The sequence below is a fragment of the Pleurodeles waltl genome, chromosome 7 (genome assembly GCF_031143425.1).
Source record: "Pleurodeles waltl isolate 20211129_DDA chromosome 7, aPleWal1.hap1.20221129, whole genome shotgun sequence".
NCBI classification, from domain to species: Eukaryota; Metazoa; Chordata; class Amphibia; order Caudata; family Salamandridae; genus Pleurodeles; species Pleurodeles waltl.
Genome location: NC_090446.1, coordinates 1,469,328,903 through 1,469,400,750, shown reverse-complemented (window position 1 = coordinate 1,469,400,750; position 71,848 = coordinate 1,469,328,903). Strand labels below are relative to the sequence as shown.

General features: G+C 47.9%; 1 protein-coding gene across 1 annotated transcript; it reads right to left on the bottom strand.

Moving 5' to 3' along the window:
- Positions 1-41,822: 41,822 nt before the first annotated feature.
- Positions 41,823-62,782, bottom strand: LOC138246519 (interferon-induced transmembrane protein 2-like). Its single transcript, XM_069201171.1, has 2 exons — positions 62,315-62,782; positions 41,823-44,897 (listed from the first exon to the last, which is right to left on the bottom strand). Exons 1-2 carry the CDS (start codon positions 62,687-62,689, stop codon positions 44,727-44,729), a joined length of 546 nt encoding a protein of 181 aa, XP_069057272.1. The 5' UTR covers positions 62,690-62,782; the 3' UTR covers positions 41,823-44,726.
- Between the last annotated feature and the right edge of the window lie 9,066 nt (positions 62,783-71,848).

Genomic DNA, 71,848 nt, shown 5'->3' with positions numbered 1-71,848 from the left:
CAGGTCTTGGTCCCTTGGTGTGGCTCATGGAGCTGCATTCAATCTTTTAAGCTCTTTCCGACACTATTGGGCCCATTTGCACCGAGACCTTGCCGCATGCACTGCTCCAGCAGACACCTTTTTGCACTACAGCATTGACAGCGACTGGGGGATCGCCAATGCGAAGCTCCAGCAATGCCCACCTAGCCTGCTCTTCAGGTTATTGTGGCAAAATCCCACAACACTGTACCTGTTCCTCGTGGCCCCCTCCTTTATGAAGAGGACTCTTGGCACAGATTTGAGGAGGTAAACTTCAGCCTAACCTGGTGACTATAGTCGACCTGCGCTCCATTGCTGTCGAACTGAAAGTGTGACTCTGATGGGGTCTAGGGCGACCAGATAGCTGAGGTTGAAGCCTTGTGTCTTTTAGCGCTATTTAACACTTAAATCTTTAAAAATTCATAACTCTGGTTCTACTGATTGGATTTTTTTCACTTTGGTCTTGTATTATTTATTACATTTTGCCATATTTTTCTAAACTGTTGTGGATCCTTTTAGTGGTAGGGTTTTCACTGGGTTACTATTTGAAGTGTTGCACAAATACTTTACGCATTGCCTCTTAGCTACCCAAGGGTTGAGCACAGGTTAATTTAGGGTTTGCTTGTGACATCACCTTGAAGAGAACTGTGATGGCTGCTTGAGATGGGTTTCACCCCCTCAACCAGTAACCCAATTTCTTACACTACTGAACACTCTGGTTTTCCAACTGGCCACCTTTCAGCCACCTATTAGGAATGTTAATCCAATCACTATTTGGTCATTGTTTAAATTGCCTATCTGATGGAAACATAAGACATATTATGCAAGATTAAATCACATTCTCTGGATGATTGAAGCACAGTCTTCAGAGGTCTGTAGTGAAAGTAGGGTGAAAGAAGGGAATAGTAAGGGCCCACGCTTAAGAAAAATGTCTTGGACAGTTGTAATTTTGGCTAATGCACCCAATTACACTCCTGTCCCTTTAGGTAAAATAACAAAGCGTGTACTGGTGGAGAAACTTGGAGTAATTGGAACAGAACAGCTTGCTTTCACAATAGCAACCGGGCTTCAGAGCAGGCAGAGAAAAACAAGCAGTTGCACTAACTGCTAAAAATATATATGCTATTATGGATCACGGAGACTTGGCAGCCCTCCTTTTACTTGATTTATCTGCAGTCTTTGATATGCTGGATAAGGCATCTTGCTATCCTGCTTAGAGGGCACCAGAATTGAGAAGCAGGTGCTGAGCTGGTTCACGCCCTTTCTCAAAGATCACACACAGTTTGCTTACCTCTTTTTCAATCAAAAGCCCATCCGATCTTATATGGGGTTCCTCAGGGCTCCTCATTGTCTCCAATATTATTTAGCATCATTGTGCAAATTCTTTCTTCTCTTGTTAGATCTTGTTAGATCTTATGGCTCCTCTGCCATTACCTACTCCAGTGATACTATTTTTTTTCTTTACTAACTGATATTTGCCCCGTGTCTTTTACCAGTAGAAAACTGCATGTCCTATAGTTTTCTCCACATCAACACCAAGAAACAGTACAAAATAGTGATAGATATTCCTATGAGTGTTGCCTTCACAGCTGGGTTATCCTTCGTCCCCAGCTGAGGCCATCAAATTGCTTTGTGTTACCGTAGACTCTTGGATGTCCATGGCAATCCACATAAGAGGTTGGAGGTTATTGGTTCTTTCAATTGGTAAAACTTGGAAATTCCTACCTGACAATGTCTTCGGACAAGTGTTTGCCTCTTATGTGCTAGCTCAAAAGAAATGATCATGGACCACACACAGTTCCATGCTTCTGATGAGTCAGCCTGCCACGGGTCAAGAAAACTGTTTGCTACAAAAGTTTGTAGTTGATAAAATTCTAATATTTCCTACATCCGTTATGGACATAATTAGTAGAGGTTTATGACATTTAAGAATGCATATTGCCCAACATGGAGGTCAGTTGAGTAAAGCTGCAGCTACACATGATGGCAATAAGGTTGGGCAACAAATTGTGTTATAAATGTTGAAGCTGGTGCTTGCACATAGATGAAGAGAAGATCAAGATACTTATATGGTGACCATCTCTGCTTCAACATCAACTACTCCATTACAGACAGAACTCAATATGAATTTGAGATCATTATCAGTGAAGATGATTTTACAATGAGGAAAGTACCCAAGAGAATAATGGATGGGTGGCTGGCTGACCCACCGAAGCGGAATGGCATGCAAACAAGAGAGATCAGAAGGAAAGAATTACACATTACATCTACTCGGGTTTTTAAGAGTACTGTAGTTATGGCAGGAAATACCAGGTGGTAAATAAGAATGCAGACAGGGGTTTAAAGAAAGACGCTATAAAATATAAACTGTATTCATTTTACCCAAATTAGCTATTTGTTCACTGTGGGCTGGTGTACTCTGTGCTACTTGATATCATGTAGCTGTATCAACCTACTCAGTTCCAGAGGGAGGTGAAAACTTCCCAGGGTAAAATTGTGAAGAGTCTTCTTTGGTTTGTTCAAAGGACAACTGACTGTACAGGGACACAAAGGCAAGCGGTTTGTTTATCCTCAGAAATAGCTATTGAAGAATTTGGAGTAAGGCTGTAAAAGCATGATCCTCCTAGTTTGTCTCAACAGACAGAAAAAGATCAGTGAAAGAAGGAGGCCACTCATTGAAGGCAGAGATAAGGAGGGGAACAAGAGAAACAAGAAAGCCAGAGAGGAAGATATGAAAAAATTCATAGAGATACATAGAAGAACTGTCTTTCCGACCAGTGGCATTATACGTTATCCCTACCTTTCCAACGGGGTAAAAGGCACAAACTAAGCATTTCTTATAAACTAATCTACTGTTCGGTCTAGTCTAACAACATTGGGTCATAGGATATCTCCCACGGTTGTGCCATATCTATGGCAGAGTAACCCCTCTGCCATACTCTAAATCAGGCCCTTAGTCTGCCTTCAACAAGGAAGGAGCACCTTAATCTTAATAGAAATGATGCTTGCCCAGTAGAATGAACAGGGCCTAGGAAGGGTAAAGTAGTGAGTATTCCGAACCCACAGTCAAAGCAGGGCAACATGAAGATCTCAATCCTGCAGGTCTACCAGCTTGCTGGAGACAAATGTAGCAGAGAATGGTACCCAGGGTCACACAATTGAGTACTACTTTTCAGCAAGGAGATGACCAAAAAGATGAAACATGGGAGGCAGCAAGAACAGAGGTGAAACAAGAGGCAGAAGATCTTTGTTTGCCAAAATATTTGGGGAAGTCCCACTGAACATCTCAAAGAACTATCCTGTAATAAAGTACTGCAGGAAAAGGGTTTATTTCCATATGGTCACCAAGAGTTTACCCACATCATCATGTAAACCAGTGGGACTTCCAGGGGATTACAGTAGTACATTCCACATTTTTGCACTGGTATAATTAATGTTAACTTTATGCACTTATCATCGTGAAAAGTGTGCCTGGGCAGAGGATTTTTTACAAGTGTAGAGGAAAGTTATCAAGTGGAAAACAGGTCTAACAGGAGGTAATGTGAAACTGATATGGGCACATATAAACTCATATGTTGGTATTTTGTTTTTAGTTTAATTAAGAAAACGTAAGGCTACTCCTGTGAAAGGTAGACATAACTCATTTCCCCAGTCTTTCAAGGGAAAGGTACCATTCGTACGTTTAATGATGAGACCTTTTTAATTGTAAAGAAAACCAAAAGCATAATTTTGCATTACATACCTCACTTGGATTTTTCACATATAGGAAAACTTGCATTAGAAGATGTTGCCCAAACAGAAAAGTCCTGCAAATCTATTGTAGATTTTCAGAATTACGCCTTCTATCCCCATAGATTTAGAAATTCACTCCAAACTAAGCATACAGCCCTGGGCAATCAGTAAAGTAGAGGGAGTAGCTTTATTTTTAGAAGAAAATAAAACACAGTAAGATATTATTGTTTATCACATTACACAAGAGAGGTCCAAAGTCTGACTCTGCAAGACTTTGCAAGATACCAAGGGGCATAGTAGGTTTAAGTAGTTGACCTTCACGCTTCATAATGTGGCAGCCCTGATAGTATTGGTCTAGCCCAGGCTCAAGGACACAAGACACAACCACTATATTGTGCAATTATAGATATCTCCGCGGATATGGCACTGGGTGAACTGGGCTTGTTTGTGGCACAAACACAATGGGTGGTGCATTGTCTGACGTTTGCTCTGATTACCAAATATAAAATTCAAGGTACCCAGGGTACCTGTTTGATACTGTGTTGGTATTCTCAAATTGAAAGTACTGCACCCCTACTGAAGATGTTTAAATAATTGTCCTTTCAAATTAAAGAAATGCAGGTACCCAGTGCCTGAGTGAACCTGCCCTTTCAAAACAAGTCTGTACTTGAAATGTAGGCTTGGCGTTCTAACTGTTCTAGTCTTCACTAAAATGGCACATAAGCATGGAATGCATGAGGTTTTGCAAATTTGAACTTGGCGGAATAGAAAGACAGTCATTTTATGCTTCTTTGTACAAAAACCTGAAGTTTGAGCACCTGCCATGCTCATTGTTTTGGAAGCACAACATAGAGCACTATGATGAAGCAATCACCAAATGCTGCCGGTCTGACTTAAATAGCATTTTTTTCTTTCAGTGGTCTCCTTCACTCTCCTTGATTGGCAACTCACAAGACATGGCTAACAAAATTTTATATTGTACTTGGTAGTCATTTTCATTAACAAAGCTTATTTTCATTGTGAAAAATTGGAATATTAACTGGAGTAGGTGACTATCCATTTCAAGAAATAATCACAATGCTAGTCAGGGTGAACTGTTAAAATCACTAAACTAATCTGAGCTCAAACCCTGGTAGCTATGGTACATATCTGACAGGCTTAACTTAGGGCAATGTGTAAAGTATTTATGCAGCTCTACAATAGTAATAAAGTTCAAATGCAAAACAATAAAAATCCTAAACTGAATTAGAAAAATATTGTAAAATTTGACACCAACATTAAAACCATCTAATAGGGGGAACTGGAGATATAACGTATCAAAGTTTTAAAAAGCAATAGCATCAACAAGCATAAAGTGTCAATGATATTAAATGGTTGCAGTAGGCCAATAACTAGGTTCAGTTTGATGCTCACCATAATGGAGCACGGCACAGATACACCAACCATGTTCGTCCTGGTCAAAGGTTTTAAACTTTGACTTTAGTCCTTTCAGTCCCAATCCACCTTGAGAATACACATCTACAACACCACTGGACCTCAGGGGAGCCATATAGAGACTCACAGAGTACCAGGTAGATTCCAACAGCACTGCCCCTATCAGGTCCATTTGCCAATGGTCAGCTGGGCAATTGCAGGAAATACCTCTTGAAGGTTGTAGTATCTCTGTAGCTTCAACAGGACGTCAGCCAACTTACTCTTGGAGTCCACCTCTTTGTTCTGGGTACAAGAGAAAGGAGGTCACATCCTTTGGGCTAAGACAGCAGGACCAGTCCTCTTCTGCTCTTCCTCAGGCCGAGGAGTGTTTTGAAGTGGGTGCATAGAGATGCCACATTTATGCCTGGCATGAGCTGGTGGGTGGGAATGACTCCTGGACATACCCTAGTAAATGTTCCAACGGCCAACCTAACCCCCTTCGGACACTGTCAAGATGGTGATGGTCACCAGCCACACTAAACTTGGGCTCTGAGGGCTTTGAGGATTATGGGGGGTGGGTATTATGGTAATCCTTGTGTCATCCTACATCTAACACTAAAATCTAGTTTGGGACGGCCACTGTTCCCGCAATAAACCCAAAGGCAGACATCTTGTAGATCACAAGTAGGGTTTCCAGTAACATACACAAGAATTGTTTGGAATCCTTATTATCTTCCTTTCAAATGTTCCCCCACATGTGTGTTACATATAAAACCCAGAGACAGAAGTCTGATGTGACAAAGCAGGCCCTTCAGCAACCAGGCCTTGGATACACAATAATTATCTTGGCATCAAGTGTTTTGTTTTTCAAGTGCACACTAAAGTGTTATATGTAAACAGAGCATACCTGTCAAATATGCTTTGATACTCAAGCATGATTTGACACTGTAATGTCAAAAAGGATGTACAGAGCCCCACCCGGCATATGAGGTTCAGAGGAGTCATCTCTGCCCATTCAGATCAGCCTATTATTTGCTCCAAGGAAGCATTTTTTGCCTTTTCAAATGCTAGTTGCTGGCTAGCAGAAATAGGACAGCAAATGCAAATATAGCCTCCAATAACGTCAGGCAGGAAACATAGTATCTTTCAAAATATTTCTTTCCTTAATGCTTATTAAAATTTAAATCCACCATTGAGTCAGATTTGTAATACTTATAAAAAATAGTTGTTTAGTTATTTTTCTAGCTAGTACCATTCCCAAGATACATTATTAGGATTTTTAATCTATACTCTGGGTTTCTACATATTACATTTCTACATGTACTACTTGTAAATTACATGCACCTTACCTTATGGGCAAAATGGCCTACATAGGGGTGACATATTAATATTTAAAAATGAGCTTCTGACCTGCCAAAGAGATGTATTTAGACAGGCTGAATTGCAGTGTTTATACAGCTATGGCTATGCTACAAAGGGAGGCCTTGTCACTGTAATGGACGAAACAATAGGTGATGCAGTGCACTGGTAAAATTTACCTTACAGGTCATGGGTACATTTTGTGACATAAACTAGGGACTTATATGTAAGTTAAATATACCAATAAAGAGTATTCCAAGTTCACCACTTTGAAAGGAGGAGCACTGGCACTTTACCACTGGTCAGCAGGGTTAACATGCACAGAGTTCTAATTTCAGGGTCCAGCAAAAGGCAAAAATATGGGGTAACCCTACAGAAAAAGGGTACTTCCTTCAAACATTTTTAATTTGTACATATTTTAGCTGAATTATTTAACACATTTTAAACAATTTTATGGATATTTAGCTGATCTAGCCATGTGTTTCTAATTCAACCTCTATAGCAACTTTTCTCTCTGCTACAGAACAAACTGCTTTAATCACAATAGGGTATTGTCATTTTGCTTAAATGTGTACAGTCATTTTTGACATAGCTCTGTTACATAAATTGTCAAGCGGTCTTTAAAAGTTAATCAATTTTATATCTTGAGTCTTGTAGTGTCCAGGAACCCCACGATCTGATTGCCTTGCAGCAACTGAAACTTTTTCTGTGTATCAGCCAATACAGGATTCCAGACTACGGAGTCTGTATCCTGGAAAGGTTGTCATTGGGAGGCAGAGGAAATGTAGCCAGGAAAGATGTAGATGTGGAGGGCTCAAATGGGTGAATTTGCCTCGCCCCAAATCAAATTGATGCAGTATTCGAGGACTCTATCAGAGCTTCCTTCCTTCTAAAGAAGACTCCTGTGGTATATTGTTCTCTCCCGACAGTTCCCAAATGGTCCAGTGCTGTCTACTCCCACCTAGGCAGCTATTTCTCTATAATGCAAATTTAGCTGTGAGTAAATCTACAAGTATATGTGCAAATTTACACTTGAAGATTTACTCACATGTAAATTTACCCTAAACTGTTATAGCTACTGTGTAGTTCATCTTGTTTGCTGGAAAGATTGTTGAGTTTAATTTTCTTTCTTATACTTAAGTAGATCATAGCAAAATTGTCTACAATCCACAGGAACTGCAAGTTTTTTTTTTTTTTTTTTTCTTAATGGCAGGAGAGAACTTCAAAGCATCCAAGTAGTGAACAGAACCACCTCGAAAACAATTGACGTTTTTAGATGGACTGAAGATTTGAAACTGTCTTTCTTATTATTGTTGGATCTGGGATTAAATTTGACTGCACAGCAGCAACAGTGTTGGTTTTGTAAACCATCTTTGTTTCTTCTTTTGAATACTCAGTAATGTTGGGGTCCTCAATTGCTTTTGCTAAAGTTAATTTATTGAGGGGAAGTATTTTTTCTTGAACATATTTACTGTGGCAACATTAAGCTGATCCATGAAATGTTTGAACTCACACAACAGTGCTAATATTCACAAAGCTGTTACATATCACTCTACAGTGTCATTTGACCACTGTCCTGTGGCAACAAATGTACGCCTTCTGAAAATTATGCTCTTCTGTGAACTGATAGAGATCACATTTTACTAATACTTTAGTGGCATAGAGGTTAGCATATGGTGAATTACAGACCTTCATTTAAAAGTCTAACAAGAAACAGTAATATAAATGTATGTTTAGAATTGTGTCCTAATATGTCGTAAGTAATCTTTGCAGTAAAATCATTTATTTGCATATATGATTTAAATTGTAAGGTGCACAATTCGATTTATGACTATTCATTGTATTAATGTGCATTTAGACTTTATTTGCTTGACTAGGCCTGAAGATTTATTCTTGCGACGGTAGAGGAAAATTACTTGTTTATTCTGTTCCCTCTGACCTGAATTTTTCAGTAGGTTGCTGACATGATGTTTAATGTTCTATTGTATTGAAGATGAAGAACATGTTTCAGTGTTAATTATGTAACAATATTTGTCCTAGCTGTCAAACAAGACAGGAAACGTTTATAAGCTGCATGTGAGGATTGCTTTGTTAATTTTGTGTGCCATGAGAAAGAATTGTGAAGTAACAAACAACTAGAAAATGCAATATTTTGGTGGAACTGTATGAAATCATTGAAATGACTACATGCTTTCTCTGAGAAAGTCCGCAAGAGTTGCAAACCTGATGGTGTCACCGGTTAATATTGGATGCTGAATCTTGTGCATAAGATGAGCCCACCTGAGGGACCAATCAGAAGGACATGGATATTTCTAATTAGTGAGACACTTTGAAACTATGAGTTAGTCCGTTGAGTTAGTTTGCCGGAGTTAGTCCGCTTTGAACTCTTCCAGAGTCAGTCTAATCATGCCTTGAGTCTGCTGAGGTCACCTCCTGCCTTTTAAGTCTTCTAATGAGTTTCCTCTTAGTCTTAATTGCACCATTTGCTTATGCTGTTCAGTGCAAATATGCCCAAAAATTCTGAACTGCTGACCTGTCCTATGTGCAGTGCTTGTTCTGCACTGTCCTGATGCTACTGTAAACTGACGTTGAAAGAATGATATACGCTCTTCTGATGAAAACTTATCTATCTGCTGTCCCATGAGAAGAGGTATAACTAAATGTGATATCTTGTTTCCTTTTCAGTTTAGATAATTCCACAATCATATTTGTATAGAGTTGCCCTAGTTAGATGATTTTTCCAATTTATTTTTGTCTTTCCCTTTTTGTTTTGCACACGTGTCAGCCCGTTCCCACACATGCAAGTCCAAATTTGTGTTAGAGATAAGTATAGCCCTGCCCTGAAATTGATTGTTAAAAATTGGATTTTGATGATCTACTGATAACACCATCATCTGCTTCGAAATCTGAAGTTAATGTGCATTTTGTAGTTTTGCTGATCTATGTCATTCTTTCGGAGTGTTTAACAGTATTGATGTTTAGTAGACTAAGGGGGTCATTCCAACCCTGGCGGTCGGTGTTAAAGCGGCGGCCAACCCGCCAACAGGCAGGCGTTTAAAAAAATGGAATTCTGACCCTGGCGGGAACCGCCAACACAGACCGCCACTTTAACACTCCGACCGCCACGGCGGGACAAACAAACAGCACCGCGGTCACCGCCAACAGACCGGCGGCAGACAATGTACCGCCCACCCTATCACAACTCACCAATCCGCCACCTTTTCCGGGGCGGGAGCCCCGCCGATAAAAACACGGCGGAAACAGACTACGAACGGGAAAACGCCCACCTCCACTCACTCCACGAGGAATCTGGACAGCATGGAACCAGAACTACACATCCTACCAGCTATTGTCTACCTGCTCCTCTACCAGGAGCACGAACGCCGGCGCAGAAGACAATGGTGAGTACTGCACCTACGACACAGGGGAGGGGGGAGGAGAAAAGATTACGGGCACACACATACGCAACACCCTCCCCCCCCCCAACTACCTACACAACAATGCAGAGCAACAACTCAGAGTGACACCCCCCAAACCCCCCGGAAGAATGCAAAGACAAAAAAAATGATATCGAACTCCAAATATATTGTAAGGCTAATTAAATAAGTAATTCAAACATCCTATAACTATATACACATATGTAAATTGTCCCGTTAAAATTGTCTTACAGTCATCGTACGTGGGCCAATGGTCCTCAACACATGGGCAAAGCCCACACAGGAGACCCGATTCCATTGGAGAGAACACTGCAGGGGCACCAGATAAGAAAACTACAGGCACCTCAGGGGGGAGGGAAGGGGGGCACCTCAGCCAGATGAGTCCACGACGCCAGATCCACGAGGGGCCTCCATGGCCACTGTTCAATCCTGGGGACTGCAAAGCCACAGTCTCACAAGTCACTACAGTGGGTGGCCTGCCCACTGTGCCATCCTGGGGAGTGCAAAGCCACAGTCTCACAAGTCTTTACAGTGGGTGGGTTGCCCACTGTTCAATCCTGGGGAGTGCAAAGCCACAGTCTCACAAGTCACTACAGTGGGTGGCCTGCCCACTGTGCCATCCTGGGGAGTGCAAAGCCACAGTCTCACAAGTCTTTACAGTGGGTGGCCTGCCCACTGTGCCATTCTGGGGAGTGCAAAGCCACAGTCTCTCAAGTGGATGACAGACTCCACTGGTACTGGAGGAGTTTTGGTGCCCAGAGTGTATCGTGCAGCCCTGCCCGACACTGATCCGGGCCTGCCCCTTCTGCCAATGGGCCAGCGGTGCTTGAGATGAAGGGCCCAGCGGAGCGGTGCTTGAGATGAAGGGCCCAGCGGAGCGGTGCTTGAGATGAAGGGCCCAGCGGAGCGGTGCTTGAGAGGAGGGGCCCAGCGGAGCGATGCTTGAAAGGAAGGGCCCAGCGGAGCGGTGCTTGAGAGGAAGGGCCCAGCGGAGCGGTGCTTGAGAGGAGGGGCCCAGCGGAGCGGTGCTTGAGAGGAAGGGCCCAGCGGAGCGGTGCTTGAGAGGAAGGGCCCAGCGGAGCGGTGCTTGAGAGGAAGGGCCCAGCGGAGCGGTGCTTGAGAGGAAGGACCCAGCGGAGCGGTGCTTGAGAGGAAGGGCCCAGCGGAGCGGTGCTTGAGAGGAAGGGCCCAGCGGAACGGTGCTTGGGAGGAAGGGCCCAGCGGAGCGGTGCTTGGGAGGAAGGGCCCAGCGGAGCGGTGCTTGAGAGGAAGGGCCCAGCGGAGCGGTGCTTGGGAGGAAGGGCCCAGCGGAGCGGTGCTTGAGAGGAAAGGCCCAGCGGAGCGGTGCTTGAGAGGAAGGGCCCAGCGGAGCGGTGCTTGAGAGGAAGGGCCCAGCGGAGCGGTCCTTGAGAGGAAGGGCCCAGCGGAGCGGTGCTTGAGATGAAGGGCCCAGCGGAGCGGTGCTTGAGAGGAAGGGCCCAGCGGAGCGGTGCTTGAGAGGAAGGGCCCAGCGGAGCGGTGCTTGAGATGAAGGGCCCAGCGGAGCGGTGCTTGAGAGGAAGGGCCCAGCGGAGCAGTGCTTGAGAGGAAGGGCCCAACGGAGCGGTGCTTGAGAGGAAGGGCCCAGCGGAGCGGTTCTTGAGACGGCGGTGCCCTGTTCAGCGGTGCTGGTCTTGATGGGCCCTGTTCAGCGGTTCTTGAGACGGCAGTGTCCTGTTCAGCAGTGCTGGTCTTGATGGGCCCTGTTCAGCGGTTCTTGAGACGGCGGTGCCCTGTTCAGCGGTGCTGGTCTTGATGGGCCCTGTTCAGCGGTGCTGGTCTTGATGGGCCCTGTTCAGCGGTGCTGGTCTTGATGGGCCCTGTTCAGCGGTTCTTGAGACGGCGGTGCCCTGTTCAGCGGTGCTGGTCTTGATGGGCCCTGTTCAGCGGTGCTGGTCTTGATGGGCCCTGTTCAGCGGTGCTTGAGAGGAAGGACCCAGCGGAGCGGTGCTTGAGAGGAAGGGCCCAGCGGAGCGGTGCTTGAGAGGAAGGGCCCAGCGGAACGGTGCTTGGGAGGAAGGGCCCAGCGGAGCGGTGCTTGGGAGGAAGGGCCCAGCGGAGCGGTGCTTGAGAGGAAGGGCCCAGCGGAGCGGTGCTTGGGAGGAAGGGCCCAGCGGAGCGGTGCTTGAGAGGAAAGGCCCAGCGGAGCGGTGCTTGAGAGGAAGGGCCCAGCGGAGCGGTGCTTGAAAGGAAGGGCCCAGCGGAGCGGTCCTTGAGAGGAAGGGCCCAGCGGAGCGGTGCTTGAGATGAAGGGCCCAGCGGAGCGGTGCTTGAGAGGAAGGGCCCAGCGGAGCGGTGCTTGAGAGGAAGGGCCCAGCGGAGCGGTGCTTGAGAGGAAGGGCCCAGCGGAGCGGTGCTTGAGAGGAAGGGCCCAGCGGAGCGGTGCTTGAGATGAAGGGCCCAGCGGAGCGGTGCTTGAGAGGAAGGGCCCAGCGGAGCAGTGCTTGAGAGGAAGGGCCCAACGGAGCGGTGCTTGAGAGGAAGGGCCCAGCGGAGCGGTTCTTGAGACGGCGGTGCCCTGTTCAGCGGTGCTGGTCTTGATGGGCCCTGTTCAGCGGTTCTTGAGACGGCAGTGTCCTGTTCAGCAGTGCTGGTCTTGATGGGCCCTGTTCAGCGGTTCTTGAGACGGCGGTGCCCTGTTCAGCGGTGCTGGTCTTGATGGGCCCTGTTCAGCGGTGCTGGTCTTGATGGGCCCTGTTCAGCGGTGCTGGTCTTGATGGGCCCTGTTCAGCGGTTCTTGAGACGGCGGTGCCCTGTTCAGCGGTGCTGGTCTTGATGGGCCCTGTTCAGCGGTGCTGGTCTTGATGGGCCCTGTTCAGCGGTGCTGGTCTTGATGGGCCCTGTTCAGCGGTTCTTGAGACGGCGGTGCCCTGTTCAGCGGTGCTGGTCTTGATGGGCCCTGTTCAGCGGTTCTTGAGACGGCGGTGCCCTGTTCAGCGGTGCTGGTCTTGATGGGCCCTGTTCAGCGGTGCTGGTCTTGATGGGCCCTGTTCAGCGGTGCTGGTCACATGTGTCTCCAGGGCACCAGATCCGGACAATAGATGGTGTTCACTCGCCATCCGACTTTTCGCTTGCGGGGCCCTCCTGTGCTGGTGTTCCGTGCCCGTGGGTGTCCTCCTTCACCCCAGGAATGGGGCTGGTTGGGCCCTCCTGGGCTGCTCGCCTGCTGCCGGACTTGTCGGCCGTGCTGCCCTTGCCATCCTTCCGTGAGTCTCTGTGGCCCTTGCCTCCCTTTGTAGATGTGCCAGGTGGCACCCCACTTCCTGACGGTGCCAGGGAAGTGGCTGTGGAGGCTGCCGTCTCTGTCCTCTCGCGCCGGGCCTTCCCTTTTTTAGATTTTTTCCCAGGGGGTGGGCTGGCTGTCCCTTTGCTGCTGGCCGATGTGGCTGCCCTCAAAGGTGGTGGACTACAATATCCCTGGACTATGGTCCTTGTAGGTCCAGGGGTTGTGGTGGCTGAGGTGCTGATTGGACTTTTACGAGATGGAGAGGGTGGGTCAGGTGATGGAAAGAGGTGAATTTTTGAGAGGAATTTTTTTTTCGGAGCAATGGGAAGGGTAGGTGGAGTGGGTATGGAAGTGGAGGAAGAGGATGTGGTGTAGGAGAGACAAGTCTGGTGTCTTTGGGTGCAGGTGCTTGTGACGGAGGCTGACGTGAGGTGGATGGCTGTTGGGTGGGTGGCTGGCTGACTGCGTTTGTGTGGTTTGGATGAGGGGGTGACAGGCACTGTGGGAGAGGACACAGGGGACGTGTAAATGGCAGTTGGGGTGGTGACTGCACGTGTGCGGAGTGTTCTGGTGGGTGTGCTGGTGATGGACGTAGTGGATGATGATGTTGTGCATGCAAGTGTGAGTGGAGACGTCACAGGGAGGGAGGAGGGAGACGAGGAGGAGGGGGACACAGAGGAGGCAGTGGCTGTTGGCATGTCTGCATGTGGATGTTGCTTGTGTGAATGCTTGTGGGATGTGTGGTGCTTATGTTTGGATGAGCTGCCCTTGGGTGTTGAGGTGTGTGCAGGCTGGTCTGTAGGTGTGTCTGGGATAGGCAGAGGAACAGGGGAGTGGGACTGGGTGGAGGGAGTTGGAGGAGGGAGGCTGGAGACAGGGACAATGGCTGCCGTCAGTGCAGAGGCCAGAGCGTTGAACGATCGCTGATGGGCAGCCTGACCCGAATGAATGCCCTCCAGGTATGCATTGCTCCGATGCACCTCCCTTTCTACCCCCTGGATGGCATTCAAAAGGGTAGACTCCCCAACAATGAGCGTTCGGAGGAGGTCAATGACCTCCTCACTGAGGGCAGCAGGGGTAACTGGGGCAGGGCCTGAGGTGCCTGGGGCGAAGGAGATGCCCGCCTTGGTGTGCGAGCAGGCATGGGGCGAACGCTGAGGGGCTGCTTGGAGGGCGGAGCTGGTGCGCTGGGTGGCGGCTGTACCTGTTGTTGCGGTGGGCACAGATGTTGCCGCCACCACAAGGGAGCTCCCTTCCGAGGACGTGTCGGTGTCGCTGATGTCTCCACGTGTCCCCGTTGTGGAGCCCCCCTCGCCCTCCGTCTCACTGGTGAATTCAGAGTCCGTTGCATGGCCCTCCGGGGCCATGTGAGATGCAGCTCCCTCGTGCTCCAATGCCACTTCTCCTCCGCCAGATGATGCTAATGCATACATGAACAGGAAGAGCAGACAAAAAAAGGGGGGGGGGACATAAAGACATGTTGAGTGCATGCATTGGCAGCACAGTTGGCGGAGAGGACAGACACAGAAGCCCTCTGCACTACGCCGCGCACTTGGGGTACACTACTCAATCAGTGAGACCTGGCCTACAAGCCAAAGGACGACAACTGCACACATAGGTGACACAGAGCCATGGATAGCTGTACTTGGCACCCTACAGAGGTGGGGGGCGGGGGCACAGGGCCATACGGAGGGGACTAGCCTACAGAAATAGCCCTGGCCTAGGGATACCCACATCCCTCCTCCCCCACCCAGACACCTCCACTGCACGCTAAGATAGCAGAATGTGCTTGTGCTCACCCCCTTGTGTCTGCTGTGATGTCCTCACACGCCCATCCAAATCTGGGTAGGCCACCGCCAGGATCCGGGACATCAGGGGGGTCAATTGACGACTGGCACCCCTCCTACGTTGGGAGGCCATCCCCAGCAGAGCCTCCGCGGTCTTTCTGCTCCCGCAGCGGATGTCCTCCCACCTCTTGCGGCAGTGGGTGCCCCATCTGTTGTGGACCCCTAGGGCCCAGACGTCCTTGGCGATGGCACGCCAAATGTCTATTTTCTGATGGGTGCTGACCTATGTGACACGTACAGGGAGAGAAAAAAAAATATCAACATTTTCTGCATGCTCGATGTGAGTGGCCCCCCCTCCCCACCCTTGCCATGTGGCACATGCTCTCATCTGTTGTTTGATGCATGCCTCATACGCTCCCCTCCGCACCATCGTTCATTCACCCCACTCAACCCAGGCATTGGCCACAAAGCATGGTCCCAGTGTACTAACCTGTTGGTCTGGAGGACCGTAGAGTAGAGCATACTGGGGGATGACCCCATCCACGAGTTTCTCTAATTCTTCTGAAGTGAAGGCAGGGGCCCTTTCCCCAGTCGCAGCAGCCATTGTCTCTTCCAGACCGAGGTCACAGCAGCACTTGCAGTATAGGTCCTCTCCTGTGGATGATCAGGTCTCAAGTGATTAAGCAGATAGAAAATGGCGGTCACGCCCGTGGCGGTGCGTACCGCGGCGGTGTGTACCGCAACCGCCGGCGCACTTCGTCATTGGCTCCTGAAACCCATAGGGTTCAATGTTAACCAATGCAGCTTTGCACCGCGGTCTTCGACCGCCTACCACCACGGTGTGCCACGCCAGCGCATTGACCTCACATCCCATTGTCACACTTCATAGGTCAGGCAGCCGCCATTTCAAGGGCCCTCATGGTATAATTTCTACTGCATCACACAGGCCTAGGCCTTGCATTGCCACTCATACAAGCCATTCACTGCATAGAGAATCGTGTACTGTGCAAGCTGTGGGAACGTACCTGGGGGTTGATTGACTCTGTGCTCCATGTTGTCCTTCCTAGGCACCGTCCGCTGGGACTTGCGAGGAGATGGAGGAATCTTCCCGTGTACAGACCGCTGGTGGACCTGTCGACAATGGAAGAAAGACATGTCATACTAACATACAGGCTTGACAGAGCCAATATACAGGAACTGTGTGCCCAGCTGGAGCCGGACCTGATGTCACCCATCCGCCAACCCACAGGGATCCCCCCTCTAGTGCAGGTTCTGTCAGTACTCCATTTTTTGGCAAGTGGGTCATTTCAATCAACAGTGGCCATTTCATCAGGGATGTCTCAGCCTATGTTTTCAAAGGTGTTGTCCAGAGTGTTGTCTGCCCTGATGAAATACATGCGGAGCTACATTGTTTTACAGAGGTGGGCGATTTGGCTACAGTGAAGGGTGATTTCTATGCCCTTGGACATATTCCCAACATCATTGGTGCCATTGATGGGACACATGTGTCTTTGGTTCCCCCCAGAGAAAGTGAACAGGTGTACAGGAACAGAAAAAGTTATCATTCGATGAATGTCCAGGTGGTCTGTTTGGCTGACCAGTACATCTCCCATGTAAATGCCAAGTTCCCTGGGTCAGTGCATGACGCCTACATCATGCGTAATAGCAGCATCCCTTATGTGATGGAACAGCTACAGAGACACCGTGTGTGGCTAATTGGTGACTCTGGTTACCCCAACCTGTCCTGGCTACTGACCCCAGTGAGGAATCCCCGGACCAGGGCAGAGGAACGGTACAATGAGGCCCATGGGCGGACTAGGAGGGTGATCGAGCGGACCTTCGGCCTCCTGAAGGCCAGGTTTAGGTGCCTGCATATGACAGGTGGATCCCTAATGTACTCACCGAAGAAGGTGTGTCATATCATCGTGGCCTGCTGTATGCTTCACAACCTGGCTTTGCGACGCCAGGTGCCTTTCCTGCAGGAGGATGGTCCAGATGGTGGTGTTGTAGCAGCGGTGGAACCTGTGGAGAGTGAAGAGGAGGAAGACGACGGGGACGACACAGACAACAGGGACAGAGTGATACTACAGTATTTTCAATAAAACACAGGTAAGAATCAACACCGGCGTTTTACAATTACTTACAGTCGCCTGCCTCTCTACTGTCTGGCCTATTCCCCCAGTGTATGTTAACTGAGTTGTGACTTTCCCTTCCAATTTCAGAGATGTGGGCCCCACTGCGTGACCTCTGCTTTGTTTCCCCATGGACTACAGCTGTGTGACAGTGGTATGTTATCATCACAATGTAACTGGACATTTTGGCACCGTTATGTCTAATACATTTGTTCCAAATACAGGCAGACTCCTGATTATTTTTGTGCAATAAGTGATTTTATTAAAGTGCTCAATTTAGGGACATGGTTGAAAATCGGTGATGGGTGATGGTGGAGGAATGTCCATGGCAGAGTCCAGCTTTTCAGTCTCACAGGTGCATTGTCCATATGCCTGTGGAAGGATGGAGCAGGGGCAGTTTAAGGTTGGACAGGGTGACAATGTGGGACAGTGGGATGACATCATGGGGTATCCTTTGCTGACGGGTGTCTCGGCATCCTACTCTGTCTTCTTTCGAGATCTCAGGCCCCGCTTGCGGGGTGGTTCTTCTTCTGCAGGGGGTGGGGTTCTGGTGGCCTGTTGTTGTGTGGGGGCCTCCTGTCCACTAGCGCCGGCTGAGGTGGTAGCCTGTTCTTGGTCCATGCTAGTGACAGGGGCCCTTTGTGGTGCCACATGGTCCCGCAATGTGGTGACAATCTGGTTGAGTGCCCCGACGATGGTGCCCATTGCGGAACTGATGCTTCGGAGTTCTTCCCTGAACCCCATGTACTGTTGCTCCTGCATGACCTGGATCTCCTTGAACCTGGCCAGTACCGTCGCCATCGTCCCCTGGGAGTGGTGGTATGCTCCCATGATGGAGGTGAGAGCCTCGTGGAGAGTGGGTTCCCTGGGCCTGTTTCCCCCCTGTCGCACAGCAGCCCTCTCAGTTCCCCTGTTTCCCTGGGCCTCTGTCCCCTAGACCGTGTGCCCACTTCCATTGCCCCCAGGTCCCTGTTGTTGTTGGAGTGGTGGGGTAGCCTGGGTGCCCTGTAGTGGTGGACAAATCAAATCAAATCAAATCATTAGCATTTATAAAGCGCGCTACTCACCCGTGCGGGTCTCAAGGCGCTAGGGACAAAGGGGGTGGTTATCGCTGCTCGAACAGCCAGGTCTTTAGGAGTCTCCGGAAAGCGGAGTGGTCCTGGGTGGTCCTGAGGCTGGTGGGGAGGGAGTTCCAGGTCTTGGCCGCCAGGAAGGAGAAAGATCTCCCACCCGCCGTGGAGCGTCGGATGCGAGGGACGGCGGCGAGTGCGAGGCCAGAGGAGCGGTGGGGGCGGGTGGGGACGTAGAAGTTGAGGCGTCTGTTGAGGTATTCCGGTCCCTTGTCGTGGAGGGCTTTGTGTGCGTGGGTGAGAAGTCGGAAGGTGATCCTTTTGCTGACTGGGAGCCAATGCAGGTGTCTCAGGTGTGCGGAGATGTGGCTGCTGCGGGGTACGTCGAGGATGAGGCGGGCCGAGGCGTTTTGAATGCGTTGTAGGTGATTTTGGAGTTTGGCTGTGGTCCCGGCGTAGAGGGTGTTGCCGTAGTCCAGGCGGCTCGTGACGAGGGCGTGGGTCACGGTTTTTCTGGTGTCGGCGGGGATCCAGCGGAAGATCTTGCGGAGCATGCGGAGGGTGAGGAAGCAGGCGGAGGACACGGCGTTGACTTGCTTGGTCATGGTGAGAAGAGGGTCCAAGATGAAGCCGAGGTTGCGGGCGTGGTCTGCGGGGGTCGGTGCGGTGCCGAGGGCCGTGGGCCACCAGGAGTCGTCCCAGGCGGACGGGGTGTTGCCGAGGATGAGGACTTCAGTTTTTTCAGAGTTCAGCTTTAGGCGGCTGAGCCTCATCCAATCTGCGACGTCCTTCATACCCTCTTGTAGGTTGGTCTTGGCGCTGGCGGGGTCCTTGGTGAGGGAGAGTATAAGTTGGGTGTCGTCGGCGTAGGAGGTGATGATGATGTCGTGCTTGCGTACGATGTTGGCGATGGGGCTCATGTAGACATTGAAGAGTGTCGGGCTGAGTGATGAGCCTTGAGGTACGCCGCAGATGATCTCAGTGGGTTCTGAGCGAAACGGAGGGAGGTAGACTCTTTGGGAGCGGTTTGCGAGGAAGGAGGCGATCCAGTCCAGGGCCTGGTCTTGGATCCCGGTGGAGCAGAGGCGGGTGATTAGGGTGCGGTGACAGACGGTGTCAAAGGCAGCCGAGAGGTCGAGAAGAATGAGGGCGACTGTTTCACCGTTGTCCATCAGGGTTCTGATGTCGTCTGTGACTGAGATGAGGGCGGTTTCAGTGCTGTGGTTGGTTCGGAATCCGGTCTGTGAGGGGTCGAGCAGGTTGTTGTCTTCCAGGAAGGTGGTCAGCTGTTTGTTGACGGTCTTCTCTATTACTTTGGCTGGGAAAGGCAGAAGGGAGATGGGGCGGAAGTTTTTCAGGTCGCTCGGGTCAGCCGTAGGTTTCTTTAGTAGGGCGTTGACTTCGGCGTGTTTCCAGCATTCGGGGAAGGTAGCAGAAGAAAAAGAAGAGTTGATGATGGTCTGGAGGTGCGGGGCGATGATGTCGTCGGCTTTGTTAAAGATGAAGTGCGGGCAGGGGTCCGAAGGGGCGCCGGAGTGGATAGAGTTCATGATGGATTTGGTTTCTTCCGTGCTGATGTGGGTCCAGTTGTTGAGGGTGATGGTCGGGGATGTGGGTTCTGTGGTGTTTGGTTGGGTCTGGTGTCCGAAGCTGTCGTGGAGGTCGCTGATCTTGCGATGGAAGAAAGTGGCGAGGGATTCGCATAGATCCTGTGAGAGCGTGACGGCGTTGGCGTTGGCGCTGGGATTGGAGAACTCCTTGATGATGCTGAAGAGTTCTCTGCTGTTGTGGCTGTTTTTGTCCAGTCTGTCGGTGAAAAAATTCCTTTTGGCAGCGCGGATCAGGTGGTGGTGTTCGCGGGTAGCGTTCTTGAGGGCGGTCATGTGGTCAGCGGTGCGGTCCTTGCGCCAGGCTTTCTCAAGTGCGCGACAAGTTTTCTTTGATTCTTTGAGGGTGTCAGAGAACCAGAGGGGTTTCTTGGTGTTGTTCTGTCGCTGCGAGCGTTTGAGGGGAGCAAGGTTGTCTGCGCAGTTGGAGATCCAGTTTGTGAGGTTGAGGGCTGCGTCGTTGGGGTCGGTAGTGAGGGTGGGTTGGTTGGCGGCGAGTGCGGAGAAGAGTTGCTCTTCAGGGATCTTGTTCCACTGTCGGCGAGGGATGGGTTGAGTGCGGAGGTGGCGGGTCTCGCATCGGAATGTGAAGTGGACGCAGCTGTGGTTGGTCCAATGTAGGGCGGAGGCGTGGCTGAAGAAGACGTGTTTGCTGGCGGAGAAGATAGGGTTGAGTGTGTGTCCGGCGATTAGGGTGGCAGTGTTCACCAGTTGTTTGAGGCCGAGGTTGGCGAGGTTGTCGAGCAGGATGGTGGTGTTGGGGTCGTTGTTTTGTTCCAGATGGAAGTTGAGGTCGCCTAGGAGGATGTAGTCCGGTGAGGCGAGGGCGTGCGGGGAGATGAAGTCGGCGATGGCGTCGCTGAAAGGGGCGCGAGGTCCGGGAGGACGGTAGACGAGGGATCCTCTGAGGGTGGTCCTCGGGTCGGTGCGAATCTGAAAATGCAGGTGTTCAGCGGCGAGAGGGGAGTCTTCAGTGGAGGTGGTGACGCTGATGGAGTCTTTGAAGACGATGGCGATACCTCCTCCTACTTGGTTGGTGCGGTCTTTCCTGGAGATCTTGTAGCCTTCGGGGATGGCGGTGGCGATGTCTGGAGCAGAGGAGGCGTTCATCCAGGTCTCCGTGATGAAGGCGACGTCCGGTGCTGTGGAGTCTAGGAGGTCCCAGAGTTCAACGGCGTGTTTGTGAACGGAGCGAGCGTTGACTAGGATGCACTTGAGGTGGTTGATGGCGCGTGGGCTTGTGGTCGTAGTTGTTGCGTGGTGGAATATGCGTTTGCAGGAGTTGCAGGCGAAGGGTCCATGGGTGCGTTTGGGGTGAGCTTGGAAGCAGGTGTTGGAGCGTCCTGGGTTGAGGGCATGGAGGGTGGTGGGGTTGTAGCGGATCAGCGGGGCTTGGGAGAGCTGGGGACCAGGGGTCGTGGCGCTGGGCGCAGGCGCGGACGGGCGCCATATGAAGTAGGAGGGGGGGGAGGGGTCAGCTGGGGGCGAATGGGAGCTGGGGGGCGGGGGCGTGCAGGAGGTCGCGGCGGGAAAGCGCGAGGGAGGGGGGGGACAGGTAGAGTGAGAAGAGCTAGGGGAGGGGGGTTTAAGGGTGGAGGGGGGAGAGTGTTAGGAGGTTTAGGAGATTAGGGAGAAAGATAGGTGTAGGGTTGTGAAGATAGGGGAGGGGGGGTTGTAGAGGTGGGTGAGGGTGAGAGGTAGAGTGAGGGGATAGGAAGATAGGTAATAGAGGGGGTGGCGGGAGGGGGGGAGAGATAGAGAAATAGGTAGAGAGAAAAGGTAGATAGAGAAATCGATAGATAGGGAAAAAGATAGAGAGATAGGAAGATAGGAGGAGGTGGAGAGTGAGGGAGTTGGATAGTGGGATAGAGAGATGGAGAGATAGGTAGATAGGAGGAGTGAGGGAGGTAGAAAGTGAATGGGTTAGATAGGGGAGATAGATGGGGGATGCGAGTGGGGGAGGGGGATGAGGCAGGAGCAGGAGGGCAGGCGCGGGGAGAAGAGGACGGAGGAGGCAGAAGAGCCGAAGGCAGAAGACAAGAAGACAAGAAGAACAGAAGAACAGAAGAACAGAAGAAAAGAAGAACAGAAGACCGGAAGGACTGAAGACCGGAAGAGCAGAAGACCGGAAGAACAGAAGAAACACAGAAGAACACAGAAGAACAGAGAGGAATACAGAAGAACACCGAGGAAGACAGAAGAACAGAGAAGAATACAGAAGAACACAGAGGAAGACAGAAGAACACAGAGGAAGAAAGGAGAACACCGAGGAAGACAGAAGAACACAGAGGAAGACAGAAGAAGACAGAGGAACACAGAAGAAGACAGAGGAACACAGAAGAACACAGAAGAACACGGAGGAAGATACAAAAAACGAAGAGACAGAGTGCAGAAGACCACAGCAGAAGATGAGGAAGAAGAGAAGAGGAGAGAAGACGGGGAGAAGAGAAGTACAGAAGAAGAATACAGACGAGGAGAGAGGAGGAAGAACAGAGAAGAAGAAAAGAGGAAAAGAAGCAGGAGCAGGAGAGAGGGTGAGTAGCGCGGGCAGAACGAGGGGCTGGGAGGTGGGGGGTACTTACTGTGAGGTGGGTCTCAGGAACTCAGGAACCTGGAGGAGCTGCAGAGGCTGGGGGAGCGACCTACCCTTGGTTCAAGGGTCGCTACCACTGTCGCGCAGCGGCCGCCATATGAGGTAGGAGGGGGGGGGGGGAGGGGTCAGCTGGGGGCGAATGGGAGCTGGGGGGCGGGGGCGGGGGCGTGCAGGAGGTCACGGCGGGAAAGCGCGAGGGAGGGGGGGGACAGGTAGAGTGAGAAGAGCTGGGGGAGGGGGGTTTAAGGGTGGAGGGGGGAGAGTGTTAGGAGGTTTAGGAGATTAGGGAGAAAGATAGGTGTAGGGTTGTGAAGATAGGGGAGGGGGGGTTGTAGAGGTGGGTGAGGGTGAGAGGTAGAGTGAGGGGATAGGAAGATAGGTAATAGAGGGGGTGGCGGGAGGGGGGGAGAGATAGAGAAATAGGTAGAGAGAAAAGGTAGATAGAGAAATCGATAGATAGGGAAAAAGATAGAGAGATAGGAAGATAGGAGGAGGTGGAGAGTGAGGGAGTTGGATAGTGGGATAGAGAGATGGAGAGATAGGTAGATAGGAGGAGTGAGGGAGGTAGAAAGTGAACGGGTTAGATAGGGGAGATAGATGGGGGATGCGAGTGGGGGAGGGGGATGAGGCAGGAGCAGGAGGGCAGGCGCGGGGAGAAGAGGACGGAGGAGGCAGAAGAGCCGAAGGCAGAAGACAAGAAGACAAGAAGAACAGAAGAACAGAAGAACAGAAGAAAAGAAGAACAGAAGACCGGAAGGACTGAAGACCGGAAGAGCAGAAGACCGGAAGAACAGAAGAAACACAGAAGAACACAGAAGAACAGAGAGGAATACAGAAGAACACCGAGGAATACAGAAGAACACAGAGGAAGACAGAAGAACACAGAGGAAGAAAGGAGAACACCGAGGAAGACAGAAGAACACAGAGGAAGACAGAAGAACACAGAGGAAGACAGAAGAAGACAGAGGAATACAGAAGAAGACAGAGGAACACAGAAGAAGACAGAGGAACACAGAGGAAGATACAAAAAACGAAGAGACAGAGTGCAGAAGACCACAGCAGAAGATGAGGAAGAAGAGAAGAGGAGAGAAGACGGGGAGAAGAGAAGTACAGAAGAAGAATACAGACGAGGAGAGAGGAGGAAGAACAGAGAAGAAGAAAAGAGGAAAAGAAGCAGGAGAGAGGGTGAGTAGCGCGGGGCAGAACGAGGGGCTGGGAGGTGGGGGGTACTTACTGTGAGGTGGGTCTCAGGAACTCAGGAACCTGGAGGAGCTGCAGCGGCAGGGGGAGCGACCTACCCTTGGGTCGCTACCACTGTCGCGCAGCGGCCGCCATATGAGGTAGGAGGGGGGAGGGGTCAGCTGGGGGCGAATGGGAGCTGGGGGCGTGCAGGAGGTCGCGGCGGGAAAGCGCGAGGGAGGGGGTTGACAGGTAGAGTGAGAAGAGCTGGGGGAGGGGTGTTTAAGGATGGAGGGGGGAGAGTGTTAGGAGGTTTAGGAGATTAGGGAGAAAGATAGGTGTAGGGTTGTGAATCACACCGCTGATTGACGTGTCCTGGAGACAGAGGCATGGGCCCGCTGTGTGGGAGCTGTGCTGGTGTTCCCAGAGGGGGTTAGGTCTGCTGTGGCCTGTAGCTGTGTGAGGGGAACCGACTGTCCCGAGGTCCCCGAAGGGCCGGGCTGGTCATCAGGGTCCAGGGAGACAGAGCTTCTGTCATCACTGGTGGCCTCTTCTGGGGGTGGGATGGACATTTCTGGACTCTCCTGGGCGGTGTGGTGGCGTTCGGGTCCTGCAGGGGTATATAAGTATGGGTATTGCTTCAGTGTGTGCCATATCGTACAATGGGTGGGTGCCCGTGTACCCCAGGGCTGGCATTCCTCTGTGGGGGCTTTTGTGGGGGTGGTTTGTGGAGAGATGTGTATGTGCAGTGGGCATGCTTTGGTGATGGGTGTCCATTCTTGGTGGACGCATGCAGGGCTAGGTGTTGGGATGGGTGGGTTGCGATGGTGAGCCATTTGCAAGGATTTGGGGTGATGGGGGTGGGGGTATGATTTGGGATGCAGGTGGGGTGGGGGGGATGAAGTAGTGAAGATTTCACTTACCAGAGTCCATTCCTCCAGCTACTCCTGCAAGGCCTTCAGGATGCAGGATGTTCAAGACTTGCTCCTCCCATGCTGTAAATTCTGGGGGAGTAGGTGGGGGTCCGCCGCCAGTCTTCTGCACCGCGATGTTGTGCCTTGATACCATGGAACGCACCTTCCCCCGTAGGTCGTTCCAGCGCTTCCTGATGTCGTCCCGATTTCGTGGATGCTGTCCCACAGCGTTGACCCTGTCCACTATTCTTTGCCATAGCTCCATCTTCCTGGCAATGGTGGTGTGCTGCACCTGTGTCCCGAAGAGCTGGGGCTCAACCCGAACTATTTCCTCCATCATGACCCGGAGTTCAGCGTCTGAAAACCGGGGATGTCTTTGGGGTGCCATGGGGTGGTGTGGATGAGGTGTGGGGTGGTGTATGTGTTGTAGAGTGTGGTGAGTGTGGTGATGTGTGTTGTTTTGTGCGTGGATATTGTGTGGGTGATGGTGTGGTTTGCCTCTGTGTGAGGGTGTTCTCTATTCTGTGCTGTCTCTCTCTGGCTTTCTGTCGGTTTTTTTGGTCGTAAGGGTTTGTGGGTGATGTGGGTGTGTGTTTTATATTGTATTGGGTGTGTGGGAGTGTTGTGTGTATGTGTATCAGGTGTGTGTATTTTAAATTGTCCAATGTGGCTGTGTTTTGAATATGTGTGTGTATTTTGAGCGCAGCGGTGTGTACCACCAATGGATTACCGCGGTTGAAAGACCGCCGCGTGGATTCGTGGGTCGGAATGGAATGGGCGTATTTCTGTTGGCGTGACAGTGGAGGTTTGGTCATAGCCAGTTTTACGCTGGCCTTTGGTGTGGCGGACTTTTGTGGATGTCGGGTTTTTGGCGGTTTGCCAGTTGCGGGTCAGAATGACCGTGGCGGTTTACCGCGACCGCGGCGGTGTTATGGCGGTCTTCTGACCGGCGGTAAGCGCCTTTTACCACCGAGGTCAGAATGACCCCCTAAATAATTTTTTTACGTTTTGGTCAACTTATGGTTTTCATTTTTGTTTATAACTAAGTTTTGTGCACCATATGTGTTACATTGATTTTGAGATTGTAATAAAGCTTTGAAACTTTGAGCCATATTTACAAGAAAGTGGAGCATCACTAGTGATGTGCCACTTTTCTTGCAGCCCCCTTGTGTCCCCTAACGCCACCATGGTAGCAATGTATTTACAATAGGGCGCACCATGGTGCATGTCAGGGGCAATAGCATAATTTTTTTACGCCACTGTAATGCTATACTGAATTAAAGTTTAAAAAAATGACGATAGTCCAGTATAGTGTTAAGAGGCACATTGAAATCAATGGGAGCCTCATTTTAATCCCTGCTTTAAGCAGGCGTTAAAAAGTTCTATAGAAATGGCGCAATGGAATCTTGTAGATTCCATTGCACCATTTTTAGCGACCCTCTAACGAGAGAACGCCCCCTTTGCATGATGTGGCGCAAAGGGTTTACAAGGTGGCGCAAATCTAGTTTGCTCCACCTTGTAAATATGCCACTATGGTAGTGGCCCATTTGCGTCACATTTGCAGCAAAAACATTGCCGCAAATGTGGCGCTAAGGGGCGTGAGGGCCTTGTAAATCTGGCCCTTTATTTGGCTTGGAGTTTGATTTAAAGTTTAAAATAATTTATGGTGTCTAGAATTGTTAATGGTTTTCCTGTTGTTGATTTGTGTCAAATTAATCTGACTACTACACTCCTCACTGGGTCCAAAGATACAGTTGACTTCTAGTGGTGGGATATGGTATGGGGTCTTACCAAAGCGCTTGTGGTTTCTGAACCTGAAGTGGGAAGAAGACGTCCAAGAGCACGCCAACAGGTTTTGGTATCAGAGTTATGGTTTTGCCTTATGAGGAGGAAAGTCAGAATTTGCCCAAATAGTGAGTTGTTCTTGGTGAAGTGTAGGGGTTGATGAAATTCCTGCATTGTGTAACAAATGTACTCAATGTGTTTTGTGTAGGGTTTGCGCTTGCAATGCTTTTGGCTAAACTGCAGTGATGTGTAGTGTAAGATGTGAGTAGGGAGTTGGTGTACTCCAACTGAATGTGGTGTTTTGTGCTAAAAAATTGCTCAAATGGTTGTTGTTGATGGGTCCAGCGAGAACTAAGACTCCAGAGTATCGTACGAGTGCATGTAGTGTTAGTTAATTTATTGTCTGCAGTGAGGTGTTGGTCGATTGAGCGCTGCTGACAATACCAGTAGATTTCCCTGAGTTTCTGTGAGTTGTTGGTTGGTATTAGGTGAATCCTGAGTGCCCAGGGAGAATCTGTATCAATCAGAGTGAGATTTGCAGGTCAAATCTTACTTGCTCATGTGAGAAAGCCATAGTTGGAAGAGTAGCTATTTGTGTGAAAGGGCGCAGTCAAAAGTTCTGTAGAGCTTTCAAAGTTTTGAGTCCTACCGATAGTGAGTAGACAGGTTTGGTTTTTGTGCTCCCAATGTTTGCATTTATGTGTTTTACATGAGAGATGTATGAGACGGCACAAAGGTGAGTTCAGCCGCTGAGTGAAGTGAGTGTGATGTCACTTGCTCAGTGCTGGGATAGTTTGATTGGTGAGAATAGCCATGCACGGATTCGTGGACAAGACTGCGCTGCTACAGGTTGAGAACAGCTCATGAAAAGGATTGTGGGATTGAAAATATATTTCCTGGTTTTGTAGAATTTGTGTTTGTGAATTAATTCTATGTAAAAATGAAGATTTTCAAAGCTTTAATAAGCGTGTTGAGAGGAGATGTTTTATTCCAGTTAGAGAGGGTGAGCCTACTCCACCTGAGGGTACACCAGCATTTAAAGTAATGGAGGAAAGATGGTAAATCGACGTTGCAAATTAACTGAGAAGGAAGGTACCTTAGCTTTTCCCTGTAACTTTTAATTTAGGAGTATTAGAGAATCTGAGGAGGGTGTTGTATGAATCAAAACCACATCCAAGACCTGCATAATATGAAGCACTTGCCATCTGGAAATTAGTTGTGCGGCAGAAAGAGGCTCATAAATTCGAAAGGACAATGAGGAAAGCAGAAAAGACGTTGGCAGAAGCTAGATGGGATGAGGAGAAGAGAATGTGGAGAGTAGATAGATTACATGCAGTGAAGTTATTCCCTGCGATTTCACAGAAAGGTGAAAAGAAATCTGAAGAAGATCCAGAACAAAAGTAAGGGGAAAATAAAAAGGTAGCAGACACCGAAAGTGATTCAGAGGATGAATTTGTAATTCAGTTGTTTCATAATCGTCCCCTGCTGTTGCACGAAGCCAGGTTCAGATGACTCCAAACATACCGTACAGTAGTAACTGGTCAAGGCAAAGGATTAACGTCCCGCCAAGTGAAATGAATTTGTCAACACCAGATGATTTGACAGTTCCTTTAGCAATATATCCGGTTGTCCCATTGTATGCCCAGGGTAATAATGAATGGTCCCCAGATTCCAAATCATTTTGGAACTAATGCAGAAATAGAACGACCATACACTATGATGCCAGCCATGACCCCTATGAATTATTTTAGTCTAAACCAGATGTGATAGAGTATGTCCACTGATTGATGTGACATGTCCCCCATGATCTACAAGCTCACCTGTATTAGCTCAGGAGCAGGCAATGAGAACATCCTGTAATTACTTACAGTCCAAATTTTGAGGAAATAACAATCGTTTACAAGGGTTATCAGCACAACAATTGACAGAAAGGTTAGACAGTTTAAATGAAGGATCAGGTTTGGAAAAAACACCCCCGAAGGAGAAAAGACATGGAACTTGGCTAGACTAAAATTGGAATTAAATTAAATGAGTAAGAGAACACTTGAATTAAACTGATTGGATTCTTACAATGAAAATGAGTTGATCTTTATGTGCAAGGATGTTACTCTTCAAGCAGGACAGATTTATGAGAAATTATCTGATTTAGCCAAAAAATATGAAATTGAGATGGATGAATCCAAACAGTAAAAGAAAAGTTACAAATTAGAATTAATTCAAGAGACACTGCATACGTGAGATCACCTGGAATGAAAATTCAGAAAGAATTGATTCAGAGCATTCAAACATGCGGTGCATTAGATAAATGGGAAGGCAGATGGGCAAAGAAAAGAGAACAAAAGAAAAAGCCAACTACATCTTCAAATGATGTACAACAGGCTGAGGGAGCTGTAAGTAAAAATTATGCAAATGAGAGATTCCAGGAGGGAATTCCATCCATGTTCCAGAGAGCAAAAGTGACATACTGTCATTTACAAATGATTACCCAGAGTTTAGGGAGAAGCCAGTGGAGTGGTACCAGCAAACAGAGAGGTTTGTCATGCTTGCAAAGTGCCTGGGGGAAGATTTGAATACTTTATTTGAGATTGTGGGTCCTGCAGATTTGTCGGTTGAGTGTAAGCGGCAGGGCCTGCTTTGGCGCTGGTGGCACCCTGTGCAACATACTTTTCTGGTGCCTCCCCACCCCCATAACCACCTCCTCAGATTCTCTCACTACCACCCGGCAAATGTTCCTTTCATCTCTCCATAGTCCCCTTTCACATGCATTCATTTGTTTTAAATCACTTGTAAAGGCTGGCTTGTCTAATCCACTCAGCTAACCAGATAAAATATAGTTCTGTTTTTTGCAGCAGGCATATTAACTCTCTACGCTACTTTATGGAGAGTCAAAGCTGCTGTTAGACAAAACTCCCATCTCTCTCCCTAGCAGGAACATTAATCTCAAGAGGTATCTTGACATTTAAATTGCTTCTTGTAGGCTGGAAGCACAAGGAACTTTTCAGCAGGTGCTTTTAAATCGCAAGTTTCTAAGTTGTTGCAAAACACAGCGCCCCCCTGATGTCAGCGCCCCCTAATTCAGGTCAGTACCCTGTGAGGCTGCACCACTTGCAGCGCCCTAAAGCCAGCCCTGGTAAGCGGACTATTGATTGGATATTGCATTAACCGCCAAGAGATGCAGTGACAGGTGCGCCGTCTAAAGAGGTGATGAAAAGCTATTACAAGGTGCGCGGGACAAGGTCAGACATTGGAAATGGCACACAATAGCAATGTATATAATTTGGTACAAGTTGGTGGTGTTGTGCAGATGGCTGACAACAGTCAATTTAAAAATCAAAGAGTTCAAAGGCCCCAAAATCAAAACATGAATGTTCCTTTTCGTGCAGTCCAATTGCAAGATCCCCAGCAAAAAGTTCAATTTCCCAACAGCAAATTCAGGCACCACAGCAAATGTAGATTCCAGGCAATGGACCAAAAGTTTATATTTGTGATGTGCACCTATGTCAATAAAAGTGGTAATTTTCACACAAATTCGGTGCCAGTGGCTTGTGCTGCTCCCCAGAATCCCAAATGGGCCTGATATGACGATGTCTCAATCGGCCTTGTATCAGGAGAGCTGAAGCATCTTGTGTTAACTGAATACCCTGAAGACCTCTAGCTGGTGGTGCTCGGTAGACAGTATAAATGTTTCAACTGGATTAAGGCTTTGATCATAGGTAAATGAAGGAGAGACTCCAAAAAAGGTGTTTTCCAAAATCTTCAGGTGGAAGAAGTATCTGTCAGGAGTTTTTGTGTGCTAGTAATCAAGGGTGAGACAGTTATCTTAAAGACCCAATTACAGCATGAAAAAGTGCGGGCAAGACCTCGTAGCAGAGGTCCAGCAGATGTTGTTCAGGTTTATGTTTGAGGGAGAAGAAGTGAAACTTTCATTTTTACAGATTCGCATTGAAAAGTAATTTTAAGAAAAGTAAGCTTCTTGACAGTTTGTCTGCTTCTATTTCTTGAGAAGAGTGGAGCAATGGTGAAAAATAGGTCACTGAAAACTTGTTTTGAATCCATCTGCATACGCAAAATAAATAACAAATGTTATTCAACATCCTAGGAATAAAACACCTGTGCTTTTTGAGGATGCACACAAATCTCTGTATGTGATACATGAACCCGATGAGCTATCTTACCAGGAATCTTGAGGCTTCATTCCCATCATACACTGCTTATGGTGTACATTTCCACCATTCAGCTACCACAATCACAGAAAGAAAAGATACTGGAGAGGTCATACTAGCGGAAGCAAAGAAAGTGCAATGATAATGCTGTATAGGGATCTTTTCATTACACATTGTCCTGTGTGGGTCTGACTTCAAGGATCTTAACTGTCAGTGCCAGCATGATCACCTTATGAGGGTAAGAAGTGATGCAGCGAAACCTTGGTAACACCGAACCACATCACATCAAATGTTTAGACCTCCCAAAAATGGTGGAAAACAAACACTAATAAAGGTCCAAAACCAGACGTTCAAAATATTACCAGACTCAGCAGTTGCTTGTACTTAACATCGCTTCACATCATTATACAAATTGCAGACTTTTGAGTAGGCCATATGACCGTGGTGAACCCGAATAGGGCCCCGTGAATAGCTGGACGCAGTCCAGTCTTTTCACGGGAGCTCTCGGGCCGGAAGCAGACTACCTTAGGTTGGATAGGCTGGCAAGTTAGGCAGGGGAGGGTGCTTGAGAGAGTACAAAGGGGGGTGGGGTTGGGAGGATCGGCCTCTTTGGCGCCAGCAAATCACGCTGCGCAGTGGTTGGCCAATCCAGGGAATTTTAGTGTAGGTTATATTTCTTGTGGTATACTTATAGGTACTCCGCTCGGTGCTTGTGCGGCAGGAGGTGGACAGCATTACAGGGAGGAGCAGGCAAGCAAGTGCCTTTTCAAGGTAACTGCTGTTGAAGGCTTTATCGCTTCGGCAAATGGAAGCGATTTTTATCTGCAGCGTCGGACGGGTGCGCGTTGGCTATAACGCACGCGACACCCGCAAATACACAGACGGCCATCATGGCCGCAGTGCTGGGTGAGGCGGGCCGCGGTGACCTCCTCAGGCCTGGGGTACTTGATCAGGCCTGGGTGGGGATGTCCAGCGCGGCGGCTCAGTGTGTGGCAGAGGCGACCACCGCTTGCCGCACTCCTGCAAAGGGCATTAAGAAAAAGCCCGAAAGAGGGCAGGGGTGCGGTGTGTCCACCCCTCTCCTATTGGTATGGAGGTAGGGCCTCAAGGGGGGAGCCACAAGAGGCAGGACAAAGGGGGGAGGACCTGGCAGGGGAGGGGCCAGCAGGCCCATTGGGGTTGGTGGAGATTGGGCTGGGGCCTGATCAGCAGGCAGTGCAGCCATTGGTGATGCTACCTGGGGCATAGCAGCCATTGGATCTGACTGGTTGGCAGTGGATATAGAGGCAAGAATTCAGGAGCAAAGCAAACTGGTGGCAGAGGTTCAAGGTAAAGGAGACTGGTGGGCGCCATGGGAGGTTAAGAAGGGAGAAGGGGGCACGGCTCAATACAAATCTGTGGGGATGGGTGAGGATTCAATACACTTTCAGCCTGAGGCAGGTGATGTAATTGCAGGCAGGACAGATGAAAGAGGAGATAAGGAGCCGCCGGCAAAGAGCGGAAATGAAGATACGGGGGTAGATGGAGAAAAAGTGGATGAGGATAAAGGGGTGGCAGGACACAGGAAGAGACTCCCTTACATGGGTCTTGCGATGCCTTTAGGGTCACACGTAGCAGATAAGACAAAGGCGACGATATGGAGGCATGAATATGTGGACGTTTTCAAACTATTACACAGGGATATTCAGGCTAAAGAAGGTTCTAAGGAAGTGGGAGTTGGCGCGGAGGCCCCGGGTTCCAATAACTATGGACAACTGGACCGCTGCCTTCTTGATTTATGCCATTATATACTATGAGAAATACCTCAACAGGGCCATTGCCATGCTCAAGTACATGGAAATAATTCAGAAAGCCCAACTGCACTTCGGCACTTCGAGGGTTTAGCATGGCTGAATTATGATGAGGAGTTTCAGGCCAGAGTTAGCATTAATCCGGAGAAGCCGTGGGGGGATGTGGATTCTAGATTCTGGATGCAGTGGATGACATCTTCGCATTCTGCTGCATCAACTCACACAGCTAGTGGTTTCCCAGTAGTGTATAAGCCATTTCAGCAGCATCCCTCTCAGGGAGGGGTGGGTGTGCCTCAGAGGGCACAGGTATCTACCTCAGGAGCATGTTGGAACTTCAACAAGGGGTTCTGCTCTAGGCACCCTTGTAAATTTAGACACGAGTGTTCCATATGTTGGGGCAAGCATCCAGTTATGCAATGTTTCTCACTCGCCAGTCCTGCTGAGCAGTGGAGAACGGCCAGGGGTAGAGGAGGTCAAGGCACTACTGGGCTAACGGGCACCTACTCCAATTAGGATAGAGAAATTACTGCATTGGTTGCGTGTGTACCCAGATACGGACACAGTGCTCAAATTGGAGTGGGGTTTCAGAGAAGGTTTCCAGGTGGGTTATCAGGGTCCACGGATGAGGAGATGGGCGGAGAATTTGCAATCAGCTAAGGCTATGCCAGAGGTAGTGGTGGCGAAATTACACAAGGAGATGGCGGAAGGCAGGATTGTGGGCCCCTATTATGGGTGGCCCATGGAGGACTTCATGATCTCACCGTTGGGAGTGGTACCCAAAAAAAGCAGAGGGGAATTTAGGCGGATACATCATCTGTCATGGCCTGAAGGGGCGTTGATGAATGATTTCATCGGGATATGAGGGTGGTATACGCCATGGTGGATGATGCCATATGGATCATACAGGGGTGTGGGAAAAGTGCGGAGATGGCCAAATGCGACATCAAGGCAGCCTTCCGGCTGCTTCCTATTCACCCAGAAGATTTCTCTTTGCTAGGAATGAAGCTGGGGGGGCAAATGTGTGGACAGAGTCCTGCCAATGGGATGTGTGATTTCATGTGCATTGTTCGAAGCCTTTAGTACATTCTTGTGGGTTTTTGTTCAGGTGAGTGGACATAAGACGGTGTCACATTATCTGGATGATTTTCTTTTTGTAGGGACAGCGCAGTCGGGCTCGTGTGGCAAGGCACTTCGTCTTTTTGAACAGTTGGCGCAGGATTTTGGGGTTCCTTTGGCACCGGAAAAAACAGAAGGCCCTAGTTGTGTCTTAACTTTTTTGGGCATTGAACTGGACACAAGGGATTTCATAGCTCGCCTACCGGTTGAAAAGGTGGAGGAGATTCTGTTCTTCTTGAGGGAGGTCAGATTGAGGCGTACGATTGAACTGCGCGTGGCTCAACAACTACTGGGTTTCCTCAATTTTGCATGTAGAGTGGTTCAGGGTGGCAGAACGTTTTGTATGCGCATGGGCCTGGCTATGTCGGGTGCATCCCTTCTGCATCACAGGATAACGTTGACAGTGGGATTACGGGAAGACAAAGTGTGAGAACTATTTTTGCAACATTTTAATGGGGTCTCAATGTCTTTTCAGGAGGAGGACAGTGTGTGGCAGGTGCATATTTTTTCTGATGCGGCAGGCGCAGCTGGTTTTGGACTTTTCTGGGTTGGGCGCTGGTGTGCAGAGACATGGCCTGGGGAGGAGTATTGCCTTTTCGGAATTCTTTCCTCTGTTAGTGGTGCTGTCAGTATGGGGAGACAAATTTTCTAACAGGACAGTGATGTTTCATGTGGATAATTTGACAGTGGTTGAGTTGGTGAACAAACAGAAAGTGAGGGACAGGAGAGTGCCAAAGTTGCTTAGGCGGTTTATGTTGCGTTGTTTGACTCTGAACATAATATTTAAGGCTGCGCACATTCCTGGTGTAAACAACTCCATTGCAGATTCCCTATCTCGTTTACAGTGGCAGCGTTTCCGACAGTTGGCACCGGTGCAGACTAATTCAAGACCACAGTCCCTGCAGACATTTGGGAGTGGGGGGCATGATAGTCATGAGACTGGTGGAGAGGTTGCTAGCGGAATCAACCCTCAGGAGTTATCGCCTGGCATGGTTGGAATTTCAGGATTTTGAAGCTTACAGGGGCCAACTTTGGAGTCAGGAACAGGGAATACTGGAGGCTCTGGTGATGCGCTTTGTTGTGTTTTTGATTCTGAAAGGTTTATCGCCCGCCACAAGTTGGCGGGGGGGTCTTTTTATGAGAAGTTATTTTTTGGCTGGAACCCGGCAAAAAATGACATTCTGGGAAAAATACTGAAGGGTTGAGGGAGAGTTCGCACAAATTCAGTTTTTGTCCAAGCCATTACGTTCGAGTTGTTGTTGGAGATTCTGCACGTGTTGCCAGTGTGGTGTTTGAATGCAGATGAGGCCATCCTTGAACATAGGCCTAGTACATAGTCCACTATATCTTGTTTAGGCTCATGAAGAGGTCTCTCCCAGCCTTCTTTTACAAGAGCTAGTGGTCCCCTTACAGGATGGTCAAACAGAAGTTCAAAGGGGGAAAACCCTACTCCCTTCTGAGGCACCTCTCTGTAGGCGAAAAGCAGACATGGCAAGAGGACATCCCATCTCCTTTTGAGTTTTTCAGGGAGCCCCATGATCATGCCTTTCAATGTCTTGTTAAATCTTTCTACAAGACCATTGGTTTGTGGATGGTATGGTGTGGTGAATTTGTAAGTCACCCCACACTTATTCCACATGTGTTTCAGGTATGCTGACATGAAGTTGGTACCCCTGTCAGACAGAGGATGAGGAGGCACTATTCTGGTTGTGTATGATATGGATGTTTTTTGGGGCCTTTCGAGTGTGTGAATTATTGGGAGTGGGGACAGAGTGTGGTTTAAAGATGAGTGATGTGCAAAGTCAAGGTGGGAGATTGGGGATACAGGGAGTGCAGAATTATTAGGCAAATGAGTATTTTGACCACATCATCCTCTTTATGCATGTTGTCTTACTCCAAGCTGTATAGGCTCGAAACTACCAATTAAGCATATTAGGTGATGTGCATCTCTGTAATGAGAAGGGGTGTGGTCTAATGACATCAACACCCTATATCAGGTGTGCATAATTATTAGGCAACTTCCTTTCCTTTGGCAAAATGGGTCAAAAGAAGGACTTGACAATCAAGCGTTTCATTCAAAATAGTCAACAGGGTCGCAAGAAGCGTGTGGAAAAACCAAGGCGCAAAATAACTGCCCATGAACTGAGAAAAGTCAAGCGTGCAGCTGCCACGATGCCACTTGCCACCAGTTTGGCCATATTTCAGAGCTGCAACATCACTGGAGTGCCCAAAAGCACAAGGTGTGCAATACTCAGAGACATGGCCAAGGTAAGAAAGGCTGAAAGACGACCACCACTGAACAAGACACACAAGCTGAAACGTCAAGACTAGGCCAAGAAATATCTCAAGACTGATTTTTCTAAGGTTTTATGGACTGATGAAATGAGAGTGAGTCTTGATGGGCCAGATGGATGGGCCCGTGGCTGGATTGGTAAAGGGCAGAGAGCTCCAGTCCGACTCAGACGCCAGCAAGGTGGAGGTGGAGTACTGGTTTGGGCTGGTATCATCAAAGATGAGCTTGTGGGGCCTTTTCGGGTTGAGGATGGAGTCAAGCTCAACTCCCAGTCCTACTGCCAGTTCCTGGAAGACACCTTCTTCAAGCAGTGGTACAGGAAGAAGTCTGCATCCTTCAAGAAAAACATGATTTTCATGCAGGACAATGCTCCATCACACGCGTCCAAGTACTCCACAGCGTGGCTGGCAAGAAAGGGTATAGAAGAAGGAAATCTAATGACATGGCCTCCTTGTTCACCTGATCTGAACCCCATTGAGAACCTGTGGTCCATCATCAAATGTGAGATTTACAAGGAGGGAAAACAGTACACCTCTCTGAACAGTGTCTGGGAGGCTGTGGTTGCTGCTGCACGCAATGTTGATGGTGAACAGATCAAAACACTGACAGAATCCATGGATGGCAGGCTTTTGAGTGTCCTTGCAAAGAAAGGTGGCTATATTGGTCACTGATTTGTTTTTGTTTTGTTTTTGAATGTCAGAAATGTATATTTGTGAATGTTGAGATGTTATATTGGTTTCACTGGTAATGATAAATAATTGAAATGGGTACATATTTTTTTTTGTTAAGTTGCCTAATAATTATGCACAGTGATAGTCACCTGCACACACAGATATCCCCCTAACATAGCTAAAACTAAAAACAAACTAAAAACTACTTCCAAAAATATTCAGTTTTGATATTAATGAGTTTTTTGGGTTCATTGAGAACATGGTTGTTGTTCAATAATAAAATTAATCCTCAAAAATACAACTTGCCTAATAATTCTGCACTCCCTGTATTGTTGAGGCGATCAAAGACTTATCAGTTGGGCAAAGGTAAGTGGATTTGGTTGGAGCAATGAGGAGTGGTGGAAGCATGCCCAGTACGGGAATGGGACAAATTCATGGTGTGCAGGAGGAGTCGGGAAGAATGGGTTTTTCGTCATGAGAATGGCACTAAAGATACGGCTTTTCAGTTGCTATTTGTTTTGAGAATGGCTCCGAGGAGACCGGGACGGCAGGCAAGTAATTTCGGTACTCACTCCTTTAGAATTGGTGCAGTGACGGAGGCAGCCAGGTTGGGGTGGGACTGGGATAGGATCAGGCGTATTGGACGGTGGCGATCACAGTGCTATGAAAGATATGTTAGTTCCGTTTGAGGGGCAAGTACGAGGCAGTTTGGTCTGGATAAAGAGGGGCAGGGGTGGGTTTGTGAGATTTTTGCGTTGATATTTGTTTCTCTCTCCAGGTTGCGTGAGTGGCCCGGAGAAGAATAAGTCAATCATGTGGTTGGTCGGCCATTCTTTTGTGCTTTGGGCGGCCAAGTATGCGGAAAAACAGGTCTGTGGATGATCTTTGGGACTCCTGAGCAGCCGGCATGAAGTGCTGTGGTGGGGAAAGAGCGGCATGAGGTGGGGCAATTTGCTGCTGTTTATTACATCAATTTTGCTGACGTAGGGATGTCCGGATGTACTGGTAGTACACCTTGGGAAAAATGACTTGGTCCGCCTTTCAGGGCTCACCCTACTGCAACACATGCAGTGAGTTCTGGTCCTGATGAGGCGCAACATGCATGGGACTTGCTTGGTGTGGAACAGAATTTGTGCCAGTAGGAAATGGCGTGGAGCACAAAAACATGGGGCAGTTGAGAAGGGTCGGAGGAATCTCAATAGGGCTATGGAGGTTTTTTGCTGGGCTCATGACATTAAGATTCTGACGCATGAGGACCTGAAGGAGGAGGAACAGGTTCTTTTCAGGGATGACGGTGTGCATCTCTCGTACATGGGGAATGCACATTACCTGATGGAGTTGCGTTTCTTGCTGACTACTTTGTGGGGTGAACGTTTTTGGCAGGAGATGTGGACGGTCAAGCATGATGTTGCAGTGGGTTCGCTGGTGGGGCAGCAAAACGCCAAGCGGGTTTTACTGAGTGGCAGTAGATGGGGGAGGGTGGAGAGTCAGATGCAGGCTTGTCCACCCTTCCAGGGGGGAAGAAAGAAGGAGGTGAAGGATGACAGACTGGGGGAGGCCTGTGTCAGGCAAGAGATAAAGGAAAAAGGGGGGTGGGGGAATGGACATGGAATTTGGGTGAGCGAAGGATGAGTGGAGGATTGAAACGTGAATTGAAGAAAGGGAGTTACAAGGTTAAAATAAATGTTGTTATTTAAGTTCTGGTTACATTGATGTATTATGTTTATTGAGCAAGCCTGTCCTACTAAATGGCCTTATACACTAAATAAGGGTGTCAGAGTCTATGTCCCAAGTCACGGAATATCACGCCATCGCCGTCTTTGTTTATTTAACTGCGTTGGGGTAGCCATCTTTGAACTGAGATTTTCTGACCTGGCAATCACCAATGAGGAAACTGCAAAGAGCACACTTGAGGGCATATTTATACTCCGTTTGCGCCGGAATTGCGTCGTTTTTTTTTACGCAATTTCGACGCAAAACTAACTCCATATTTATACTTTGGAGTTAGACGCGTCTAGCGCCAAAGTCCATGGAGTTTGCGTCATTTTTTAGCGTGGACACCTACTTTGCGTTAATGAGATGCAAGGTAGGCGTTCACGTCTAAAAAATCGACTCCGAGGCATGTGCGTCGGATTTATACTCCTGGGCAAAATTCACGCCTGGGAGTGGGCGGGTCAAAAAAAATGACGTACGCCGCTTTTGTGCCGTTTTTTAGCGCCTGCAAAAGGCAGGCGTTAAGGGACCTGTGGGCTCTGAAGGAGCCCAGAGGTGCCCTCCCATGCCCCCAGGGACACCCCCTGTCACCCTTGCCCACCCCAGGAGGACACCCAAGGCTGGAGGGACCCATCCCAGGGACATTAAGGTAAGTTCAGGTAAGTGTTTTTTTTTTTTTTTTTTGTGGCATAGGGGGGCCTGATTTGTGCCCCCCTACATGCCACTATGCCCAATGACCATGCCCAGGGGACAGAAGTCCCCTGGGCATGGCCATTGGGCCAGGGGGCATGACTCCTGTCTTTGCTAAGACAGGAGTCATTTCTATGGGGGTTGGGAGTGAAATAAAATGGCGCAAATCGGGTTGAGGCGAAAAAATTGCCTCAACCTGACTTGCCCCATTTCTTGACGCCCAAGCTCCATTTTCCCCTACGCCAGCGCTGCCTGGTGTACGTCGTTTTTTTTAACGCACACCAGACGGCGCCGGCGGCTAACGCCGGCTAACGTCATTCAATAAATACGGCGCCCGCATGGCGCTTCAGAATGGCGTTAGCCGGCGCTAATTTTTTTGACGCAAAACTGCGTTAGCGCAGTTTTGCGTCAAAAAGTATAAATATGGGCCTAGGTTTTAAAAAAAACTATCAGAACACAGGACTCGGCTTAAAAAAAACATTTAAAAAAATCACTGCAAGTTGAGGACAGTTCCTGAGGTTTGGGAAAGTCATAAACTGAAAGTACCAGAAGTCAAGATGTTATTACTTGATTTATTTAAGTGGGTTGGGTCCCTGCGGGTCTCGGAGCTGAGTAATTAAAACCCGACATTGAAACAGGTCTGCTACTGGGCTCTATGGTCATGTCCTCAATTTCACAGTCAAATACACGGATTGATTTCTGAACAATGACTGTAAAACCGTCAGGATCAATAGTTTTTTCGTGCAGCGTATTAATCTTGTACAATGTGCGCAGTGAACCGATTTGCTTCTAAGGGGCATATTTATACTCCGTTTGCGCCGAATTTGCGTCGTTTTTTTCGACGCAATTCTAACTCCATATTTATACTTTGGCGTTAGACGCGTCTAGCGCCAAAGTTCATGGAGTTAGCGTCATTTTTTTGCGTGAACACCTTCCTTGCGTTAATGATATGCAAGGTAGGCGTTCGCGTCTTAAAAAATGACTGCGATGCATATGCGTCGTATTTATACTCCCGGGCAAAAATGACGCCCGGGAGTGGGCGGGACTAAAAAACCCGCATTTGCGCCGGATTTTAGCGCCTGGGTCAGGGCAGGCGTTAAGGGACCTGTGGGCTCAGAATGAGCCCAGAGGTGCCCTCCCAAGCCCCCAGGGACACCCCCTGCCACCCTTGCCCACCCCAGGAGGACACCCAAGGATGGAGGGACCCACCCCAGGGACATTAAGGTAAGTCCAGGTAAGTATTTTTTTTTTTTTTGTTGTGGCATAGGGGGGCCTGATTTGTGCCCCCCTACATGCCACTATGCCCAATGACCATGCCCAGGGGACAGAAGTCCCCTGGGCATGGCCATTGGGCAAGGGGGCATGACTCCTGTCTTTGCTAAGACAGGAGTCATTTCAATGGGGGATGGGCGTCGTAAAAAAATGGCGCAAATCGGGTTGTGGTGAATTTTTTGCCTCAGCCTGACTTGCACCATTTCTGGACGCCCATACGCCATTTTCCCCCTACGCCGGCGCTGCCTGGTGTACGTCGTTTTTTTTTAACGCACACCAGACAGCGCCGGCGGCTAACGCCGGCTAACGTCATTCAATAAATACGGCGCCCGCATGGTGCTTCAGAATGGCGTTAGCCGGCGCAAATTTTTTTCACGCAAAACTGCGTTGGCGCAGTTTTGCGTCAAAAAGTATAAATATGGGCCTAAGTGTCTGGGTGAGTTCAGGCTGTCAATGGCTGCTTATTAAGGCGCTACATTGAAAGTTCTGGAGCAGAGGCTGAAGACACTATGGGGCATATTTATACTCCGTTTGCGCCGAATTTGCATCGTTTTTTTAGACGCAAATTCGACGCAAAACTAACTCCATATTTATACTTTGGCGTTAGACGCGTCTAGCGCCAAAGTTCATGGAGTTAGCGTCATGTTTTGGCGTGAACACCTTCCTTGCGTTAATGAGATGCAAGGTAGGCGTTCCCGTCTTAAAAAATTACTCCCAGGCATGTGCGTGGTATTTATACTCCCGGGCAAAAATGACGCCCGGGAGTGGGCGGGGCAAAAAACCCTGCATTTGCGCCTCTTCTTAACGCCTGGGTCAGGGCAGGCGTTAAGGGACCTGTGGGCTCAGAATGAGCCCAGAGGTTCCCTCCCCTGCCCCCAGGGACACCCCCTGCCACCCTTGCCCACCCCAGGAGGACACCCAAGGATGGAGGGACCCATCCCAGGGAAGAAAAGGTAAGTTGTGGTAAGTATTTTTTTTTAAAAAAATTGTGGCATAGGGGGGCCTGATTTGTGCCCTCCTACATGCCACTATGCCCAATGACCATGCCCAGGGGACATAAGTCACCTGGGCATGGCCATTGTGCAAGGGGGCATGACTCCTGTCTTTGCTAAGACAGGAGTCATGTTAATGGCGTCTGGGCGCCCAAAATAAATGGCGCAAATCGGGTTAAGATGATTTTTTTGCCTCAGCCTGACTTGCCCCATTTTGGGATGCCCAAACGCCATTTTTCCCTACGCCGGCGCTGCCTGGTGTACGTCGTTTTTGTTCACGCACACCTGGCAGCGCCGGTCGGCTAACGCCGGCAAACGCCATTCAATAAATACGGCGCCCGCATGGCGCTTCAGAATGGCGTTAGCCGGCGCTAATTTTTTTGGCGCAAAACTGCGTTAGCGCAGTTTTGCGTCAAAAAGTATAAATATGGCCCTGAGAGTTTCCCACATTGCCTGTCAGTGGGTCATGAAAGCATTCAAAATCTGAACTTTGACTTCTCTTCAGGGCACACAAAACAATGGTCACTTGTGCCAATTGTAATTGTTATTCTATGTGAAAGTGTGTCACATGGGTACACAGGTGTCAAATATAGACAGGGCGAAAGTAAAAGAAAGGGGAGTGCTAACACGTGAGTTTTGTATGTGACGGTGAAAACTAAGGGGATACCAGGACATAAATGCAAAAGACAGTGAAAAGAGAGTGCTAACAAGGAGGAGATATGCTGTGATATGCAGATGAAGGATTTCAGAAAGATGTCGGAGTAAAAGGGCGAAAGTGTCTAACATAGACTGCAGAAATAATATGATGAAAAGAACAGGATTGACGGAAGCTCCACAGACATAAGTAATGTTTATTTCACAGTCTCTTATTTTCAGGATTGAAACATATTTTCAATACAACAAAATCATTGTTACTCATTTATCTTATACAACTAATAGGCACTGCCACAGCCAATAGTTCTGCTTGTTTTAAGCATTTGCCCGTTGTTGTGGTATATGTATAAATGCAATAAGAGCAAGCTCACAGAGTCACCAAAATGCTTGTCACTTGGCACACTGTAGAAAATACAGGAATTTAGTTTACATGATTTAAGCCACACCCTTAATGACAGGCCACGTCTCTTTGAAAGGATTCCTAGTTACACTTATTAGGACACACCCCTTTTAGGGACCCTACACTTCTTTATGCCATTTAAAGCCTTGCGTGTGGAGTGAATGAATTTGTAGCCAATTTATCTTAGTCCCTCCCGTAAACTAAAAGCAGGATAAACAATCCATAACAACAGAAGAAGTTACAAGATGCTGCATCCCAACGTTGGTTCTTCGTACATGTGCACGCACTGAGCACCAAGCACTTGGTTTGGTCTCTGGCTGTTTTTCCAGATGAGATGACAGCCACCTTGATTGTTCCATGGTATCAATCAATCAATCAAATACTTGTAGAGCACGGCTTATCACCAGTGGGGTCTCAAGGCGCTAGGCGGCAGTACAGTAACTACCTTTCCTAGAGTACACCAACATCTCACCATTAAACCCACATCATGTCAAAAATCAAATATAGCAGCTCCCTTCCCCTTTCAGACAAAGATGGTTAGTACTGAAGGAAAGGGCTACAGGTGAGGGGACGAGGGAAGCTATTCTGGCAGGGGCTAAAATGTATGATGTAACATTGTGGTTCTTATGCTTAAGACTTATGGGAGCACATGGCTCATATAGAGGAACATCGGGGCAATATCCATTTTTACAAGACAAATTTTGAAGCTCATACGGACAGTTTAATAGTTGATGGAACACTCCATTGACACACAAGGAAATGTATGGCAGTGTTCCTTAACCTGGAGTCCAGCAATAAGTGTCTGAGATGCCTACTCAAGGGGTCATCCTATTGTATAGAAACAAAAATGATATTATCAAAATAATAGACCATATGTATATGAAAAGGTAGAATTTAAAGAGAAAAGTTTTTAACCCTCTATAAGTCTGACGCAATTTTAAGTTAGAGGCTAAACATTAAGCTGGTATCGCTAGCTTGGTTCATTGTAGTGCAAGTACAGCGGACAGATTCGAGTATGGATGATTGGTGACCTCAATTGAAGCACTGGTATGCAAAAAGAGAGCCCGCAATAAGAGCAAAAAAGACAAAGCAGAATGAAAGAGTCTAGCAGATCGCTTTGTGCTCTTAAAATGAAGCTAAATTTTGAAAAACTGCAACCTTCCCATTAAAATTTCAATTTTTGTATATTTGTTTGAGAATAAATAAAATATTTCATAATTGCTGTATTTGTTTGCTGTTCACATGTTTTGTATTTTTGTGAATTGTTTTGTGGTTCCAATCACAGAAACTGCGGCGGCTAGGGTCCTCCAATTTCCATTGGTGAATCTGTGGGGGTCCAAAGGAGTCAAAAGGTTAAGAACCACTGATGTATGGCTTTTGAGAAGTTGAAAAGCATATATGAGAGTAGCTAATCTTGTCAGAGAGCATCAAGGCTAATGCCATTAATTTGACACCTCACCCAGGTGACTTCAAGTTTCAGGAAGGACAATTCATTCCTACTGGATGCAGCTTCAAAACTGTCTTGTCAAGGCTGATCAATATAACGTATAAGCTTACATGAGTGGTTTCAGGTTTATGAAGGGTGAAGGTTTTATGGCTTGAGTTCAATTTCGTGGCATAAGGGGATATTCCATGACTCAAGGAGGCAAAATACTCAAATAGATGCATGGGTATGTAAATCTCAGTGTCAAAGTTGCAACGTCACCCATAAGAGATCGATTTTATGAAAGTTAGGGGCTCCTGAAACACAGAGAGTGCAATCTGAACAATCAAGGAAATAAATCATAAGGATGTGGTTTTGGCTCACTGGTAAATTTCACCATTAAATAGGGCAGTTACTTCGCTCATGGTGGTCGAAAACCTTAGAATGTGCAATAGAATCAAATAGTATTTCTTCATTTTAAAAATGCAGCTCTCCAGTGGTTCAATTCTAATCCAGCATGCAGATTGGTCCAGTCACTTCTTGTTTATATTTTTATTCCCGTAGTTGCTTTCAGGAAATTCTCCACCTGGCTGACAACGGGTGGATCTTCAGGCCACCATAGCTGGCATGATGTCCATTTCAGGACAGCCAATTAACACTGTAAACATATTCTTTTCCAAAGCATCCAGTGGCATACATGATCTTGCATCCAACATCAAGATTATTTTACCCCTTTGTACAAAATACAAACTCATCTCCTTTAGTCTTGGAAATCATTACCTGCTTAGCCTTATGCCTTGGGGCCTGATTTAAATATTGGGGGAGAGGTTACTGCATCACAACAGTGACATATCCCATCCGAAGAAATCTAAATCCAATAGGACATAATGGGATTCAGATTTTGGCAGATGGCATATCCGTCACCGTTGTTATGGAGTAACCCCTCCACCAATATCTGAATCAGGACATTGGTCGTCTGCTAGATCTACATGTACCAAACCACTGAGGGTCTTCATTCAGCCGCACCCATTATATTACCCCTTCCTGAGTTCATTAATGCCTATCCTATCTACCCTTGGATCCCCAGGTTTATGACTTAGGGTTATCTCATAATTTTGGCACCGCTGCCATCTCTATCACATAAAAGTGTATACAGACTCTACTCCAAATGTGCACCACAGGCCTCCTCCTTACACCCAATCAATGCTAACCCAAACCTGCTCCCAATCCACACGTAGCAACCTCAATCACCAATAACTCAATGATAAGGAACATCTTGTTGTTGTTTATGAGGAATGATGACCAGCATGGTCAAGCAGATCAGAAAAATGGTGAATCCCAGGAAAAAAGCGATTCTATTCATTGTGCGCGCGGTTTGGGAATTCTGTCTTGCCCCGAGCAGGTCTCCTCTTGCATTGCAGTCCTGGGTCTGAAAAACAAGACAAAAGTGGAGGTGAGTCCAAGCATGTCTGCACCCGAATGTTTCTTGATATGTTCGTCTGTTTCTTTCTGCAGGTGCTTGGCTCTGTAGCTTGCACGCCTCTACGTAGTATTTGTTAGTGCTTAAGTGTGTATATCTGCCGACAGGTCAACCATGATAAACACAGGGACATTAACAGGGACATGACATGTGGTACATTAAAAATGAAATGGCATCTGAATAAACCTTCGAATCACTAATCACTTAAAGTAATACCAGCTGCATTGTTCTGCAACAGTTCAAGAACATTTGTTATGGTTCTAGTTTTCACATAGGTTGCCAGTCAAGATGGCTGCCAAGGATAGTCACTCTGCTGCAGAGCTCTCAATGGGTATGATCTAAACCAACCTATTTATGGTAATCTGCTAACTCTTCTCATGTCACTCCAGGTATCTCGACCCTGTGATCCCTGGACCCCCGGTTGCTCTCTAACATCTCTCCTGATAGAGTGTTGCTTCCACCTCTCCTGTTTTTCATTAAAAAAATTGACCCGGTTCAACTGCTGCCCGCCACTGGGCAACACAAGGACTCTGTCACTAGGAAGCATCCCTCACAACTAACATGCAGAAGTCTGACATCCCCATGTTCAATTCTTGAAATGGGCCTGCTTCTCCCTACCTCTGGATCCTCAGGTGACCCAGGTAACGCTCTTTGGGCCAGATGTAGGTAGGTTTCCTTTTGTGAGATGCAAATTGCGAGTCCCAGCGACTCGCAATTTGCACCTCGCAAAAGGAAATGCAGAAAGGTGTCTCAGACACCTTCTGTGACTCGCTATGGGGTCCAAAGACCCACCTCATAAATATGTATGAGGTAGGTCACAGTTTGCGACCCCATAGCGAGTCTGGGCACTCACGGGGATGGTGGCCTGCTGGAGACAGCAGACCACCATGTCCGTGACTGCTTTTCAATAAAGCTGTTTTTTTTTTTTCTCTTTGCAGCCCGTTTTCCTTAAAGGAAAACGAGCTGCAAATAGAAAAAATACCGAAACCTTTTAGTTTCGTTTTTTTTCAGAGTAGGCAGTGGTCCATAGGACCACTGCCTGCTCTGAAAAAAATTATTGTGAGCATTCACAAAGGGGAAGGGGTCCCGTTTGCGAATGAGTTACCATCCACTTCAAGTGGATGGTAACTGCGAGTTGATTTGCGACCGCTTTCGCGGTCAGAAAGCAACTCAACATCGCGATGCAGTTGCAAATAGGAAGGGAACACCCCTTCTTATTTGCGAGTCTGAAACACATTTTGCGAGTCGGTACCGACTCGCAATATATGTTTCTGCATTGCGTGAGGGCATTAGCGCCTCGCAAACGGCGTTTTTCGCCGTTTGCGAGGCGCTAATGCCTTGCTACATCTGGCCCTTGGTCCCAGCTGCCAATGCAAAAAATACAGATGCGCTTTTAATTAATGGTCTGGCACAGGAGCACCAGGAAAGCAAACATATTCCAATGACTACCTCACTGGAGGGACATGCTGCACCAACAGCTAACTTGTATAAAGTTTTTGTGATTATAAAAAAATCTAATCGAAGTTCTTCATCCTATTATCTGAACTCCCGAACTTCAAAAAAACACTACGCCATGCTTCTCTCTCAATCCCAACAGAACATTCCAATTGAAGTGTCAAATCAGATGAAACACTGCCCAAAAAAGCACCATTCGTAAAATGTGATACATATAACTTGCTTTTTGGAGTATCTTATTTCAGTTGCACTATCCTGTGACTGTGTAAAACGTATGCTACATCGCTAAGGATTGGTTACTGCACACGAATCAAACATGTCCGAACTCATCAGAAGTTATAACCTCTGAATAGTTTGAGTCTTGACTAAATATGGTTCACCTCCTTATCCCTCAGTTATATTCCATCATGGGTGGATTCCACATTGAAGCTCCCAAAACCACAGCCAAAGTATTATCTTCAATAACCATCTATGTTTACATTATATACCAATCTCTGCGACCATGCACTAATAAGGGAATCCTCACAAAACCAGATAATCTGTTTTTAGGGGTCTTTGCCATTGACCAGGAATTAACGAAGTTATTTATCACCCCTCAGAGTTGCTTCAAAAGAACACCCCCCCCATCATTATCTATTTACATTTTTATTTATTTTTGCAGTTTTATGTAGTGAATACCAGACCATACACTTAAAAGAAACTACATGTGTTGCCTTGAACTCCCTTACATGTGGCTCAACTTTTAAATTGATGATAGTTTCAAAGGTAATTTGATATCGTCAAATGCTGGAATCTTGCAAACTTTTAAGACAGTTCAGCATGGAAGACTTAAAATATTCCAAAATCTGTTATTTTTTTCCCTCTCATTGTGAGCTAGACACTTTGGTCCATGTCCAGGTTATTTTATTTGTGTGTGTTTTATAAAGTGCTGTCACACCACTCTTCAATCCAGCTAGTTAGCCCTCGTTATATAGTCATTCCCTGCTTTCAGTTCTGATTCTTTAAACCGAGTTCCTCGTTATCTGCTTCCCTGCATGCCACTTTCCTCCTTCTCCTTTCATGCATTTCCCTTTTAAAACGTTACTTGTAAGGATGGGAGTCAAACATCCAGTTGAATGTGTTCCATATGAAGCACATGCATACCTTACGCGGTGTGACAGCACTGTAAACACACCAAAAATAAAACAACGCAAGACTTCTTCATTATGTCTATGCACTCTTGCACGAACCTCTGTATTTCTTCGGTGCCCTTATTCCTGCATTTTCTGCTCCTTAATTTGAAGGACTACTTCTATGCCTATCTGTGTACATCATCACCAAATCTTTGAGCAACACCAATCTTTTATGTCTCTAGGTCAATGCCCGCCTTGCTTTTGACTGTTTCTTCCTCATTCTTTTTAGGTGTCACCCAGTGGCGTAACAATACCCCGTGACATGAAGGCGGCCCCCGAGCTCCAGGGGGGCCCCCTCTGGACAGTACTCTGTGCAAGGGCAGCGGGCAACTGGCCTGAGAGCACTGACTTCCCCCCCCCCATCTACACTGTGGGGGGGCCCTCAAGTTTTGTTATGCCACTGGTCTCATCAAGTAAGTCCCTAGTAAGGTGCACTAGAGGTGCCAGGGCCTGTAAATCAAATGCTACTAGTGGGCCTGCAGCACTGGTTGTGCCACCCATATAAGTAGCTCTGTAATCATGTCTCAGACCTGCCACTGCAGTGTCTGTGTGTGTATTTGTTTACTGTAAATTCGACTTGGCAAGTGTACCCACTTGCCAGGCCTAAACCTTCCCTTTTCTTACATGTAAGGCACCCCTAAGGTAGACCCTAGGTAGCCCCAAGGGCAGGGTGCAGTGTATGGATAAGGTGGGACATATAGTAATGTGGTTTATATGTCCTGAAAGTGAAATACTGCCAATTTCGTTTTTCACTGTTGCAAGGCCTGTCTCTCTCCTAGGATAACATGGGGGCTACCTTTAAATATGATTAAAGTGTAGATTCCCCTAGAGAGTAGATGGACATGTGGAGTTTGGGGTCCCTGAACTCACAATTTAAAAATACATCTTTTAGTAAAGTTGATTTTGAGATTGTGCGTTTGAAAATGCCACTTTTAGAAAGTGGGCATTTTCTTGCTTAAACCATTCTGTGACTGCCGTGTTTGTGGATTCCCTGTCTGGGTCAGTTTGACAGTTGGGTTGTTTTTCAACTCACACCAGACAGTGACACAAAGGGGGCTGGGGTGTAACCTGCATTTCCTGATTAGCCATCTCTGCTAGGAGGGAGGGGTGGAGTGGTCACTCTCATCTGAAAGGACTGTGCCTGCCTCTGACAATGCCGGATCCAACCCCCTGGTGTGTGTCTGAGGTCTTGCCTGGGCAAGACAGGATTTCACAAGTAGGTGTGAGTCCCCTTTGAAGAAAGGTGACTTCAAAGACTAAAATGGGTATAAGAAGGGCACCCAAATCTACAGACTTTAGAAACACTTCTGGAACCAAGAGGAACCTCTGCCTGGAGAAGAGCTGATAGCTGAGGAAGAAGTGCTGCCCTGCCTGTGACTGTGCTTTGTGGAGCTTTCCTGCAGTGCTGCTTCTGCCAGAGTAAGAGGGCAAAGACTGGACTTTGTGTGCCTTCCATCTTGTGAAGAAATCTCCAAGGGCTTGATTTAGAGCTTGCCTCCTGTTGTTTGAAGCCTCAGGGACAGCAAAGACTTCTCTCTGCCAGCACCTGGAGTCTCTGGAGAGACTCCTGCCCCTACAAGTGGTGCCCTATCCAGTCCCTGGGCCCTTGAAAGGAAGGCTGGTGGAACCAAAGGAAATCGACTTCGGACGACTCCGGACCGACGCCGCTGCTGAATCCGGTAACGCCGCCTGCACCTGACGCCGTGACCTTCGCTGGAACGCGACGCTCTTCGCAGGCCCAACGCCGCAGCAGCCACTCTGAAGTCTGCGACTCCGTGGAAGTCGCCGCACCACGTCGTGACCGACGCCGCTCGAAGAGCACGGATTCAACGTTTCGCACAGACGCCGCGATCCCCGACTTCACGCATCGGCTTGTTTTCACTCTTCACCAAAGGTACTGTACTTGGGGGTCTACACGACTCCGTGTCCGGCGCCGCTGGTGTCGGCTTGTTGGGAACGAAACCGTCACGACGCCGTGTAAACATTTCATCGAAGCATTTTTGATTCAAAGCGCTATTTTGGAGTTTAATCTTTAAAAATTCATAACTTGACTTGTGTATGTCGGATTTTTGTCGTTTTGCTCTTGTTTTGTTTAGATAAATATTTCCTATTTTTCTAAACCGGTGTTGTATCATTTTGTAGTGTTTTCATGAAGTTACTGTGTGTGTTGGTACAAATACTTTACACCTAGCGCTCTGAAGTTAAGCCTACTGCTCTGCCAAGCAACCAAGGGGGTAAGCAGGGGTTAGCTGAGGGTGATTCTCTTTTAACCTGACTAGAGTGAGGGTCCTTGCTTGAACAGGCGGTAACCTGACTGTCAACCAAAGACCCCAATTTCTAACAACCGCCCTCTAGGACTGTGTGCTTCTCTGCCCCAGAGTGCTCCACGTTAATGTTCACCTACTGCTTCACCTTCTGCTTTTGCCATCCCATTCTTCCTCCCCTCTAGGCCTTCTCATATTGCTCTTTCTCCCCTCTGCGTTTCTCTGCAGCCTGCTGCTCTCTGTGCTTGTGTCTTGTCTGTGTGTGCTTCTCCCAGTCAGCCATGTTGCTTTAGGACATCCCGACCTTCCCAATTAAAATGCCTCAGATCTGTAAATTAAAAATACAATGTATGTGATAATACGTGCATGCACTGTCCTGCATTCCCTGCATATCAGCTTTGCCAATGCTAGTTGATTATTTGTTATGTGAGCTACTGCTTACTAAAACTGTGCGGCTGCACGTACGCCTTTGTGCTAACAGTGAATCGGCTTCTTCTTTGCCACAACTGCATTCTGGACCTAATAGTCCTTTTGGGCATTGCCTTTGTGTTCTAAGAACATTTAAGATGTGCCTATCTCCATTCCTTGCCGAGAACAGCTCGTAGTGGGTGCAACCACTCTTTTTACTTGTATTTTCTTTCCCAGTAATAGGCACTCAGAGGTGGATAATGATTCCCTCTGTCATTGTCGTTTCCTGACAGCAATGGCAACAGCTAATATTTATTTAGGCAAACTCTGCCCCTGGGGCACCTTCCTCACTGATATCAACCACTCTCCCTTGGCCTACACACGCACCCACCTCCCGAGCCCCGGAGGAATGAATGTAGACAACATTCAAACATTGTAAATACTCAGAGAAGGGCGCCAGGAATCCGTGCTACAGTATAACATGGCTAAAAAGCATTGCCAGTAGATCTCTAAGGAGAGACATATTCGGCTTTGCCAATGCTGGTTTAATCTCTCTGGTACAGCTTGCATATGTGGCTACCTCCCTTTGATTAAAAACCCCTTTCAATGTACCACTTTACGCAGGGCCGGCTGCGATAGCAAGCAGGCTTAGACATTAGTATAAAAATGGCCCTCATTTGCGATTCAGGTAGTAAAAAAACACAAGCATTGGCAAATAGGTCTTATGTATAGAAGAGCTTAGGCACTGGCAATGTGTCTTTGCCATGTTGTACATCAGTGTGGCTGCTATTCAATATGGCTAAACATTAGTGGTGTGGCGTGTCGTAGAGTGGAGTGGGGGAATGAAGTGTCGTAGAGTTAAGGGAGGAGAGTAGAGTTCAATAGTTCAGTGGCAGAGAGTGGTGTGGAGTGGCATGGGGTGAGGTGCAGTAGGGTGGAGTGGCTTAGAGTAGGGTGAATCGGACTGTAGTAGATGGATTTGGGTGGGATGGATTCGAGTGGGGTGGGCTGGATGGATTGGAGAGGGGTGGATTGAACTAAGGTGGGGTGGATTGCACTGGGGTAGAGTGGGATTGGAGTAGAGTGGAGTGGATGGATTGGAGGGGGTGGATTGCACTGCGACAAGTGGATTGGAGTGAGGTGGATTGCACTGAGGTGGGGTGTATCAGAGTGGGGTGAATTGGACTGGAGAGGGGTGGATTGGGTGGGAGAGGGGTGGATTGGACTGAAGTGGGCTTGAGTGGGATAGAATTGAGTGTTTTGGATTGGAGTGGGGCAGATTGTTTTGGAGTATGACATATTATTTTGGAATGCAGTGATGCAGATTATTCTGGATTGGATTGGGTCAGATTGGAGTGGGGCAGATTATTTTGGTTTGGAGTAGGGCAGATTGTTTCGGATCGGGATGGGGCATATTGTTTTAGATTGGGTGGGGCAGATTGTTGTGTATTGGAGTGGGGCAGATTTTTTGGATCACTGTACTGGAGTGGGGCAGATTTTTTTGGACCACTGTACTACAGTGGGGTAGATTGTTTAGAATTGGGGCAGACTGGACTGAGGTGGTTTGGAAGTATTGGAGTGAGGTGGTTTGGGAGGATTGGAGTGTGGTGATTTGGAGTGGATTGGGGGGAGTGTTTTGAATTGGAGTTGGGCGGATTGGAGTGGGGTGTACTGCATGATTATGTGTTAAAGCATTATTTCGAGAAATACACATAAGAAAATTACATATAACACAAAAACATTACTGCTTTGCAATATTTAGAACAAGATAATAGTCATATTTTGAGAACAGCACCCATGCGTAAAACCAAAGCAAAACATGAGTGCAAAGTGAAAAAAGAATACTTGGCAAAATGAAACAAAAAGTTAACTGTAAAAAGATTAAACGTTGCAATTTTGTTTGTCCTAGTGAGCACGTTCTGCCAGTCATGTGCCTTCTGTTTGCAGGGCAGGAGAAGTTAAAAAGAACAAAATTGTACTTTAATCAGGTTGGGAACAGCGGATGGGCACTGATTAATTTTCTTCGATCAGTTCCTGGTCCCCGTGCCATGGACAGGAATGGAACTGATGAAATGCCAACCATAAAGTGGTGTAACAAAGGCTCCCGCAGCGTCCGCAGTGCAGGGGGTGGCGGGCAACTCCAGGGGACCCCTTCATCTCAGTGGCCTGTCCTGAGAGCTACTTTGCAGGGGGACCCCTGAAGTTTCATTACGCCACTGCAGCCATGACCAAATGCTAGAGCGTAAAGAAGACAGACACGGAATCCAACAAATGATAAGCAACAGGCGGGCTCCAAGCCCTTTTCAAACTACAACAGCGTCTCGCAAGCGATATGCATGCGCCAGCACATGCTACCGCAGACAGCACCCTAAAAAATGTCCACGTTTTCAAATCGAAGCAACTGATTTTTTTTAACATGTTACTTATTTGTTGCAGAAAATATTTGTGGTGATATATAGGGGAAAAGCAGCAAAAAACGTCACTATGTTCCTTCCATATCAAAAGGTTAACATTAACACACACTGTTCTTTTATCCCTTACTGTGCTATTGCTCCTTCGATGCTGCAGTCAATGTGGTAATTATATTCACGATGCACCTACCTCAGTCCCTCAACGTTGTCCACCTCTTTCCGGGTCCCACTTTTCTATTTCTACTGCCAAACTTAGAGCTTTGAGGCAAATGCACCACCTCACTGGGATGGTAACATTTGATCGTCAGGTTACACGCAGAGCTTTACGGCTGTGACACTTGCCTGCAGATCCACCCGTACAATGTCTACCTCGCAGGCTACACTGCTTTGTGCGCCCAGGACGCATTGCTGTTGCCTGAACGGTGCTGATGGCTGCTGCATCCTGGTCATTAATAAAAAGATCTTCCTAACACCAGCCATCACACAGTCACAACGCTGACCCACTACACCCAGTGCTTAATTTGAGCCGGTGGTTTACGGTGCGTGGGCACCAGCACTTATTTTTGAGCGCCGGCACTTATTTTTCTGCCTCAGGCATTTACTGCGAGAAAGAGACACACATGGGGAAGATGGAGGAAGAGAAAAACGAGAAAGCGTCACAAAGGGAGAAAACAGAAAACTGCAAGAGTGAGTTGAAGGGGCAGGGAGTGGCTTTAAAAGGAGTGAAGAAGAGGCCCGAGACGGTTTCAGGATTACGCTGCCTCATTATTCCGTGCTCACACATTTATTGTTTCAGATGAGAGCGCGCTTTTATTTACAAATTAAGCACTGACTACACCACAAGACAGGCCGACATGCAGTAACAAAACGGACGCACTACACACACGAGTGACCCCCACATAGTCACAAAACTGACCCACTACACCACAAGTCTGGCCAAAATGCAGTAACAAAACAGACCTACTACATGACAAAACTGGACTACACACGTCACAAAATCGACTCACTCACTACTTCACAAGACAGTGTCATAAAACCGACACACTACTTGACAAGACTGGCCCACTCACAGTCACAAAACCGATCCACAGTCACAAAACCGATCCACTACACCACAAGACAATCCGACACACAGTCACAAACCCAACCCACTACACCACAAGATTGGCCGACACACAGTTACAAACCCAACCCATTACACCAAAAAACTGGACTACACACAGTCACAAAACAAGCCTACAAACTGTTCTTTTAAACAGGTTCTTCTGGCTCTTCCCCACTGGCCTTATAGGCTAGTCAGCCTTTGTAGATCACCAGTGACATATCACTGGCCCCAGACTATGAAAGCACGGGAGATGTTTTTTATAGATTACATATACAGCGCTCCGTATAAAATGTATCTATGCCTCACACACCGCACTCCCAGATTATGAGGACACCAGCAGAAGCGTGAGTGCTGGGACCTCGAGGACCCGCCCTACTGACAGTGTCAATTCAAGAGTGAGGCTGTGCAGTCTCAGTGGCTGCTGCCAGAAGAGGGCGCCAGATTGCTTTTACAAGCAACTAATGATTGTCCCGCTCTGAGAACAAACTGGGGGCGCGTAAAATATCGCTAGCTATATTCATGCACAGCAGAAGTGCGCAGCCATTGAGGGTGAAATTATGTGTCAAGTTCGACGAAGTGAGTGCACCCGCAATAACCCTGGACTTTTGCACGCTAATTATTACGGAATGGGGACTGACCACACTGATCAGGTTTCGTGGGGTGGGATTCTAAGCGGTATTCCCTAGTTACACCTGCTACGGGCTGGGAGGCATGGGCAGGATGGGGGGCTTCGGTGCTGGAAGGGGACAGGCAAGGATGCATGGTGTCCAGAGGGGGCATGTCACGTCCACCCCATGCCAAAGAGGGGTCGGTGGAGACGGAACCTTCAGGCTGTGAGACCTCACTCACTGCCCACCCACAAATACCGCTCCACAAATACTTTCCCCGCAACTCATACCCGTAGCTAACTGCTCTTCTGAAATAACTGCTGTTTTGGGGGCAGTGTCTGTGGTGTAATATGGATTTGCACAAAAAGTTAGCAAATAGTTTACGACAAAGAAGGAATGATGTTTCTATTTTGTTTGAATTGCATTTAAGTATGTCAGGAATCGGGTATTTCCATGCTGCAGACAAAAGTACTTTCCCAGATCAGCTGTGTTGAGCTATTATTATTATATATATATATATATATTTTTTTTTAATATGTGTATATATTTTTTTTTTGGAGCTGTCCTGCCCTCAATTCTACTCCCAGTGGCCCCTCGCTTGGGGTGGGGGGGTGGGGGCTGAATCTGCCTTTCCCAAGGCCTTACAAAAATATATGTATTTTTCTCCTTTTTTTTTTTTTTGGGGGGGCCCCACGCCGCCTTATTCGCTTTTTTCCCCTTCTGGGGGGCCCCCTCGGGGATGTGGGGGCCGCTGGTGCCGCTGGGCCTGCCTCAGCCGGCCTTCCCACAAATTAACGCAGCCTCCTGGAGTTGGCCTCGTTCCAGGGGGCCGCCTCGTGCTGCCCACGCGCTCTCCGCGCGTTAAAATAACTTTGAAATTGCCCGAGGGGCCGGCTCCCTCTGCTGCAGCCCAAGGAGTGGCTTCCCCCCCTCCCGGCTGGTAAAAAACGCCGAGAAACTTGCCCGCGGGGCCGCCCCCCCTTTTCTCCGGCGCTCACCTGTTTCCTCCCGGCCGCGCCTCGGTTCCTTGACAACCGGGCAACACCCACGCTGCTTCGGGGCCTAGCTGGCCTAAAACTACCTAAATTAAACCTACCTAAATTACACCTTCTTCCCTCCTAGTCGGCGCGCAAAAGGGCCGACCCCACCCTCCACCCCCCTTATAAACCTAGCTAGAGAAACCCGCCCCCACTTACCTTATGTCCAATCGGGAGCCTTGCGCGCCACGGTTTATTTATAAAAGTCATCAGATACATCCCCCCAGAGCCCGGGGAAGGGAGAACAGGACCATATTAGGACGGCGTTGGGCCGGGTCGGCGGGCGGTATGGCCACAGGTCACGACGCAGAGGCAGTGAGGGCCGCGCTGCGCATACTCGGCGAAGCAGGGAGGGCAGATTTGCTCAGGCCAGGGGTTTTAGACCAGGCTTGGGTTGGGATGGCACGCCCCACCAGGGCGGCATCGGGCAGGGTCGCGGCCGCAGTTGCGGCCTGTGAGTCTCTGGAATCCGAAGGGGAAAAGGATGAAGGGCAGATACCCCCCGGACAGGGCACGTCGGAACAATCACTTCACGGTGCACAGAGCCCGCTGATGTTTGGAGAGGGGACACAAGCCCCCCAGGTTAAGGGCACAGACAGCGCACAGGCAGATTTGGACCCCGCTGGCCCGGGCGGGCAGGCAGCGGGGGGGGCTGGGTTTGAAAGGCAAGGCAGAGAGGCAGAGCAGCCCATACCAGGGACTAGCAGGGTTTGCGCCCCCCTAGATTTGTCATACCACAGAGGGGAGGCCCCCAACACAGGTTGGTCCGGGGCGCCAGTCAAGAAAAGAGGCAAGTACGCCGGGAAAAACAGGGGAGGGCCGGGGAGGGCCAAGACGGCGCCCCGCCAGGCTAGGGGGGGGGAAGTTAAGTCACCACAGGAACCAAGGGCCGTGGTGAGCCAGAGTTCGCACACACAGGGGAACTGGGACCAGGCAGGTACATGGGACCTAGAAGCCAGAATCAGGGAACAGCGTAGGGCGGTATTGGAGACAGAGGCCAGGTGGGCACAGCTGTGCAAAGACAGGGAAGAGGTGTGTGCCCACAGCGAGACAACTCCTAATACTAGAGAGGCCAGCGGGCAACCAGGTATGCGGCAGCCAGGGCAAGAGAGAGGGACCTGGGTATGGGTGCCGCAGGTAAGAGGAGAACAGGGCCAGGAGGCTAGAGCGGCCGAAGGGTTAGTCGGCGCGGGGAAGCCCGGTGACGCAGACAGTCACAGGGTCAGCAAGGCAGCAATGCTAACGACAGAGGTTGGCAAGAGGAGGTACACGCCGACTGGGCGCAAGTCGGCCCAAACGCGTTGGCACGAAGCGCTGGAGGGGTCTACGGCGGCCTTCTCCACACCGAGGGACCGAGGACAACGTCAAGAGGACACGCTTTATGCGGGCAGGGAGGCAAACGAGAGTGCCTCAACCAATGTGAGAGATGTGGGTCAAAGCAAAGGCCAGTGGGAAGGCGAAGATGAGTTGGAATTGGATTACGAGGAGGAAGGGGATGAATGGGAGGACGGTGAAATACGCGATTGGGAGGTGAGCGCTGTGAAAAAGGGTGGCGGGCGAGGGCGCAAGAGCGGCGCAACCTCTTCTTCGTGCTCTGTTTTGCAGGTTACGGCTCCGCTGGAAGGCCCCACTGGTGTTCGGCAATTTACGCCGCATGGCAGAAGCCAAAAAAGAATACCAAGGAGTTTTGGAGACACCGCTGGAGGTAAGAATTGGTGGTCAGTGTGGGGTGAAGGGAGCGGGACAACAAGGGAGACTAACACGAAAAGGTCCATTGGGGTGGGAGAAGGGTCAGTAGTAGAGAAGGCAGGTGACAGCGACATTCAGAAGACTGTAGAGAACAAAGATAAAGAAGGCACCGCCACGAGTGGGACGGACACAACAGGGAAGGTGGATACAGGAGAAAAGACGGGAGACGACAAGGAAGGGGGAGGACACAGAAAGAGATTGCCGTACATGGGTTTAGCCATGCCACTAGGCTCGCATGTGGCCGAGAAAACAAAAAACAAAATATGGAAACACGAATATGTAGATGTGTTTAAACTGTTACACAGGGACATACAGGCAAAGGAAGGGTCCAAAGAGGAAGAATGGGAATTAGCACGTAGGCCCCGGGTACCGATAACAATGGACAACTGGACATCGGCCTTTTTGATATTCGCCAGTATATACTGCGAGAAATACCCGGACAGGGCCATTGCACTTTTTAAATACATGGATATAATTAGGAAGGCCCAAATGCATTTCGGAGGTTTCGCATGGCTCAGTTACGATGAGGAATTCAGGGCCCGGGTGAGTGTCAATCCGGAAAAACCATGGGGTGACGTGGACCCCGAATTGTGGATGCAATGGATGGCATCGGCACAGACAGCGGCGTCCACTCACACCGCGAGTGGCCTGCCAGTGACTTACAAGCCCTTTCAAGCTCGCCCCGCCCAGGGAGGGGCGGGCAATGCCATTAAGACAACAGGGACAACGGCAGGGGCTTGTTGGAACTTTAACAAAGGTTTTTGTTCCCGGGCACAATGCAGGTTCAAGCACGACTGCTCCAAGTGCGGGGGCAGTCACCCAGTCACCCAATGTTTCTCCTTGTCCAGCCCAGCTGAACAGTGGAGGGCCGCCAGAGGGAGAGGGGGACATGGCACTCCTGAGCAAAAAGGGGCCTACACCAGTTAGACTGGAATTCCTGTTACCATGGTTACATAGATACCCAGACAGGGAAAAAGCGCGTCTACTCGAATGGGGTTTTAGAGAGGGTTTTAGAATAGGTTACCAGGGCCCTCGGCAACGGAGATGGGCTGACAATTTGCGGTCAGCCAAAGCCCTGTGCCGATTTTGACTTTTTTGGGCATTGAATTGGATACGAAAGACCTGGTCGCCCGGTTGCCAGCGGCAAAGGTGGGAGAAATGCTGTTTTGCCTAGCGGAGGTACGCACCTTGCATAAAATGGACTTGAGAACGGCTCAGAAGCTATTAGGCTACCTTAATTTTGCGTGCAGAGTAGTTAGGGGAGGTAGAACTTTTTGTAGGCGTTTGGGACTTTCCATGTCAGGTGCTGTACTTCCGCACCACAGGATAAGAGTATCATTGACATTACGAGAAGACATTAGAGTATGGGAGATTTTTCTGAGACATTTCAATGGAGTGCCGATGTCTTTTGGGGAGTCAGACACGGTATGGCAAGTACAAATATTTTCAGACGCGGCAGGTGCAGCAGGTGTTGGTTTGTATTGGGACGGGAGGTGGTGTGCGGAGACATGGCCGGCATCTTGGATGCATCAAGGAAGAAGCATTGCGTTTATGGAGTTTTTTCCCCTGTTAGTTGCGCTGGCAGTGTGGGGACAAGAATTAGCTAACAGGACAGTGATTTTTCAGATAGACAACATGGCAGTGGTAGAACTAGTCAATAGACAGAGAGCAAGGGACCTCAGAGTTTTGCGCTTGTTGCGCCAGTTCATGTTGTTATGCCTGTCTCTAAATGTTATTTTTAAAGCTGCGCATATACCAGGGATTTACAATGAGATTGCAGACTCACTATCTCGTTCACAGTGGGGGCGTTTCCGCAAATTGGCACCTGGAGCGGATCAGATCAAGACTGTGGTCCCGGCAGACATCTGGGAATGGGGGGCATGATGATCACGGGGCTGGTGGAGATGTCATTAGCAGTATCCACGCGGCGTAATTACAGAATGGCATGGTTGGAGTTTCAATCTTTTGAACAGTTTTGGGGCAATTTTTGGGCACAAAGCCTGCCAATGCTGGAAGCCAGGACTAGACGTTTCGTGCTGTTTCTGATCGGGGAGGGTTTATCTCCAGCCACAATTGGGGGGAAATTGGCGGGCGTGTCTTTTTATGGCAAATTGTTTTTCGGTTATGACCCAGCGTGCAATGATTTATTGGGTAAAATGCTGAAAGGATGGAGCAGGGTTAGAGCGAGCGGTGACAAGCCAGCAAGGGAACCCATTACGTTCGAAATGTTGGTAGAGATGGTACAGGTGCTACCAGTTTGTTGTAGGGATGACTACGAGGTGAGTTTATTTAGGCTATGTATGTTGTGGATGGTTTTTGGAGCATTTAGAGTATCAGAATTGTTGGGGGTGGGGAAAGAAATCGGGGTACGAAGGAAAGAGGTATGCGTGCATAGAGACAGGCTGGGGATATGGCTAAGACGGTCAAAAACCGACCAGCTGGGGAAAGGCAAGTGGATATGGTTGAGAAAAGGGGGTGTGGAGTTAGCTTGCCCGAATGGGTCATTTTCAAAGAGAGATGGCCAGGGGCAGGTGAAACAGGGGTTTTTATACATGCGTCAGGGAAGAAGCTAACGAGTTATCAACTTTTACAAGTTATGAGGATTGCCTTAGGAAGGATAGGGCGGCGCGCAGGTGACTATGGAACACACTCATTTAGGATTGGCGCAGCAAGTGAGGCAGCACATTTGGGATGGGATTGGGCAAAGATCAAGGCTATAGGGAGATGGAAGTCTAGGTGCTGTGAGAGATATGTTAGGCCTTGAAGATCACGGAGCGGATAGAAGGAAGAGAAAAGGGGGGGGTTTGTATATTTCAGGCATTTGTTACAATGTTTTTTCTTTACAGGCTGTGTGGCCGGGCCGGAGACGGGGAAGATGACGACATGGTTGGTCGCCCATTCGTTTGTGCACTGGGCAGCGAAATTCGCAGAGAAGCAGGTTTACGGCAGATCATTGGGACTGCCCAGCAGAAGCCATGAAGTGCGTTGGTGGGGCAAGAGCGGTATGAGGTGGGGGAGCCTGCTTCCATTTATCACGAGTAACTTGCCTCAGTGGGGATGCCCAGATTTGTTATTGATACATCTGGGGGAGAATGATCTGGTGAAGCTATTGGGGCTCACTTTGATTCAATTGATGCAGAGGGATTTGGAACTTTTAAAACAAAAGCTATATGGAACATGCTTGATATGGACGGAATTTGTGCCGAGAAGGGTATGGAGAGGGGCGATCAATCACGGAGCCATAGAGCGGGCTCGGAAAAAATTGAACAGAGCTATGAGAGTCTTCTGCTGGGCCCAGGGGATTAAAGTTTTGAGACATGGGGACATAAAAGAACAAGAACAAGTGTTGTTTCGAGACAATGGGGTCCATTTATCTCAGTATGGTATGGTATATTATATCACAGAGTTGAGACTGATGCTAGAAAGCGCATGGGGTACAAATTTGTGTACCCGGAAATAGGGGGGGTGGGGCAGCGAAACGCCTCACGGGTTTCTCTGGTTGGCAGGAGATGGGGGAGGGTGGAGAGCCAGGTGCGGGCTTGTCCACCCTTCCAGGGGGAAAACAAGGAGGTGAAGCATCAGAGCGGGGAGGGGTAGGCTACAGGCAAGGAAGGCATGGGCGGAATAGGGGAGCATATACGGCAGGAAAATTGAAGGGAGACATTTGAGGAGAAAATGAAGGCGAGGGAGTTTTGTAAAAGTTAAAGTCTGCTTTAAAGATATGCAGTTAAAAGGTTTAAAGTATTGTTTGTGTTTAAATCCTGTTCTAATAAAATGACCTTTTACACCAACAAGAGCGTCACGTATGTATGTCCCGAAGTGCATGTGTGGCAAATCCTTAATTATGTAGAAAAGAATGTGACCGCCCAAACACGTTTTCCTAATGCCCAGGCTATATCCTTCTAGGCCCGCCCAGGAGCTCTCTTGAACGGAATGATATAGTTAGGGCCACTGGGATTATGCGATTGGGCTGATACGGCGTTTTTCGCATTATTACAGAGTTGCCGCATTTGTCACATAACCCATCATTTATAGCATAATCTACAGATTCTAAGAACAATACTGTTTCTACCTCAAACGGTACGAAAGTTACTAAAAGCACAGCGGTAAGTATTGCCCTGCAGTGCAAGGTCATTGACATACATTAACTAGTCTCCTTTCCGTTGCTTATTGCGGTGATAATATTTTAAACCGGTACTAATGAGGTGCAACCCATGCCCAGACAAGTGTTAAAAATTATAAGTAACCACATTATACTATTACAAAATGTGCCACATCATGCCTTATAATTTGCTTTTTCGTGCACCATCATTTCCTCAATCCTGTCGCATAATTTGGCCCTCCTCTGCCGCATAATTAAAATGGCTATGGATATAATCATGCGACTATTTTTGGTCCTTGTGAACATGCACACGATCCCATATCGTTATTTCAGAGGCGCGGTGCACAAGAGGGGCACTGAGCGATTGTTCCACAGTCTACTGCTTCTGAAAGCCAGCGGGGCTGGGGAGACTCGGCCCAGCCACGTAGTGCCTGAGAGGCGCTGACTTGTGACTGAACAGCTAGTGTAAAATAGCAATCCTGCTCCAAGGGAAAGTACCCCATTCCCAGAATCAACTCCGTGAATTTCCCCCATTGTAGTGATAGTACAGGAGATAAAATCGGCCTTCGAAGCTCTATCCGAACGATTAAGCACGTCCGCCATAAATCTAAGGAATCTCCATTACCCAACAATATTCGGTAATACAGCTCCCAGAATGCATTAGGTGGTTAATAAAAAAAGCATGACTGGAGCACTGCAGGGGCAGGTAAGATGGGAACCGCATCTCCCTTGCCCAGTGCTCTTCTGTAGAACATAAACATCAACCCCAGGCAGTGCTTACGTCACACCGCACCCACACAGCTGCCAGGTTCCCGAGGTCCGTGCGTGATGTAATGCTCCAGCCCAGGTTTTTTCCTTTGAATCCTGGGACCTGTAGTCCTGTTTTATAACGGAATAAACAAGACTACAAGTCCCAGAATTCAAAGAAAAGAAAAACAGGACTGGAGCAGTACATCACGCACGGACCTGGGAAGCTTGGCAGGTCTGACGGGCTGGGAGAGCTGAGCATAATGCAGTGGGCACCAAGCGCGCCCACCTGTGCCCGGAGGACTCACCTTCAGCGAGTAGATGAGGGCCACTATGCCCAGGGGGAGGCAGCAGCAGATAAGGTTGAAGATGGAGTAGCCGAGGTAGTCTGGCTCCGGGGCGACCAGCACCGGGGTTACGAGGGTCGTGTGGGTGACCGTCACGTCGATGGGCCCGCGCTGGTCGCCGTAGAGCGGGGAGTAGCCCTGGTAGCGGGGGTTCATGGATGGCACCCCGCTGTGGCAAGGCATGGGGTATCCGGGGGGTTCTCCTTGGTAGTACTGGGAGGGCGGCGGAGCCTGGTCACCTGGAGGGCTCACTGCCCCGTACGCTGGGGGCCCGGCGGGGGCCACGTAGCCCGGGGGGCCCTTGAGGTTGTCCTTTTCGTACCCAGGGTTCTCCATGTCCAAAGGTTGTTTCTTCACCCTTCCCCTCTCTGCCTGCAAGTCGCTCCCTTCCTCCCTCCCCTGTGAACTTTGTGTTGCACTTGGGGAAAGTCCGCACACTCGCGGTCTGGTGACTCATTTCGCAACCTGCTCACCAATTGGTGATGGTTCTGTTATCTGACCGGCAGGGAGTTAACTTTCAGACCTGGAAGATATTTTGCTTTTGTTCATCTACCTGGGCTGAAGTTGTTGCTCACGTGAAGCGTCTGTTGCCGCTGTAAATATCGACTGGAGCTGAGGAGGCTCTTGAAACTTGTCGGTCCTGCTGTGACAAAGGTACCACAGGCTGTCCTGGGCTCCAGCCCACTGGGGAAATGCCCAGTAGAACAAGTATTGAAGAAGCCAATAGCTCGCGCCTGTATGAAAACTATTGGCTTTACCAGTGTGTTTCAGTTATTTTATGCTCCAGGGTGGCTGCTGTTCACCATGGTTAAAAGTTAGTGGACTTGAGGAAAGTGGTGCGGACTGGAATGGGGTGTTTTAGAGTGGAATGGAATAGAGTGGAGTATCTTAGAGTAGCGTGGCATAGAGTGGAGTAGAGTGGGGTAGAATAGAATGGCGTACAGTGTCCTTGAGTGGAGTGGCATAGACCGGAGTAGTTTAGAATGGAGTGGTGTACAGTGGCTTAGAGTGGAGTAGCGTTTGTAGAGGGAAGTGGCATAGAGTGGAGCAAAGTAGCCCGGAGTGGCAAAGAGTGGGGTGCCGTGGAGTGGCATAGAGTGCCATAGCATGTTGTACAGTGGAGCATAGTGGAGTAAAGTGTCATGGAGTGGGGTGTCGTGGAGTGGCATAGAGTGGAATGCACAGAGTAAAGTGTTGTGCAGTGTGGTGGAATAGATTGAAGTGTAATAGAGTGGTGAAGAGTAAAGTGTCATAGAGTTGAGTGTTGTGGGGAGGCATAGACTGGAGTAGCATAGAGTGGTGGAGAGTACAATGGTGTAGAGTGAAGTTGAGTGGTGTATAGTCGAGTTGGGTGGAGTGCTGTATAAATGTGTGGAAGTGCACTGCCATTACAGCAAACACATTTTCAATAGAAATCTGCATCACCTAGTGTATTGATTTTTTTTATTTATCCTTTTAAAATATTTGTTCCACCACAACTCAGAATAAGACAAAACGTTTCTTTTGTGCTTTCCTGTTTCTGATATATTTGGAAATATTTGTGATGTTCATTTACAGGCATTTAGATGTTTGTTGTCTGCTAGAAAAAAGTTACAGCCTACAACCTTTTCACATCCCTATACTCAGAAAGACTGTAACATAAGTCATCTCACTTTGCTTTCAGAGGAATGCAAGTAAACACCAAGCTCCCTGGAAGTCAGAGCCTTACACTGACCTCTGCCATTGAATGCTTGAATGCAGTGCAAATATGAGAATATAAAAACACATTTTTAAAGGCCTATTAATTGCTCATTCACTTCTGAGCTCCAGCATGCTATTTTGGTGGTGTTTCAGCACTCCCCCAGTCCCCTACGTGCATTGACCATGGCACTGGAGTGAAACTGAGAAAGAGACTTGTTTAAGTTATGCTGTTAGTAAAGAGCACTGACCTAAATAAACAAGCTCATAGACAGAACATTGTTCCTCACAGGCATGAGAGACTGATAATCAAAGTGACAAAGATAAGTAGAATCAGTCAAGCAGAAAGATAGCAGGCAGGATACCTTCTCCAATAAGTACAGCACAATTACTGTTTCCCGAACTAGCATAAAAGGGAGCCGACTGAAAACGCCTGTAATATTGTGGCGTGCCTCATAAAAAAAGGAAAAATAGTTCCCAGAAAATGAGCACTTGTGGAAGAATACAAGAAACCAGTCAAAGGGGTGGTAAACAGGTTATGTACCACAGGAGGGGTAAAGACATGGTGGCCAGCCTAAAGCAAATAAAGCAAGCAATAGTGAGTTACAAAATACAAAGCCAATAGTAAGCAGTAGATGGAATTCAGTCCCAGGAAAGTTTTCAAAATGTCTTTCACAAACAGACGACTGTTCTGTCTGGTAGGCCAGCTCAGAATGCATAGCCATCTTTCAGCTCACTTGAAACAACTTAAATAATACTCTCAAACAAAAATCTGTAAAGGGAAAGCACAGTGCTGAAAATGCGTGTACCAGATATAGAATGGCATAGTGGCCTATCAGAGGTTTACAGCAAAAATACTACTTGTCATATCATTTAGAGGATAAACACAGCACTGGCCCACCCTTATAAGCAGCAGAATACCGTTCACAAATGATTTCTATGTTAGAAGCGCCATTGCATACTTTGCATGCAGTTTATAGAGGTGTGGTGTGTATAGGGTTTACTGAAGCTAGCCTATCCTACTCGGGGACAGCACACTATATGGCCCAGATATACACAGGCGTCTCAAAACACAGTGCAGTAAGTGAAGCTTTGTGTGAGAGGGAAAGAGCAGAAAAACACCATATCTACTATATGGTACTGTCCAGCTTCCGCCCTAGACCCATTCAACAATCAGGCTGCCTAGCGCAGCGCTCACACATTTGCTCAATAGTGCAAAGGTGTCTGCGTCATGTCTAGCATAGGTTCTGTAATGTAAGGGTACGCTACCATTACAAAATACCATGCCTAGACAATCTTTACAACTTTTCCCACTTTGGATGTGTGCTATACAGTGCAGCACACATGTAAAGTCAAAAAACCTTTTCCTTTTCATGCATGCCTCAATGAGGCGTTATTCTTTGGTGAAAAAAACAGTCTACTATTGTTTTGCATAAAAAAAACATGTGTGGTTGATTGGGAGCGCCCATGTACCTGCATAGAAAGTTCCCTTTATGCAAAGTAATACGAAGCTCTGCTTTGTGTTACTTTCGGCAACTTTCCGACACAAAACATTTTCTCTGGAAAGTAAACACAAATATACATTTTGCACCGATTTGCGAGTAAATCTTTCCCAGTATTTATTTGTTTGTTTTTACGTTGCTCTGATTTACAATTTTACCTTAAAAGTTGGGCATTTCAAAATAGGAATATTTTACTTTATGAAAAGCCACTAGTTAAAAGCAGAAAAGAGATCAAGCAGTTTTTAAGTTAAATGAGAGTTCTGTTAATTCCCCGCTCACACTGGGGTAGGCTTTTAACCAGTCATGAAAGGGAGAGCTACCTGGCTACATCTCTGCCCTTAAGAGAGATAAGGGGGTGCAGCTGCATATGCTGAAGCTGACTATGCTTGAAGTTGAGACACAATACCTCCCTGATGACAACTTGCTCCTTGGTGAGTTGGATGGATGCTGGGCACTATACTGCCACAATAGACCAATGGGCGGCATCCCATTGTAGGTTTATTAATATGGAAATCAGGCCAGAAAGCTCTTTTTCTGGCTAAGAGAAATGTGGGGGTGGGTACATGGGATTTCTCTAATGCTTAGGGCAGTCTAGTGATAGACCTCAGAGCAATAGGCCAGAAAGAGCCCCCAGTTCAGGGCGGTGCAACCTCTGTAGTCGCATCCACCGCCAAGCTTGAGGGCCACCCTTTGCATGACAGGCTGAAGCGAGATAACAGGAGCCCGAAGAGGTCTTTGTGTGCCGGCATTTTTCAGGGGATAACAATGGCATGATAAGTCTGTTGGTTAAAGCACTTGATAGAGTAAACTGTAATTTGTCTAGTCACAGATTTGACTCCTGATAAAGTAGCATAGAGGGTTAATAACCCTGCTGCAAACCACAACGTGTAACAGTCAGGTCACACATTAGTGTTTTATGTAGGTTACTGCTTTTATCGCAGTGATCCTTTTGTTACTTGGAGTTCATAACTTACAGTGATTATAATATAGCACATTGAGCTATGAACGGGAATGAAAGTGTTGCATGTGAGTTACAAGCCTAGGTATAGAATCTTATTGTTTTTCCTCAATGTTTTGTTATTTTATGACTGCTTAAAATAATTGCTTTGGGTATACGATTTTATTAGTTTGACTCCATTGTGTTACGTTTCAAATCCTGGGTTTCTGGGGCAGGTTTACTAACGCTTTGTGCTTAGTTTGCATCACAAGAGTTACTCCAACCTGATGCAAAGTGTTGTTTTGGAGTTAACTTTCTGGCAGAAATCCAGAATTGTAGTGGAAAGTAGCCCTAAAGTAACATGAAGGGCCCGATTATGAGTCCGGCGGTCCTATTGCTGCAGAACCACAATGGCAGTCGGACCACTGCGGCTGTGGCGGTTCGACCGACACATTATGAAGTTGGCAGGCAGACCTGCCAATTTACCACCGTCCCCGCCAGGATCGTTGATCGCGACGGGCTGACGGCGATGCAGGTTGTAATCAGACAGGGCGATGCTGAACTCAGTGCTGCCTTGCTGATGTTCTTTACCAGCCTTTTCATGGCGGTTTTCACCTCCATGAAAAGGCTGGCAGAGAACAAGTGCAGGGGGCCACATGGGGGGGCCCTGCACTGCCCAAGCCCGGGGAATGGGCAGTGCAGGGGTCCCCCTGCCCAGCACCCTTGAAATGAGCACTGTCTGCTGCTCTATTGTGAGCCAGTGGCAATGGAGCACCTTTCCCATTGGGCCGACACGTGGAAAACCTCTTACCTGCTGGTCAGCCCAGTGGGAACGTTGTAATGGGGCCCGGGGGAGGTCACCAGCACCATGGCGACCTCCTCGTTGGAAGTTTGGCGGATGGATGTTTCCGTCAAACTCGTAATCAGCCCCTAAGTCACACAATATCCTACTTCCATCAACGAGGTGTAACGTGGGTGGTCACAGACGTTCCCATGCACCTGCCTGAAGATTCCGACGCGAATTCCTCTCTACTAACTTTGTTAAAAAAGGATTTCCATCAAAAGGATTTCGCTCCATAAGGGAGGTGTAAAGTTGGATAAAGATTACCTTTCCAAGTATGCTCCTCTGTCCAGCACACATACAAACATGGACGTCATTTAGGGCTTGCCAGAATTGCCCCATGTGATCCCTGACACAAAAGGCCACAAACCAGGAACAATAGTTAAACAGTGCTCTTGTAAGCCTTTTTAAATGTTCTTATCCCCACAGCAAACAGGAACCTTTGGCTGACAGAAATAAACTCAGCAGTGAAACTGATACTGCACTGAAGCAAAGTGTTTCCACCTTTCTGAACTGGGGACCCTGTTATGAGCTGCCCTAGCAGTGTGCTTTGTAGGGATGTCCTCCAACCAAAACTAACATTTGCAACATCATTGGTTTATTGTTGCTAGTTTAGAGGAATGTGAAAAAAGGAGTCCAAATATCTCTCACACCAGTGCTTAATTTGTAAATTAAGAGGTGCCGGTGCTCAAAGCCCTTCTCTTAAACTCGAGGCTGCTGTAATTAAATCTGCCAGCACTGAATACTGAGGCAGCGTAATCCTGAAGCCATCTCGGGCCTCTTCAATCCATTTACGGCCACCCCTTCCCCTTCAGCTCACCCTGCAACTTTCTACTTTCTCCCTTTATGACGCTTTTTAGTTTTTCCTTCTTCCGTCTTTCACATATGTGTCTTTTGCTCGCAGCAAATGCTTGAGGCAGAAGAATAAGCGCCGGCCCTCAAAAATAAGTGCCGGTGCTCAGCACCTGAATCAACGTGCACAAATTAAGCACTGTCTCACACCCTCAAGCGTTGTCAGGTGAGAGGGAGGGAAGTGAAACGTTAATACATGACCGGGGACAGTTGAGAGACTAGAAGAGAGGAAGAGAACACAAACAGGCACCACGCGGACAGGTGAACAATAACAGCACCAGGCCAAAGAGACTACAGAGAGGGAAGCGCAGGTGAGAAATGTGGCAGGTGGAAAAATGAAAAAGACACGGCTAAGTGAGGAAGAAATAGAGGAAGAGGCAGGTGTGACAAAAGGGACAGATAGGGTGGACTTGTGAAAAAGATACATCTGAGAGACATGGGTGAGAGAAAGCAGAGACAGAAATTTTCAAGATAGAGCGAGAGAGTAGGAAACAGCAGTAAGAGAAGTAATTAAGAGAGACTGGTGTGAGACAACTCAGAAAGAGACATAGGGAGAGTGAGATGGGGCACACAGGATACATACACAAGCAGAGATTTGGAGAAACGGGGGAATGAACATTGATTCAAGGTTTTCAGGGGTAACAGCTGCAACCCCTGGCACTGCTTTTGTGAGACCCCTGGCCTCTGAAATGGCACAATCGGTGTCAAAAGCAGAGTGATTTTCAACCTCATGGGTACATATTCGCTGACAACTGGAGAGGTAAGGTAAATGCTTTGAAATGTGTGTTGTTTCAGTGTGTGAAATTGCCTTTGTGTGAGATAGAGCACGTGCATATGTGGACGTGTGTGTGTTAAAGTGAGAGAGAGTGAGTGACTGGTAGTGAGTGAGAATTAATAGGACTGAGAGTCATTAAGCGAGTTAGAATGAGTGGGAATTAGAGGGAATTACTGGAGGTGAGGGTGAGTTAGTGAGGATGAACAAAACGAGTGTATAGACTGTCAGAGAGCGTGAGGCAGTGTTAATGGGAATGAATGGGAGTGCATCACAGTGAATGAATGTAACTGTGAGTGAGAATGAATGCTTCATAGTGAGCTGGAAAAACGACTCCGGGACATCTTGTGCATTTTAGGGGCCATCGGCCAAGCATATTTAGGGGCCCTTGTTCAGAACAGCTTTAAATTTATGTTCCAGTTTCGCCACTTTCATGCCCTCTTTGGCCGGGCCACTGACAACCACCAACACCTCCAAATTCTAAATTTTTACATCTAATATTCAGGGATAGTGACCTGTTAGTCTAATATTGTAACACAGCAGCAGCTCACTAATATTGTGAGGTCCCCTGTTTTATGGATATTGCATGAAACAGAAACACATTTCTCTGCAAAATGCTGATAATAGACTCTCACACACATCACCCAAATCAACATTCTTTTCAAGGAAAACAGTATTTTTAACAGTGCTGTTTAAGAATGATTCAAGTTCATCAGGGCAAGACTCTGCAGAACAGTGGTGGCTCTATCAGTGATCACCTTGACAGGCTGAGGGCCCTGGGCCAGAGCCCACTTTGCCCAAGCCTTAAACAGTCTCTGGTGAGACTGCGTGCGAGTGAGTTTGAGGGAGTACTAAAGTATGAGTAAGACTGAATGTGACTGAGAATGAGTGCAAAAGAATGAGAAAGCTTGAGTCAGAGTGAGAATAAGTAAGACTAAGTGAAAAGGAATGAGTGAGTCTGAGAAAATGTATGAGAATATCCAAATGAGAGTGAACGTGAATGAGTGAGTGAATGTAAGTGAGTATGAGAGATTTTGTGTTGTTATGCTGGCAAGTCTGCAGTTGGCCCTGGCATACTTGATTTATAGAGGACCCCTGGCACAGTACTTGTGCTAGTACACTAGAGACAATTCTTAACATGATACTTATCTGCTAGAGTTGTACTTGCCATATAGGGACAGGCATGAAAAAATGCTGTCGCTGGCATACTGGAGGACATTCTTAGCATAGCGGTGCCCATTGCAACATGATGCCTCTGGCTAACAGTAATTCCTGACTTAAGGTAGGACAGCCAGGCTATTCTGTGGGAGGGAAACCATGACCAAATTCCGGTCCTAGCATACAAGAGGTAATTTGTTTACTTAAGGGCCACCCTGTAGATGGACACCATTAGTGGCAAAATTGAGGTGGGAGCATATTGAATGTTGTTTTTTTGTCTACGATGGTACCCAGGGCATAGGTGAGGGAGAGGCATCCATAACACAATGTTGGCTCTGGCATAATGAAGTCAATTTTTGACATACAGAGGCACCTATTGCACATTGTGAAACAAAATGGCTTAATCTCTTGGACAGCGTCAGGTTTCATTGGCCCTGCACACAACGAAAGGACTTTAATATTTAATGAGTGTCCTTTCAGAGCATATGTCTTTTTGGCAAATTAATGTATGTCATATTTCTGGTTTAAAATGCACTATTTGATCCAATTATGTTTAAAAATTTTCAAGGGGGGTATTACCCCCCGTCAAATTTCCCTTGGAAGCAGTCCAGTTCACTCACTTCACTCTTATGCTACAATTCAGGGGGCAAATATTACACACTACCACTTTTAAAGATCACCAGTTGCCTCTGGAAGAAGAGAAAGAAAACAGTGTCTTAATGAGCAATGTCTATTTCTGCAGGTTTCTTTTGGATCAGGGCATTATAAATTAGGTTTTGGGAAATATATACTTTCAGCGATGCAATGCGCATTCGTACAATTAAATAAAAAATAACAAAAAATCAAGCACACTTTTGAATATGTTGCTGCATTGTTTTATTACTGTTGATACATGAAAAATGACGTGTCTGAAAACCCCCTCACCTCTGTGAGCTGCACAATTGATAACGCCTTGCAAATGATCAGGAATCAAAATGTTTTGACAACAAGGAATACATAGTTCATATTTAATATAAGGTGTATATCAATTGATACATGTGAACTTAAATACTCCCTATGATTCATTAATACCTGTCCCATTGTGGCGAACCATTAAACCATGGCTGTTTGTGTGTGGTATAAATACTTTAGGCTGTTCAGTGCTCTGTACCACTATATTCTCTTCAAAACACAATTTTTATATAATAAAAAGAGAAAGGATTAAAGTAATAAGATCTCTGGTAAATTGTATAAGCAGCACCCTGAAGGCCATGTGGTATTACTTCCTGTGATGAGCTACAGTCAAAGGTCATGATGTGTCACTTCCTGTGATGTCAAGTCAAGGATGTGTGATCTCACTTCCACTACCCTTATGTTTTGCTGAATTGACGTTCATGCATACACAGTGGTCAATTTTCAACTTTGTAAAAGCATAGAATATCATGCCGGAAGGATACCCTTCCAGTATAAAATCTTAGATTGACACTATGCTGCAAAGGAGTGTGGATTGGCACAAGGTATTCTAAGGTACACCAGCACTAGAGGGGAGAGAAACAGCTGTGCTCTCTTCTTTTCAGACAATGCACAGCAATAAATTGGTTAATACACCCCATGAAGACTTAGTAAATCTCCCTCATTGTGTCCTCAGACCAAACACTCTTAATATATATGGCCTACCAGCATGAATGACATGTGACTTCTATACCTGTAGTCCTTATTGTCTTAAGTAACATTTCCTATACATTGATTTACACATTTGTATGAGTCATTGTCTTTG

Bases quoted from the DNA above. Each gene is read 5' to 3' on its own strand.
- LOC138246519 (XM_069201171.1), bottom strand. From the start codon at position 62,689: ATGGAGAACCCTGGGTACGAAAAGGACAACCTCAAGGGCCCCCCGGGC. The intron at 44,898-62,314 runs GTGAGTCCTCCG...CTTGTTTTTCAG, and splicing joins CCCTCATCTACTCGCTGAAG to ACCCAGGACTGCAATGCAAG.